Source organism: Triturus cristatus, chromosome 6 (assembly GCF_964204655.1).
Source record: "Triturus cristatus chromosome 6, aTriCri1.1, whole genome shotgun sequence".
In the NCBI taxonomy this organism is placed as follows: Eukaryota; Metazoa; Chordata; class Amphibia; order Caudata; family Salamandridae; genus Triturus; species Triturus cristatus.
Genome location: NC_140589.1, coordinates 1,207,213,182 through 1,207,285,270, shown reverse-complemented (window position 1 = coordinate 1,207,285,270; position 72,089 = coordinate 1,207,213,182). Strand labels below are relative to the sequence as shown.

Below are 72,089 nucleotides of genomic sequence, written 5' to 3'. Positions count from 1 at the left end.
GGAGGGACCACTTCACGGTCTCCTAGCGAGACCAGGGACATCTCTGCGGGACCCCACCCACCTTGGACATCCCTCTCCTCCCCCAAGGCTACACTAGTCACCTGCCGGGGTGGAGCACCAGTGGGTGCTGGTTTACCAAACAATGGACACTTTACATCAGAGGCAAAATGCCCCAAATTGTTACACCTGTAACATCTTATGGGCCCCTTCTGAACAGGAGGACCTGTCGGGGCCCCGGTTGGTTTCTGGGGTGGGGGAGGCTGAGAACCCTTCCCTTGGTTCCCTTGGGGACTATTTTGGGGCCCTTTTTGGAACTGCTTCTGTTTACCCCTGTCCCCCCCCACTCTTCTGCTGGGGACCCTGCCCACCTTTGGCGGAATCTCCCACGGTACCCTTGTGGATCCTGGTACTGACCCAGCGGTCCGCCTCCTCAGAAAGCTTCCTCGGGTTAGTCAGCCTACTATCTATCAGGTGCTGGCGTAGCTCAGGAAAACAATTACTGGACAAGTGCTCCCATGCCATTAAATCAAGAAGCCCTTGATAATCATTTACCTTACTACCCTTTACCCAACCATCCAGCGCTCTGCAAAAGAAAGTCACATACTCCACATACGTACTATTGGGAATCTTAGTGCAACCCCTGAACCTCTGTCTATATAACTCAGGGGTCAACCCATACCTAGCCATCAATGCTTCCTTCATATGGGCATAAGAATTATGAACATCAGCAGGTAAATCTAACAGTGTGTCCCGCCCTTCACTCAGGAACCGTCCCCACAACCCCGCTCCCCAATCTCTCTCAGGGACCCGGTGGGAAGACATGGCTACCTCGTAGGCTCTGAACCACTGCCCGATGTCGTTATTCTTGAAGAACTCCTTCACTACATCCTTGGGAATATAAACTCTTGGTTCCGCCGGTACTGGCGGTGTGCTGCCACCAGAGGGATTAAGCTCCAAACCTTTTGCTTTCAGCTCCAGCTCCCTCAGCTTCATGTCATGCTCTAATTGTAGTTTCTTTTCTTCCATGGCTAATCTTTGTTTTTCCATATCCATCTGCCCATGAAGTTTTGCCATCTCTACCTCGTGTGCCCGGGTTGCTGCCCTGTCTGCCAACTCTTCTGGCGACAGGCCTCTGCCAAACTCATGGACACTTTCTGGTGGAACCATTTCCACCTGATTCTCTGGTGCCTTTGACTCATACCAGGCCCTCAGCGCCTTCACGAGTTGGGCCTTGTTTTTTAATCCAGTTTGGGCAATCCTGAACTTGGAGCAAAAACCTTTCAATTCTTCATTGGTATGATTCTGAAGTGCGCCTTCTTCCCAATCTATGTCCTCAAATCCAGAGATTATAGAGGCTGCCCTTCCGGCGGGAAGTGAACCAGGCATGGCTTTAACAACGGAGATTCTTGGCAAAACAAAAACAATTGCTAGTCTTGTGGCTGTGTTACTGGTCTGCTCTCACTACGTGGTGATCAGTGATTCACTATACGCAAACCACAAATGCAAATCCGTAAAACCTCACCGCTGCCACCAATGTTAGAAATGAGGGGGCTCTGGTTGACGCAGGTGTGAACCCACAACAAGCAGGGACCCTTTACTTCTTGTTAGGGCGAAGGATGACTCCCCAGAATAACCCCTGCTCACCCTCTAGGTGCGTGGCGCGAGCAGTCTAGGCAAAGTCTCAGGCGTACACGGTTAAGCAAATGCAATTACACATACAGTAAACCCCTTGCATGCACCACAAACGGACACCAATCAGGTAGTATATAAAAATAAGCTTTTATGTAGATTCAGCAGATTCAAATACAAGGCCCAGTAACGATGAACTGATGGGGCCAGAATTCTTAGGAATACGGTAAAGTTCTCTTTGTTACGGAAAGTTCTGTAGGCGGGCACAAGGTAACTGTGGGCCTCAGCGTACTTCGTGCTGAGGCGGCGTCCGGGAAGCACGCGACAGATGACAGGGAAATCAGAACGTTGCGGACCCTGGATCCGATGCGAGCTCGCGGTCGAGTTCGTAAGTACAGTACCTTGTTTCTTGACGCGAAGGCGGGTGCGGGATTTCAGCGGCTCTTCGACAGAAGGGCGAGGCGGCGTCCGAGGCCCCCACACTTCACGATGGGTGTCTGATCTTCAGGCTCACGACAAGAGCGGGGTGTTGCAGGTGGCGGGTGAACAAAGCGGGGCAGCCGGGCACGCAGATTACGTCCGGGCCGTCCGAGGCTTGGAGATGCTCACAACGCCGATTCCGGCGGGAGGGTGAAGGTGCACAGCGAGCCTCCAGCGAGCGAGGTGACAGGGGCAGCCCAGCACAGCGTAGGGGGAGCGGCTCCGATCGAGCGAGGCTCTTCCCAAGGCGGGGGCGGCTAAGCAGTCCTGGTCACGGCTCAAGGAGGGACTGGGGCACGAGGGTCACAGCTCCGGCGAGGGAAAGGACACCACAGTCCAGCGGCAGGCGAGTGAAGATCAGGTAGAGCCCAATGGTCCTGGGGCTCAGTTCAGGGGGCAAGCTCAGTTCCAAGCCCTTGGAGATCGTTTTGGAAAAGCACAAGTCTTGAAAGTAAAAATAAAGCAAAGTCTTCAGCAACAGTTTCTCTTCTCCCCTTTGGCAGCAAGGTCACCACTGCAGGCCAATCCCCCAGGATAGGGACAGTCTTCCTCCTACAGCTTTCCCGGTGCCTCCTCCTCAGGCAGAGATTCTTCTTGGTCAAAAGCGGATCTAGTTTCTTAGGAGCTGGGCTCCTATATTTATACGGCAAATCTTTTGTTCTCCCAGGCCAGGGGGGCCCTCGCCTAGTCCAGTCCGGTTTCTGAGCACTTTGTTTACGCGATGCAGGCTTCTTCTTTCAGAGTGCAGGGCAGAGCCATCCGACGCTCCACAGGGGGCGGAGCCGGCATTGAGGTAGCAGAGCACTGTCCTATTCACCACCAGGCTACCTAGCCCTGCCCATCTGGGTTCCCCCAGCCCTGTCACTCACACCAGCCAGACATCAGATACACATCACGCAGAGGCGGGCTGAAATGTTTAGGCAAGCAAAGGCCAGCTTTCTAAAAGCGGCATTTGCAAACCCGGAATATTAAAATAAACCTTGCGAAAAGATGTACCTTATTATTCCGAGTTCAGGCATACTAAACTCGATCTTCTACCATGTTCCCTGGGTCGGTTAGGATCATAGGGTGTAACAATCCAAACCGCCCATACTGGCCTATGAGAACAGGGTAGCCTTACAGTAGTGAACAACAAAATGGCGGTCATTCACTACCAGGACATGCCACGCATCCAGGCTTGTCCTACCTTGTGCTTGCAACGCACCCTGCCCGTGGGCCTACCAGAGGGGTGACTAACATGAAGTTAAGGGAAGGTTTTAGGGACCGGCAAGTGTGGGCACTTGCCAGTCAGCATGTCAGTACCAGACTGCACGCAGGTTCTGCGATGGCAGACCTTAGACATATTTTACCGGCCGCTTCTGTGGGTGGCACAACCCGTGCTGCAAACCCACCAGCGGTGTTTGCCTTTACATGCCCTGGCGCTCCTGGCGCACTTTACTGGGGTCTGATAGTAAATCAAACAATCCAATCATGGAATCCAACCAACATATATAATTTACAAGGGAGCACTCGCACCGCGACACTGGTTGGCAGTGGCACAGCGCGCTGAGCGGCCAACACCATAAAAACACATGAGGCACAGCGACAAAAAGAGGAAGGGAGACTCACGCCAAGGTGCCAGGTCTAACACATGGCAGCACTGGTATATCTGGTAGAAACTTAATAGAGCCCTGGCATCACAAACTGGATGTTGCAGCCACAGACACAAGTCTGGCCTCCTACTGCTGACCGAAACTCCGGCAGGGGAGGCCTGGACAATAGGTTTCCTGTTACAGGGAGGTGTAACCACCTCCCAGACAGGCTTATGTATATTGGGGCTGGGTGGGAGCACTCTCTGAGTACTTTGAAGTCCTGCACTGGTGGCACATTTGATGTCCCTTTGCATAGTCCAGCTCAAATCGGTTCAGGGGCTTCCAGCCCCTGCTCTGGCGCAAAACTGGACAAAGGAAATGGGTGTAGCCACCCCACTTTCTAAACCCACCCATAGGTGGGTCCCCGGAGCTAGTCCAACCCCTTCCTTAGGTATAAGTAAGGAACCTCTGTAACCGGAACTTTAGATATCCCTGGACAAAACTCTGAAGCTGAATCCTGGAACTTCGACACTCTGCTAAAGACCAGAGGACTGAAGAAATCTCCCTTGGGGTCAAGGAGTGACTCCCCTGCTTGGCAGGCACCAACAAAGCAATTTGCCAGTCTGCATTTCCGAAGCTCCCGCCAGACCCCAAAGTATTTGCAGCCCAGGAAGAGGATTTCCAGACATCTCACAGGCCGACCCGAGCCCCCAGCAAAGCTGAGGCCTGCAGCCCTCATATGTAGCGTGGAACTGGAACCCCTGGTCACCGTGCACTTTTGCACGTGCATTGACTTCTCGACATCTCCTAAAATTGTGCTTGGGCTGACTTGTAGCCCCTACCTCGAGCACTGAATCCACCAAAGATTTTTGGCCTGGTCACTCCGAGTGACCCGTGGGCCACCATTTTGTGTTTTGTCTTGGGGTCCCTTTGCGATCCCTGGTCCGTTGACTGGTGGGTCCCTGAGGGGGTAACTTTGAATTTCCTTGGGTTTCTCTGGTTGCTCCAGAGGTGCCCCAACTCCCTACCAAGTGGTGAGTCCCTCAGACCTTGCTGGTCTGCACCGAAGCATCTTTCTTGTTTCTGCGTGGGTTGCTGTTGCCAAGGGTTGTTGTGTCCAATCCGGGCACCGATACTGCAGCACTCGACATCCTTTGTGGGACAGCTCGAATCCAGCTCCTGGTTGTCCTTGACACCTCCTGGTCCTCGTGGCTGAAGAGTCAAGCTTCACCTCTTTCACCTGAAATCACCCGACATTGGTGGGCATCTGCTTATCGCCTTCCTGGTCACTGGCTAGTGACCCAGACTCTGTCTCCTCTGCTTTCAGATTCTTCTCATCTTCGATCCAGGCTTGGATCTCTTCGGACACTTCGCATCTTCACGGCAGCAGCACTTCTTCGCCAGCTCCCATTGAAATCGACAACGCGACCCGACACCAAAAGACACCTATGCACCCGGCTTCCCTGGGTGAGGTAACACAAGTACTCCAGTGCTCCTGTGGGTGTTAGCCCTAGAACTTCCTAAGTCCAAAAGGGTTTCGTCCTGACTCAATTCTAAGTGTCCCTAATCTTTAAAATTCTAACCGCGACTTTCCCCATAGAAGCTAATGAGAGCTCGCGGCTGTGTTTACACACTGCACATGGCTCCCGTGGGTCCCCTGTGTCACTACCTTGGGTGGTTCCTTGGGGTCCCAACGATTCTACAGGCTCTAGGCCTTGTGTCTAGTTAAGTCGTGGTTCTTATACCACTATTTTAGTATATGGTTTGGCTCGCCCCTAGGGCCTGACGTGTATTTGTGCTATTTTACTGTGATTATTGAAGTGTAACTTATGTGTTTTGACCTCTAGTCCCATAAAGAGACTAGGAGGGTGTGTTTAGTAATAAATACAAATATTTTATATATATACCTGGTGTGGATCTCTTTCATTTAGGAACTCAAGAGATTATAGACTGGTAAAATAAGCAGCTTTACATTCCTTCAAGACTTAGCCTGAAGGCTTCTCTCCATAGCTACCACTAGGATAGCATTCAATAAAGGTTGTTTTTAACCTATAACCAATAAGGGGTTGTTTGGACTGGTACAGGGTGCCCACTATAACTAGTGGACAGCATATACCAGGACAACTTCTCACATGGATGTGCATAAATTGGCCCTTCATAATCTGCTGCAGCATATCTAGTGTTCATTCCGAAAGTGCTTGGGTATTTGTCATTCACTAAAGAGATTGTATTTTTGTACAACACTAATCCAGAAAAGTTGATATATAAAGAGGTGTCTGTGCTATTCACTATAGGACAACAAGCGGGATAATAACCACCCTCCCGGGTGACTGTCAGTTCTTTGTAATACCAACCCACCAGTGTGACATTCTGTTCGTCTATATACAAGTTGTCTCAATATGTGTTATTATCACAACCTGGATAACCATTCCCAGTGGTATTCTATAATATAAACAAGGTCGTGGATAACCAAAACCAAAGACTCCTCTTACTTCTATAAATTGCGGTGGATGAGTATATGTATAATTGACAAGTGGCAATGGATATGCAGTCCATAAACTCGTGACAGATTCAGGTGGGTAACAAGCTGTCCCTTCTCCAAAAAATCTCTAGCGTGTATCTAAAAATATATTGCTCAGGCCTTCCTTTTCTTTCTAATTGAGGAAATAACCTCAACCTTGGTACACAAAGGCATATCTTGATCATTCTCCAAAACTCTTGACACCCTGCATAATACCATTAACAGCAAAACCATAAGAACAACACATATTACTTTTTGTTTGTGAGTCCACACCATATTATGATGATCAACAAGAATCATTGGCTGCTCTTCCTCAGCAACTGGTTTACCAAAGGGATGCATAAACAATGATGGAAAAGGGGGCAAAAGGCAAAGAAAATATACAAGTTCACAGTGTCCGTCAGAGACTCACTCTTACAGGCTCCTATTGTTCATCAATATGTTGGCGCCCTTGAGCACCGGCGGTGGAGCTAGCTCTGTCCTAAGCTTGTATCCCACGTCGATCACAGTGGTATACCTTTAGGGTATACTTCAGTCTTCCCTATCTAATGTTCAAACTACCAAAATAAATCTAGCAGAAATCCTTCACTAATCTCAACTAATTCCGTTGGTACTATGACTTAGTACAACCTGTCTTGCGCAGTCCATCCCTAATCTCTTTTCTCCTGAGGCACAGTTTCCCTAACCTGAGAGCATAAATCATACCTGGTAGCCCCAGACACCGTGTGGTCAGTGAACAGAGGCTCCTGGATAGCTCGTATTTCTGGGAGAATAGCCTCGTTCAGCAGCTGCCCATTCCCTTTGTCCGTATGCGTCTACGTTAGCTGGGCATCACTGAATGGGACAAACCGGGGTACCTGCTCACACTCCGAATACCCAATTACATCCACTGGTCATAGGGTAGGGGTAAAGGAACCCTTCAACAGGGGGTCACATGGACCCAGTTCTTATGGCCAGCAACCTTCACAGCAGTTTGTGTCAGCAACAGGCCCTGTTCTGGGCCTTTCCAGCGCAGTTCCAAACTTTTCTTCCTCTGAAAATGGCGTACCAAGACGTAATCTCTGGGCTGGATATCATGGCCGGGTCCCTCTGGTATGGGAGGTAGGGACTACCTACGTGGATGCGTGACGCCCCAGAAAATTGCTGGGCGCCTGAACACGACTTCGTAGGGATACAATCATGTCCTAGAATGTGCTGTCGTTCTAGTTGACAAAAGAGCTAGTGGTAAAGAATCTGGCCATTGCAACCCTGTGGTTTCCTGTATCTTTACCAACTTCAGTTTGAGAGTACCATTGTACTTCTCAACCAAACCCGTTGAAACCGGTCCTAGGATGCTTGTTTCTGGTCCAGGGAGAAACTGGCTTGACAGTTCGGGCTGGACTGTTCCCATGAGGCACAGGGTCAAGACTGATTTGCATATGGCCAGGTCTAAACTGGTGTGGCATGGTGAGCAAAAGAATGATGGATTTAACCCAGATCTCTTGACTGGGGGTGAATGTTTTGGTTTGTTCTGCATTCCGTCCATCAATTGTGTGTCTTTTGTGGATGATTGGCAACATGACATTTTTGCTTCACATAGAGGCCCTCAAAAATCAATTGAACAACTTTCGCATTAAAATGACTTCCGTTGTCACTCCAGATAACTCGGGGTCAAGCCGAAACGAGGAAATAACTCCTTCAGGAGTACCTTTGCAGTCATAACGGCTGTATATCTGTAGTAGGGTAAGTCTCAACCTATTTACTAAATGCACATACAACCACCAAAACATATCTAAGGGACATATCAACAAGCCAGGCGATAAAATTATCGCCGCTTTAGCGGCAGAAAACTGCCGCTAAAATGGCGATAATGGGCTTGATAATATGCTCTATGGAATTCCAATTGAAACCCATGTTAAATGTGAAGGACGTCTAACATGGGCTTCAATTGGAATTGCATAGAGCATATTATCAAGCCCATTATCGCTGTTTTAGCAGCAGTTTTCTGCCGCTAAAGCGGCGATAATTTTATCGCTTGGCTTGATAATATGCCCCTAAGATTGTTGCATCTCTCTAATTCAATATTCCATCTAAAGGACATAAAAGGAAAAGTGGGTGGTATGAAATTACCAGGTGGTGTTGGGGTACCCTTCCCCGGATTATGCATCATGCAGACCATACAATATTTCATTAAATGCACAGCTGTCTTAGAGCTATTATCATTCTGCCATACAGGAGCTAACAGCTTACAAATGCCCTTTGCACTGATATGAGCTGGACCATGTGCCATAGTAACCACAGAAAGAGCATATGCATCTGTCAACAGCCATCTCTGTTTCCCTGATTTATCAATCCAACAACCTTCCTCATTCAACTGTGCTTTATTCTCCTGCCATTTCACTAATTCCTCCATCGTGACTTCACTTTGTATCTCCTTTACACTTTCAAGGGCATTCTCAAATATGAAAACTTCAGGAACCCACCTAGCTGGACCTGCTACAAACATTTGCTTCATCTTTGTGCGGGCCGTTTCCTTAGCTGTCTGATCTGCAAAAGCATTTCCCCTCCCTACGTCATCAGTAATCTTCCTGTGGCACTACATTTAATAATAGCCATTATTTTAGGGAGCGCTAATGCAGACAGGACTGTGAGTTCAGTATCAAGCACAAGTCCAGCCGATTATCTGATTGAAGTGGCCACAGACGCAACTGCTTTCAGACAACTCGGGAGGGCCCTTGCATCGGGATCAAGCACAGCAGAGAAATAAGCGCACTGCCGTTGCTTATCACCAAACAGTTGTGTTAGGACAGAAAGCACGCAGCCAGCCATCTCGTGAACATAGAGTAAAAATGGCTTGTCGTAGTTAGGAGTACCAAGCACCTGATCCGAACAAAGTGCAATTTTCAATTGCTCAAAAGACTGCTGACATTCGGACATCCAAGGCAAAGGCTCATGCACTGCTTTTGTTGCAAACAAACAAAGGTATGATTAATAACAAGTAATTAGGTATCCACTGCCGACAGTAGGAAATGATACCTATAAAAGCGCACACATATTCCTGAGTTTGTGGAATGGGCATTTTAACAATAGTACTAATACGCTCAGGTGTCAATCTCCTCCCCTCCTTTGACAGTAGGTGATCTCCTGTCGATAATACTGAAATTTAGAAAGGGAAACCTTATGTCCATGATGGACCAAATGCAAACAACAATTTGACCGTACTATCTTTGCAATCCTGTTCCGTATCAGAGGCAATAAGGAGGTCATTAACATACTGCACTAGTACATTACCTGGAGGAAGCGATAGTGAATCCAACTGACCTTTTAATGCTTGACTATAAATACTAGGACTCTCTGTATAGCCCTGAGGACCTCGACAGAATCTAAATCTCCTACCAGCTTGTGTGAACCCAAACAAATATCCACTGTCTGGAAGAATAGGAATACTAAAGAAAGCATGTTTCAAATAAATAACAGAAAAGAATTTAGCGGTAGAAGGAATCATCGTAAAAAGTGTAGTAATATTAGGAACCCCCGGGAACTATTTTATTAACCTCACGCAAGTCAATCACAAAACGATAAACTTTATCAGCATCCTCAGAGGAGCCTCAGGGTGCCCTATTAAGGATCAGAAGAATAGGACTATTACACACATTGCTAGACGTTTCCTCAACCACTCCCTTTTGTACCAAATCCTGAATAATCTGAAGAGGGGCACGTTCTCCTGCCTGCGGTATGTTATACTGAGGGATACGAGGTAAAACAACCTTCTCCTTAACTTGTATAGAAATTGGTGGTATATGCAACAGTCCTACATCCGTGTCACCTGTAGCCCATAGAGTGGGTGGGACGGCAGTAAATTCAGCTTGAAGAGGTGCATCCTGAGACAAAACTGTTTAGTACTCACAACCGGACCCATAGTGATATAAACACCTGCAGGAGAGCAATAGATAGTAGCATGCAACGTCTTCAGCAAATCCAAACCCATAAGATTCTCACCACAGTTCGATGTCAACAAAAACGGAGACTTCACAGTAAAAGGACCAACAGTCAATGCAAGGGGACATGAAATGGGGCTTACAACCGGTACACCTAAAAAACTACCAAAACATTATTGTAGTCACACAGGGCTGCCCCAGGGACCATATGTCGAGAAACAGTACTCTTTGTTGCACCTGTGTCCACCAAAAATTCCTTAATCAAGCCTTGCAAATCAGCTGTGACATAAGGACTAAGGGTGGGTGGAATTTGCGAAATTGACTTTCACAAATTATCGCGAAATTGCGCAAAGTCTCCGCAAGCATGCGAAACTTTCGCGAAGATGCGGAGATTGCTTTTCTCACCCGTTCGCGATGTGTTTTTGCATGCTCGCGGGGAAATATATCTCCAAATTGCCCATGCGGTCACTAATCGGCGTGGCCATCTTGCTCGTGATGCTTATATCCTGTCGCGGTATAGCGCGACTGGCTACCAACAATCCAACGTCTTGTGGCACGCGCGAACGGATAGGCAAACTCGTCGGCGAATGCAGGGACCCGGTAAGTCTCGACCGCGCGGTCGAGAATGCATTTCTAAAGCGCAAACAAGAAAAATACTTCCGTTTCGCGGCAGGTTGCGAAAGATTTTTAACATTTTCGCGCTCTCCGCGGAACGCGAAAATGTCAAAATATCGCAAATTCCGCGAGCAGAACAAAATTTACCGCCCAGGCCTAATAAGGACCACATTGATCGACAGGTATCTGAACTTGTCTCTCTCCCTGTCCCTGGCTGTCCCAGCTATAGGACATACCCGTCACCTCATCCATATCGTAATCATCATAATAATACTGACCATCACAAGGTCATCATAGTAATTATTATCAGAATGACCCTGTGAAACCGTAGAAATCTGAGCTCTCTGGCCCACGGCCTCTCCCACCCGAACCGCACTCTCCAAGAATGGCAACTTTCTGCAAAAGCACCGGGCACTGGCTACGCGAATTACCTTGTTCCTTACAATACGCACACTGATTTGGTCTTAAAGTTGTCGTTGAGGGCTGTCTGCTGGTACAACAAAGCTATCCAAGAGGATCACCTTGTCCCCTATTATTGCATCTAAACACTTGCTTCATCAACACCTTCGTCTTCAAATCCTCATGTTTCTTATCTGTTCTATCTTTTTCCTCCTGATATCGATGCTCATAATACTGGGCCATGTTCAAAATAACAGAGGGGGAATATGTGGACCAGGTACTCTCAGATGCCCGTAAACGAGTCGTAATTTCGGGAAGAAGATTAGAAACAAATCTATCAACAAGCAATCAGACTCCTCCCTCAATCATATCCTGCCTACTATAGTCCAAGAACGTATCTTCAAACCGAGTAAAGAAATCAAACACACTTTCATCCTTCTGTTGCCGACAAGCCATCAATTTGTCCCAACTTACCTTCTTGGATGGAATAAGGGAATGCATATATGTAATAATGCGGCCTGGTAAAGCAAGTATCTCAGCTCGGGGTTTATCACCTGGCTTCCTCTCCTGATCTCATCCCTTAATCATATCCCATGTACCATCCAATTCCGGAACAAGGAGACCAAAAAACATTTCAATATCATCAAGAGTCATTGCAGAGGCAGCCTCTGTCAATTCATTATAATAAGCTGTAGGATTCTTCCTAGGATCAGGCAAATGGGTCTTGAGGGCTAAAACCTCACTCCTTTTCACGGATTATAAACCTATTGTTCTTGGAAACGAGCAGCCACGGCCCGTCTAGTAACCGTCCCGTGCTGATCTGTCAACTCAGGTATTTCAGGGTGATATATAGGATGGGTCTCCCACATCGGAAACTGAATTACCTGAGTAGCGCTCCTCTCATGTAATCTATTCCTGTAAGTAATTAAAGTTGTGACATTCACAAATACCTGGCCTGGCTCCAAGTCAGCCACATATACACGATCTTTAATATCAAATAAAATTTGAGGCGCTTCTGTCCCAATGTGTTTCTGCCAAAGTCTAATCAACGTTGCTGTATAAAGGGTTCAAAATCTCGCATAACTTCCCAAACATCCTCCACACTATAAATCACATTACGAGCCCACCGTGCAGCCTGGTCAGCTATTACATGTTTCTCTTCATCCCCTACCCCCGACCGCACGAACAGGCCTATTCGCTCCTTACATTTTGTCCAATCTCTATCCTCAAATCCACAAACTGGCGTCTCGACATTCAAAGATATCAGAGGACGAAAAACCATGGAGGGAGAAATAACAGTAGTGTCAGGTAGAATCGTTGCTGGCGCTTGCACCGGAGGAGAAAGAGCAGAAGATACAGGAGTCGAAACAGTAGGTTCATTGAGAGTCGAAGTCGAAACAGTAGGTACACTGAGAGTCACAGTTGCCAAAGATGGCGAAGCCAAAAAAGGAGTAGGGGGTGCCATAGCCAAAACCGTTGAAACAACCTTCGTAGATACAGGAACAGTCGGAACAGGCAAAACAGTCTGCTGGGGCTGCAAGGGAATGACAGGATATATCCTCTGTGGGGCATAAGGAGGCAGAGGTCGCATATCAAACAACTCCGCTACAAAAGTATCATCTTCTTCTTTAGCTACATAAGACATATCTATATGCAATCGAAATCTCCTAACTTCACATTCAATTCCAGACTCTTGTTTTTCTCTATCTTATGCCACAGCTTTTTGCATTAATGTTTGCATTTTGCCATTCCGTGCATCTATTTCCATTTTCAACCATCTTTGTTTCGCTTCCTGCTGCCAGGTTCTGAGGGAATCAAACATAGACTGTCAACTTCTTTTCTTAAATAATTGTTCCTGTGAAAACCCAATTGTTTGCTCATCAAATTTGCCCGTCAGCGGCCACTGCAACCGTGAAGAACTAAAAGCAATAATCCTTTTTGATACAATCAAAAATGGCCTGAATAGGAATGAGGACTGGACTACCCTCTTATGAATTGACTAATACCATACTGCAACACCTTGGATTTTAATTGGTTGTTCTGGTTGATCTCTTGAGAAAATTCTTAACCTTGACTTGTACCTGTATATGCCACAAACTGTGACTTTCAACTGTATATACCACATTCGTCAGTACATGTTCAAATTTTACTTCCAATTGTGCAGGCCATTATCCCAAGCATGTTCTGTAAATAACTGTAATAAGTTAATGCGTAAATTACTCCTTTTTTGTCACACATTGACACTTACGCACGCCCTTGCATTGCACTTCACACTAACCGCACTTGGTTTTTCACTCACCCAAGATGGCCACCGCTGTTACACACAGCTATCACCCATCCATAGTCCTTCCTCCCTTTTGGCACCCCTCTGAGGTCCTTCAGTGGTTTCCCGCTCTATTTAAATGAGAGCACTAAGCACCAGCGCCCAGTGCCTGCCATTGAGCCGGTTACTACACAGCACATTGTTGCTGAGGACAGAGATCTCCATTGCTGTATCTCTCCACAGGTAAGACAACCCCTCACCCCGATGTAATTGACTGTTTTAAGGATTTTTCCTCACTTAGGCAGCCTTTGACTAAAACCTCCCCTTATTTTCAATTCCCTCAAGCTTGGACTGTAACATATCAGTATATTGAAGCAATACCTTGGCGCATTGAAATGTGGCCCATCTGCACCACAGTCTAACTACCCAACAGCCGATCCAGGCAAGGAGCAGCACGCTCAAGCACCCACTAAGTTTTATAGAAACCTTAACTGCAAGGTATGTGCCCTAGACTCATTTACATCCCAACCCCACATCGATTATGACACACCAAATCCAACCACAATGTAACCTTTTTCACAGCGACCAAACCAAAAGCAACAACGCTGTTCTTCATTGTCAGTTTCCACTCTGACCTGCCATATGTGATACCCCTATGTCCTCAATTGGGGTAAGCATACATGTTACACTTACTTTTCTCACTGAGTCACGCGCCATTCCGTAATGGTTAACACCCCCGGTTACGTGTTTCTCATAACTTCACGTCCTCCCAATACCGGTTCTTATTTTTTAATAAATACGACTGTCCCCCATGCCGCTCACAATCGGAATGCACATTCACACACCTTTAATAACTCACGTGGTTCTAGTTTTTAAACCATTTTTACGTAGAAACTAGGTAGCCCGCCGATGCCTTAAACTTCCAAACACCTCCAGTCATTCATCATTCCCCCATTGAATGTCACTTATTAAATCCTGCTTGCCATAGCACACTCACAAACAAATCGCCACTCACTTGACCGGAATAGGCCCGAGCACGATCGTTTTAACCACAACTCCATGTGCACAATTGATAACCTTGACCTTCTGACATGCTATAACTTTCGAGTAATCTTAATATGTTCTAAGTTTTCCCTTGTTCACACAAGCTATTTTCTTTGTTTTCTTTACTCTGACAGGCGTTAAAAACCAGGCAAATGTTATAAATTTAGTCCTGAAGATGATCCCGTTAATCAATGAGCTTGGGATCAAAACGTCGACTTTTAAAAAATAGTGCCACAAATATCCATTGTGCTTACTCGTTGTGGTCTCTATTTTGTCAAACTTGCTACAACTTCATTTATGCCTGCAAGTTGCAACGGCTCTCAGTCTTTGCCTGTAACTGTTGTTTGTCCTAAACTGTCTGCATTGTTATTCCTTTTTTCCCCCCGCACGTTCCCCATGCTGTAGGGTGCAGGATTGTGCCCCACGATAAATGTAGTGTTTTCATTATCCTTGACCATATCCTTTAGTATCTGAAAAATAAAAATCCCCTGTCCGGCTGGACATCGGATGTGTATAGTAACCCATTGTGGTCTATATTTAATTTTATGTAAAATTTAGTGTCTGCTCAGGACCATTGTTTTCTACATATATAATTGATACCCGTGGTCCTTAGCCATTTGTCGGGTTCCCTTGTTTGTATAAAATATATTATTTACTTAACATAACAGGGCCAAGACCATGCTTCACATACATATCAAAATTAGGGCTACCTTCAGAAGGCGCATGTTGAGCCTCTTCCAAACAAGCATCTGCAGAACAACAACGGCAACACAAATACAAAAGTTTACTAAGGCTTGGCATTTTAAGAAGAAAACAAGTATGTTATTTTTATTTAACAAAATAATTACAAATACTTTGACCAAAAACGGTCCTCAGACCGTACCAAACTCAAACCACAATGGTACCATATCCACAAAGAACCGAAGCAAACTCACCTGATATCAGTAGCACAAACTAACCAATTCTCCACTGCCGACTCTTAAAACCAAATGGATCCAAGGGTCTCACCGTTCAGGACTCCAGTCGGGATGACCACTGGGCGAGGCACCGTCCGGCGGGACAGAAAGGGCAGCTGTGAGTAACAGAAACTCTTCATGCAGGGATCCCTGAACCGTCATTCCAGCCCAGCGATGTCCTCGGCCTCCCCTGTCTGCATCCCTGTTCAGGTGCCAACTGAAGGAAGTTGCCCGATTAGGGTCACCCGGGTCACTAATGGCCACCTCTCAGCCTTCCATACCAAATGAGGAGTCGTTCAGACAGTAGAGAATACAAACCAATAATTGATAATTCATATACACTCAGAGCGGAGCCCAGTCTGCCCAGTCGTTAAGAGTGCTGCAGACGGACTGACATCGACAAGCTTAAAGATATATTATGTAAAATTCGCAACTGGTCTAAAACACATCCATAGTGGATGTTTCCAGGCAGGTGCAGCTAGGCAATGGAATACAAAGAACAAAACAGTCTCAGAGCTCATATGTTACACAAAGTTGAAAGTCCAAGGTTGTTCCAGTTGAGCCCGTCACCAGACAAGTGGGAGAGAGCATCTATCTAGCGAGAAAGGTATGCGCTAATAGGAACAGTGTACTCATTACAGGAACAGATCTTCATGGCAAAATTATACTCATACTGAAGCATTTCTCAGAATTAAACTAGATTGGTTTCGAACAGCCTAAAATGGCACCAGCAAAGAAAATGGCGCAGCGAATGGAAACTTACATAGAGCAGTACGTGAACACTTCTATTTTAACATCAGGTTCTGAATAGTGATCCGATGCACCTCACTAATTTGTTTCATTGAAATACCTAACTATGAGGTACATTTTCTCCAATGTGTTTGGATTTCTAAATAGTTACCTGATGGAAAATACCTTAGAACACACAATATCAAAGCTAGATTTTTAGTGCCTTTTGAATTCTCATATTGAATGATTGATCATATGCAATACTGATGCTTACCTTCAGAACTGGGAGTGAAACTGGGGTTCCATCACTGAGATGCCAGCAGCAGGATTCTTGAAGGGCTTCAGTGAACCCACTCATAAAACATCCAGGAAGAGCAATAGCCCTAGCTACAGATGAGGGAAGGGGCAGGTGGTGAAATGTGAACCAGATGGAATATGCAAGTCACTGGCTGACAAGAACTCCATTGATGAACTCTGCTACAATCCCATCTCTCACAGTATCTCCTTTTTTCCTTCCCACCACCCTATGGATGAGAGAGAACAGGACACATGGGGTTTACTGTATTTACAAAAAGCCTTCAAGTACAGCTAAATGGCAAAGAACATGTGCCCCCCTCGCGGACAATAGGGCCCGGACATGGCGCTTCCCTTGTCATACACTTCTCGATCCGGTCTTTAGTGACCAACTCCAAACTGCTACTACTGAATATTTTGATCTGAATACTGGGTCCGTTGCCACACAAGAGACACTATGGGAGGCCTTTAAGCTCTATATCCCATCTATAGGGGTGGTTATAGCAAAGCATAATGGTATTCTGTGTGATATTTGCTGCTCCCTTACATGACTGGAGGCTGCCTTGGAGCGCATGGATGAATCCACAGCGACGGGCCGAGATGATGACCAGCTCCGATTCCGCGCCGTGGCCATGGGTGAGTTCTGTGAACTTGCCGACCATGTGGTGCAGGTTTTTGGTAAATATGCCAGGGCTCGCTGCTTCAGCGATGGTGACCGCCCCAGCCGTACACTGGCTCAACTGCTCAACCCACAGCGGGGCTCTGATTATATACCGGACCTCCTCTTAGAGGATGGAATCCAGGCCTTTAATAATGGTCTAGTATTGGAGGCATTGCATTATTTTTGTGCCCAGCTTTACTCTCCCAGGGGCATGGGAGATGGTGACGCTCTGGCAAAATACCATGCGGAGGTGACCATGGTCTGGCTTCTGCTCCCCAGCAGCAGTTTCTGAGTGAACCCATTGCGGTAGATGAGATCTTTGCTGCGATAGATGCTATGTATGGGTCTTAGTCCCCCAGCTTCGATGGTCTTACGGGACAGTTTTATAACTTGTTCAAACAAGAGCTTGCTCCACACTTATTAGAAGTCTATGCCGAATCTCGAGTCCTGCCCCACTATCTCCACGATGTAATCATAGTTTTGCTATCGAAGTCCTGGAAGGATCCTCTGCACTGTCAGTCCTACAGGCCATTATCCTTAATAAATTTCGATAATAAGATCCTCCTACAGGAAATTATAATTTCCCCTCTCCAATCTGGTTTTGTCCCACGTTGCTCTATATCTATACATTTACATACACTGTTTTCTGTTATACACAGGATATCCCCGGAGGTGCTGGCTGCAGTGGCCTTGCTCGATTCTGAGAAGGCCTTCGACACCCTTGAGTGGCCTTTTCTATTTGCTACTTTGCGCAAGCTCGGACAACCTCTTGGATTCCCCTCCCTGATTAGACTGTTATACACTTAACCCGTGGCCCCCATCCGTGCCAATGGCTCCCTGACGGCCCCCCTCCCACGCGCCAGGGGTACCAGACAGATGTGTACTCTCTCCCTACTCCTGTTTATCATTGCCATGGACCCCCTGGTGCAACATTTACAGGAGAGGCATCTGTGGAGAGGGTTACAGTTTAACACTGGTCCATTATTGCTTTCACTTTATGCAGGCAACATATTGCTCTTCTTTAGATACACGTGGAGAATCTGTGCCATGTAGTCCGTGAGATCCAGAGGTTTGGCCAGTTTTCATGCCTCTTAATTAACTGAAGCAAATCTGAACTCCTTCCATTGAGGGATGCCACGCACTGGTTTCAATTTGACTTCCCTCTGCAGTGGTGCATGAACAGCATCAAATAACTCGTAATTCATATACACGGCAACCGGGGACAGGTCATCCGCCTAAATTATGGCCCTGCAATGAGTAAGCTGACCACGTCAATAGAGACCTGGATTAAGCTGTCATTGTCCCTGGCTGGGCTAGTGACCATCATCAAGATGAACGTGCTTCCCCGCTTTCTTCATTATTTTTTAACAGCCCCATCCCTCTCACCAAGCCTTTTTTGGTACACTCAGGAGTTTGTTGCTGCACCTGATTTGGGTGGGTTGTGATTGGGTGGAAGGCATTGGCCCTTCCATATAGGAGGGGCGGCTTTGGGGTGCCACATTTTCACTTACGTTATTTGATAGCCCAGTGTCATTACACGTTCCATTGGTATCATGCCAACGCCTGTGTGCCTTATATCCTTATTGTCCGCGATCTGGTGGAGGAAACACCTTTAAATGCCAACCTTCCTGTGGGGCAACCATTAGACCCCACGGACATACAGCCATTAGCCACAACTTGTTGGGCGTGGCACCAACTGATGCACCTTCTAGGGTGGGGGCGACCTTATTCCCCCTCTTTACCCTTTGCGTACAGCTGCTGGCTTCCCCCATTAATGAAGCTATAGTCAAGCGCAACCTCACCCGATATGCACTGTACACCACAGGGGACCTTTTGCTAGACAGAAATGCCATTACATGGGTATAGGACAATCAGTTTACTACACCCCTAGACCGGTTCACCTTACACTGCATCCAGAGCACCCTTTATGCCCAGGTGCCTACGTATTATATTGCTCTGGATGATTTTACTCCTCTCTCCTTTCTCATTGCCGATGAAAGCGGTGAGCATATGGTCTCTGGGATCTGTCATAAGTGTTTTGACCTGGTGCCTATTGCGGACGTTGGGTTGCATGGAGTGCAGATCTGCAACACCCGTTACCAGATGATGTTTGGTTTTACTGCTGCCACCAGACCAAACTGGTCTCCCCAAATCACAAACACAAACTGCTGGACTTTAAGTTTCTTTGGCATGCCTACATGGCTCCCAAACTCATGACCAGGGTGGACCCATCCTGCTCCCCCATATGTTCCAAATGCAGTGCTGATGAGGCTGACTTTTTTCACTTAGTGTGGGCATGCCCGCACATCCACAATCTCTAGCTTGATATTTTCGCACAACTTTCCCAGTAGCTGGAGATGGCGCTTGCGTTGCTGGGTTCTGTCCACAATATTCCCAACGAGTCCTGGCACTTTTCTGCATTGGTGCTGCTGCTGGTGAAGTGGGAGATTCCGCTGGGCTGGGGGTGGCAAACTGGCTCAGGAGCCTCACACTTTGTGACACGACGAGGGAGCTGTATGCATTGATGGAGCCCCCGCATCCCACCCACGGAACATTCGGCAACCTCTTCATACTTATCTGCAGCGTAAGAACACCCATTCTGAAGATTGACTTATCGGGTATGCGCCTACCTCTTGCCACACATCCTCATTGAGATTGGGAACTCTAGTTTAACTTCATGCTCCCTCTCTGTTACAGATTAATCAATCAATCAAACTTTATTCGATTAAAAGAATAATCATAAAAGCACATTTAAAAGAACACTTAGAAAGAAAAATAGATTATACAGTACAAGTACTTACATGAGGATAGTCTTTCTACAATTAAAAACAGTCTTTAAAAACAATGTAACGGATAAAGTCACAAGTTCTTCCCCCAGGGATTGCATAACTATAAAAGCTGGGCGACATTGTCTCAAACCAAGTGTTCTGAGAACCGGCAGTAACCACCGTTTCCTCTGGGCTGTATAAAATTTACAGTAAAATAAAACATGTATGGTGGATTGTGCTGGCAAATCGTCACATGGGCAATTAGGCAGCTGCCTAGTCCAATCATTAATTACTGGGAAGCTAAGTAACCTGTGGACGATGCCCATCCTAAATCGTGTTAGTAAAAATCTTTCAAAATCAGAGCTTACATAGGTTAAATACGACTGTATCTTAAAGGTAGTCAGAATATTTTGGTGGGCAGAAACGTACGTTTTTTTTTTATCTCTGTATTTAATCTGATGTTTTCAAGATATTGTAAGCAGCTGGGTTTAAAAACTTTCCTTTCTATTTTAGTTAGAGTGATGGGGTTATCAAAACTGTGGTGTCGGGCCTCAGGCCCACATGGTAACAATGACGGACAAAGACACCAGGAGTTATGGTATAGTAAACTGGCCACGAGCACGTGCACTCGGGCTCTTTTATTGACGGGGCCACGTCACTCGTGACGCCCGTGATTGATGGGTGTGGGGTGCAGTGTGTCCAGCCCTCAAGGGAGTGGCTGGAGGTGCAACTTCCTGCGGGACACTAGAACGTGTCTCGCAGGACACTACATTCCTCCCTAACTTTATTGAAGGACAAACAGAGTGTCAGTCCAACCTGTGGGGAAGAAAACAAACGGTTACCTAAGTACCACAGGGTCCATCAGTCTCTCGAGTCAGGTGGCGGGACGACATCAGACATGGGCTGGTGAACTTGGCTAGCGGCAGGACCTTCTTTAGCAGACACCCGTACTTTAACCTGAAGGGCTCAGGCCACGACTGCTGGCTTGGAGACGTCCGCTGCATACAGACAGTTCGCTGGCAAAGACATGTCTTGTATGGTTTCCCTTTTGCTGACGTCAGTGATGGTCTGTGGTGAGGTCTAACAGTTCTTTTAGTATGCTGCGTCGTGACCATGGATGGAGTCTCATGTGAGATTTCAAGTGGGTGTTGCTGGACCGACTGTCCCTGTTGAACTACTTGGCGGTGACCGGTATCATGTCAGTGGGGCAATGTCTCTCCTTGCTCTCCCGCCTGGGGAGGCCCGTCGTCGGGGTTGCTTCGGGACTGTAGGAAGGCTGCACTGGAGCCGCTGCTCGTGTGCCATCTGGTGGCAGCTGCAGGACCGCCGAGGAGCCGTTGCTTGGTCGCACGCACACCCCTCATGGGTGGATGATTGTTGGTCAAAACTTGCACTCTCTGCCGCTGTTCCGGTATAGGCCAGTTTCACAGGTGGTTTCTGGTTGCATTTAGTCGGCTTGTGTGGCAACGGTTTCGGACTCCAGTCCATCGGTACTCGGGAAGTGGCGTTTGACGCATGTGCTGATGGCTGGCGTGGTGATGGCTACCCGCCATGTGGTGAGTCGGAATGGCAGGTGGTGGTGGCTTGCTGAGAGAGTTCGGGTGTCTGAATGGACCTGGGCAGCCACGTGCATCCGCCTTGCTGATGTTGAGTGTCCGTGGTGGTTTAACACGTAGAGTGTGTTGATCCTCTCTTGCCTGGCTTGGGGCCACTGCCGACCCCATCTTGAGGCGGTGTGAGGACGGACACTCAGAGCTGATCTTCACCCGTGGCATCTGCGGACAGGAGCAGGGGTGCCACTTGACTTGGGCTGCTGACCCTTGGGGAGTGGCCGTTCACCTGGGGAAGCGTTGTGGAGAGACTCGGTTTGCGACTGCTGCGGCTTACATTCGGTTCTCCCGTGAGGCTGTGTCCAGGGACGTTGGTCCGCCTTGGTGGCTGTCGGATGTGTCAGGGTGAGCTCTTGGCTTGCTGTGAGTCTTCGGTCTTCTCCCTTTTCTGGTCTGTTCAGCCCACCTGTGTCTTCCGGTTTTCAGGGTGACAGGGCTGTCACTCTTCTTTCTTCGAGGGTGTTGCGCTTGGACCTCGAGGCGGAGCCGGCTACTGCCTTCGCTTCGGCGCGCTCCTTGCTTGTTGGTCGGCGTGACGTCCAGTCATGTGTCGCTGGCGTTGGAGCGTCTGTTGCTGTGGTGGCCTGTCACGTGGTGTGTGCGACTCCTCTCTTGCCCGTCGTGGGTCACCGCCGACTCCATCTTGAGGCTGTGTTGAGGAGGACACTGTGTCGCGGACACTGTGACGCTTTCAGGCCGCTGCGGGTGTGACTCCTCTCTTGCCTGTTGTGGGTCACCGCCGACTCCATCTTGAGGCTATGTTGAGGAGGACACTGTGTCGCGGACACTGTCGCTTTCGGGCCGCTGCGGGAGCGACTCCTCTCTTGCCTGTCGTGGGTCACCGCCGACTCCATCTTGAGGCTGTGTTGAGGAGGACACTGTGTCGCGAACACTGTGTCGCTTTCTGGCCGCTGTGGGTGCGACTCCTCTCTTGCCTGTTGTGGGTCACCGCCGACTCCATCTTGAGGCTGTGTTGAGGAGGACCCTGTGTTGCTTTTGGCCCTCTGCAGGGCTTCGCTGGTGCAGTGGGGACATGGTCGCTCTCTGTGCTGCGCTCAGCTGTGTTTCGTTGCGGAGATGCTTCTATCTCCCGGGCGCCTGCCCGTGTTGTCGGATTCACTGGTGTGGTCTTCTGCGCGCTCCGGACCACGTGCGCTCTGTCTTCGTCTTGGGCGTTCCCTTCTGGCACTGGTGTGCCTGTGGTGTGGTTGGCGGTAGTGCCTGTTGGCCAGAAGAGGCGGGTGATGCGACCTCTTCTCTGGTGGTGGCGTTGGGCAGCCACTGGTGGTGCGTGCTCTGCACCAGTCTTTCTTGTGCTGTTGCTGGAGGTAGCTTCCCTTGAGACGTCGCTGTTTATGGCTGGCCTTCTACTTGTGACGATGGGGCTTGTGTTGCAGCCCCCTTGGTGTCGGTGCTTGAGCTTGGTCGGTGTTGCTAGGGCTGGGGAGTTGTCAGGCTTTTCTGGGAGCGCTTAGTGCTATGCAAGTCTTTTCTGGCTGTGGCTTTTTGCCTTTTGGCTTTGCGGCTTGGAGCTTGACTGGTTGAGATTCCATTACTCTGGCTGGAATTCTAGGTGCTAGGCAGCCTGGGGTTCTTTCTGTGAGGACCATCTAGGTGCTAGGCAGCCTGGGGTTCTTTCTGTGGGGACCATCAGTCTCTCCCCTTTCCTTACAGTAGGGCCGTTCCAACAGGGGCATTGCAGCCTGTGCTTTCTTTTGTCCAGTGCAGCTGAGGTTCTCATGCTGTGTGAGCTTTTCCTTGGGGCTGACGTCTGAACTGCAGTTTTCTTTACCCCTTGTGCTTCTCTTGCCTGAATGATGCTTTACAAGATGGGGTGGCGCTGTAGTCACCGTGCTACACTTGTCAGGACAGCTCTCCTGAGGTTGTTGGCTTTCGCATTGGAAAGAAATGCCCTTTCTCCCAGGCGCGATAACTAGAGATGGCCACTAGGTGGCAGGGCAGCATTTCAGGTTACAGGCCTCGGCAGTCTTTCCAGAAACTGCGGGCCTCTGCTGATTGATATGCCGGTGCTGGGCTGTGTGATTCAGTGGCGCGGAGCTCCGACCCCGTGAGTAGGTGGTGCCGCAGCTACAATTGTTTCTCTGGGGCCCCGGGAGTCCAGGCAGGCACGGTGCAGGGACAGTGCTGATGATGAAGACCGAGGGACACCCTACGCCAGTGAGGTAGGATGGCTCCTGTTGTGTCCATCTCTGTGCCTGGGCTGTGGTGTGTTGAGCGGCTCTTCCTTAAAACTGTGTAAACTCCGGAGTTGGTCCGTGCAGGCTATAACTCAGATTGCGGCGAAGCTCCCAGACTGCACGGTGGCAATACCGCTATTTGGGATCGGCAGTCTTTTAGAACCTGCAAGCGGAGCAGTGGTTGAAGATGCAGGTACTGGGCCACTCGCTGAGTTCTTTACAGGTGCTGGACGTCTTCTGCCTTGGGGGCCTGCTCCTTTCCGCCGCACCTCGTTGTTCGTTCGAGGCCAGGGGGGGGACAGGGCCACTGGCTTTCTCGCGCGGTGGAGACCTCCTGAGTCTATCATGACGGTAAGCTCTACCGGGCATAGTAGGAGCCTGACTTGGTTGGGTGCAGTCTTTGTCACCTCTTGCTTCCGGGACAGTGCTGCCTCCTTTCCGTTGCCGCAGAGAGGACGCCAGTTGGGTCGTGCTGGGAGGCTGTGGGGGCGCGCACAACAGGTGCCGCCAGTACTTTCCTGCATGCGTGTGCACAGGGGTACCGACCAGCAGCGCAGAGTTTGTCGTGCCAGTGCGGGCTTCATTGCCGCTGGGGCAGGCGCAGTCTTGGCTTGCGGGGGGCAGTGCCGGCAGGGACTGTGGCCGGTTAGTGATAATGGTAGGAGTCCCCTCACCCGCGAAGGTATCTCAGGAGCGCGTCTAGGGGTGTAATTGGGAGACTACGGCAGGGCGGCTCATCTCCCCTGAAGTTCTCCTCGCCGGGGCTGCCACTTCCCATGCAAGCCACGGGAGCCTTCGTGGCTCTGTTGGCGCTGTGGACACGGCCGGTTCTCCTAGGGCTTGCAGCCGTACTGGTCTATGCTCCGCTCACCTCACCTGCAGGCACTGCGACCGTTGAACGGTTGGTGTAGGCTCTGCGCTCACGTAGGCACCAGAGGAGCTCCGGGAGTAGGATCCTTGTCCTTTACAGCAGGGTCAGCGGCAGGGGCTCATCACACGCTGTGTACTGCGACACTCTTCTTCCTTTGCCCTGTATTCAGGAAACGTCCCGCTGGCAGCAGGGGTGTCCTAGACAGGGGCTAGACTATCCCTCTTGCAGGCGAGTGAAAGGGCTGCCAGCGCACGCACGGGTGTCGACCCGCTCGTCGCCAATGTGGTGTCGGGCCTCAGGCCCACATGGTAACAATGACGGACAAAGACACCAGGAGTTATGGTATAGTAAACTGGCCACGAGCACGTGCACTCGGGCTCTTTTATTGACGGGGCCACGTCACTCGTGACGCCCGTGATTGATGGGTGTGGGGTGCAGTGTGTCCAGCACTCAAGGGAGTGGCTGGAGGTGCAACTTCCTGCGGGACACTAGAACGTGTCTCGCAGGACACTACAAAAACATTTGCACAGAAATTCCTTGACGTACTTAAGCCATCAATATGTGTGAAACCCCATCTAGCCCACAACAGTTGCTAATCATTTGTCGATTTAAGATAGTCTGCTCTGTAGGCCAAATGTGATGCCAAACAAGGATTGGTTGAATGGCAATGACATCCTCTACGTACGATAAGCCCAGTTCTGAATGACAATTAAAAGTGGGGACGCTGGCCGGGACAGCAAGCAGGTGTCTAAGAAATCTGTTTTCAGCCCTCTGCAAAGATGTCACGTCTGCATATCCAGAAATTCCCGCCCCATAAATCGCAATTTAAACGCATTTAGCTTTGTAGATGTGAAGTAGTTCTGAGGCGGGGCGTCTGCCCAGTTTTTTATCAAAGTTAGTCAAGGCTGCCAGTGCCTTAGAAAGTAGCAGTCTCCTTTGATTAACAGCCTGTTTCCATGATCCAGTACGGTCAAATAAGACCCCCAAATATGAGAAAGTATTGGCGCATGTTAGACGATTCTTCTCTAAAAAGAACGAGCGGCACTTGTTGTTCACGAGCCACATTTTAAAATAAATGTTTTAGATGCATTAACAGAGAGACCCAAGTTGGACATAAAATTTGCAAATGTATATATAACCTTCTGGAGACTATTTGGGGTGCAGGCCATGAGCACCGCGTTGTCAGCATTCATGAGCACAGGGAGTGGACGCTTCCCTACCCCCGGGAGGTCCTGACACTCCTCTCTCAACACCAGATCCAAGTTGTCAATATACAACGTAAATAGAAAGGGTGTCAGGACACAACCGTGCCCTACCCCTCTTCCAACAGCAAAAGAATTGGTGCACTCGCCCCCTATGCCAAATCGCACCCTGACCCCATTATAAAATTCTTTCATTAAGGAGATTAAAGGTAATTCCATTCCCATCTTCTCCAAAATCAGCCAGAGTTTATTGTGGATAATGCAATCAAAGGCCACGGATAAATCCACAAAGGCCAGGTAGAGAGGGCCCCTTTTGGCCTTAGTAGATTTGGCAATAGTTAATTCTAAATTCAGGCACTGGTCTATCGTACCCAGGCCCTTGCGGAACCCATATTGGATGTTGCTAATGATAGAGTGATCATCTGCCCAGTCCTGCAGTCTGGAAAGGAGTACTCTACTGATTATCTTGATCGTGGAATCTAGAAGCGAGATAGGCCGATAACAAGCTGGATTGTGCCTGTCCCCCTTTTTCAAAATCGGGACCAAGATCGATTCGCTCCAGGTAGGAATAAGGCTGGTCGAAATGCATGCATTCATGACTTGAGCTAAAATTGGTCCCCAGAAAGCTATATTATGTTTAAAGAGGTCCACGGGGATACAATGTGGCCCTGGGCCTTACCACTCTTACTCTGTGAGATTGCCTGCTCAATTTCATTAAGATCTAATTGGAGATGCGAATGATGATTTGCAGTCTGGAATTCTGCCCTGGCCCCCGCCAAGTCACTATTACTTAGTTCAGGGCCAGGGATAGAATATAATTGGGAGAAATGATCAACCCATTCCTCCCTAGTTACCGCAATTTCTATACTTGCCTTCCCTGCATCAATTAGAAAAGGGGCATTAACCGCTTTCCAGAACGCTGAAGAGTCTTTTGTTTCAGATGCCGCTCGGAGAGCATTTCATGCCTCCTCTTTTAAACATTTTTTCCTTGCTTTTAAAGCGTATCTATATGCTCTTCTTGCTTCTTTTATTTCTTCAGTGTCTTTGACCTTTCTATGTAGTGCGAGATTAAGTTTAGAATGGGCTTTAGTGCAACTGGAATCGAACCATCCTTTCTTTTGAGGGATTTTCCCACTAGAATTTACATGCAAAATATTACCAATACATTTTGATAAAACAGAAAAGCCCTCCACTATGTCCAACGCGGAGTGGCCATCTCCTAGGCATATTTCGATAGCTTCACTGCAATTAGTTATCACCTTACTCGAGTCTGGGTCTATTTTTTTCCAGCTCAGCGCATAGCCATTTTGTCTAGCCAATATAACATCCTTAACACCATAAATTGACAGAACATTCTCATTAACTAATCTACAATCAACCTTAACACCAATACTCTGCGGGAAATGATCGCTGAGAGAGATGTCATGAGTTTGAAAACTTGTGACTCTGGAAGCATGTCTGGACGAGATTAAAATAAAATCAATGGTTGAAAAAATGTCCCCGTCCATTAGATGTTGGATTGAATGGGACTGATAAACTGCGTAGGTTATTTGTAAAGCCCATATCGCCTGTAATCATTATATCATTTAAGATCTCACCAGAGTCATGATGATTAAAATGAGGTAAACTGGTCTTATTGTTATATCCGAGGCCACAGACCCTAGTGTCCCAATGCTGACATAAATTGATGTTAAAGTCTCCGCCCCAAATTATGAGGAGATTTTTGCAGGAGGCTGCCTGGGACTTGATAATATGGAGAGATATGGCCCCCAGGACTCCTGCCTGGTCTTTAAGCGGCACATTATTATAAAAGTTTGCTAAGAAAATACCAATTGTTTTATCCAGATCAGCCCCTATAATTTGGTAGGAACAATCAGCAGCCAGTATTACAATATTCGTCAGATTTGAGAGGTATGCTACATAGGTGCACAGCCTCCCCATTGCTCTCCCATGCATTTATACCACTGCAGGCAAGTGAAAGGTCTTAAAACCAATAATATGGATCGCGTCTTCCACCCATGATTCCTGTAAACGTAGAACCTCAAACCCAAGTGCAAACGCTGTCCACTGTGGATTCGCAATCTTTGACTTTAGGCCTGCAATATTCCAAAATAAAAGATTACAAATGTGGTCTTTAAGGTTTTCCTTTACGACCCTCGTGCATGTTCCAGAAACAGTGGCAGTGTCAACTTCAGGGGAAGCCCGTGAGCTATTAACTAAGCTATGGGCAAAAGGAATAACTGGGAAGGGAGTATTACCTATAGTCTCATCAGCTGCGCTCATTTGGGGAGAATGGCTGTAGTTCTTAAGGTCATTGGATAAGGCGCTCTCTCAAACTATTGATGCGCTTGCCATAGTTTTTAGATATCCCAGCTCAGTTATTCCCTGGGCCAATGATCTTGTGTTTGTGATAGCAACCCTGCTCAGAGGGTTCGATCCCTGAGTAGCCATGGGGAGTCAATCCACCTGCTCCAGGTGCGATAGGAGGTCATAGCGATTTTGAACTGGGACATTATATGGTGAAAGCCGATTCATTAAATGTTCTTTACCATATGGGTACAAGCGAATATAATGAGATGGTTGATAAAAGAAACCCAGAGGAACCACATTAATGTCATGCAAGGATATAGAGAACGTTCCATCCCTTGAAAGAATATGCTGTACCAACTCTATTGACTTAAAAGTCAAGATCACACAGTCCCCTTGCAAATACTTCCATCCCTTCCCTAACCAACTGGCTCTTCTGGCCATTTTAAAATGAGTAAAAAGACTATCTGTGAGGCCAATTTTATATCCTAGCCAGGATAATGATTTATTTCTTAATGTATCCCAGTATTCTATAGCCCCCACAGGTAGTCTCGGCACATGGGCCAAGATAACTGTGTAAGGAGTCACAGCTGGAGGAAGGTCCAGAACAGCCATAAAAGGATCAGAAACTTGGTTAAGGTTAGGGACTGGGGCATTAGATGCAGGGCAATTAGAGGAACTTGGGTAAATTATCTGCTGGTGGCTTAACTTGGGGCCGACATCAGGGCGATAGGAAAAAATCTGATTAGAAAAGGTTTGAGAGGGCCTAGGAACTCCCAGTCGAGAATCTACGGAGGGGCGCGTAGTATTAGTACCTTAATTTAGATTACTGGATGGCTGATTATGACTTGTTAAGGACACACAATTACTGGAAATAGTGGTGCCCTTTACGGGCGGGTTATTAGCGACAGATCAACCAGACTGCCAAGAGGGAACGCTTGCAGGTTATCCTGCTCTGGACTCAGAGGGCCATAGTACACTTCATGGCCAAAGTAAAATCAGGCTCACCGGAAGACCCCTGCCCATTACAGGTGTTTAAAAGGGCCCTCCCTATGATAGAACTAGAGACACTCTCCCTATTAAACCTCTCTCTGACCTCTGGGGAGGTTCGTCTCAAATTCAAGGAAGCTATTGTGACCCTGCCGTTGAAGAAGGCGGGGGCGGACGCTAACAACCCAAATTTTTTTTGACCTATATCTAGGCTTCCATTCCTGGCCAAAATACTTGAGCAACATGTGCTCAGAGTACTGTCCTCCTTATTGGAGACACTTCAGCTGTTACATGTCCGCCAAGCAGGCTTTAGGGCCCATAACAGCACAGAATTGGTAATGCTTTCAGTACTGGACGAACTGAGGATTGCGGCAGATAAGAAGGAATCATCAGCTTTGATCCTTCTGGATCTCTGCCGTGTTCAACACGGTGAACCACACCCAGCTCTTGGCCCATGTTCGGCAGTTGGGAATCACTGGCAGATTACTCCAATGGATTGCCTCTTTCTTGAAGGATCGGTCTCAAAGAGTACAACTGGTGGAAGGCCTATCTAGGAAGGGCGCCCTGCTTTGTGGGGTTCCGCAGGGCTCTGCGCTATCCCCTCTGCTCTTCAACATTTATCTCCAGCCACTGGTGGAAGCTTTGGCAAAACTGGACTGTCAGGTGTTTAATTACACCAATGACACTCAGTTTTTTGTGAGGATTGACAGCTCTTCACGTACACAGACTAACGTGCAAAATATTCTCAGGTTAACCACAAATTGGATGACTAACAATTCACTGAAAGTGAACCCCGATAAGACGGAGGTACTCATCATCACGACAGGGGCTTATCCCTGGTCTGATGCCTTCTGGCACAACTCCAACACCAATGCCAGTCGTAAAGAGCCTGGGCATCAGGTTAGACTCTAAGCTAACATTGAATATATCAGGTGACCTCCGTAGTGGGAAGCTGCGTGAGTCTTATGAGGCAGCTTCGGAGACTGGTACACCTGCTGTCTTTCACCACCTTGCGTACTGTGGTGTCGGCCTTAATTGTGTCACCCCTGGACTACGGTAACGCAGTATATTTAGGACTACCTGACCAGCTTCTGGGAAGACTTCAGGTGGTAATGAATGACACTGCACAACGGATTTTGAAACTCCAGAGAAGAGCACATGTGACACCCTTGTTACAACAACTGCACTGGCTCCCAATAAGGCAGAGCGTCAAGATATGCATTGCACATAAGGCCCTCCATGGAGCAGCACCTGGTTACATCAAAGAACGTTTGAAGAAATATGTGCCAGTACGATGTCTCCTATCGGCTGAGGCAAGCCTGCTGGCATGCCCATGCTTTGATAAAAATACTCTGGGGGGGGCGTGCCTTTTCAGTTGTGATCCCTCAGCTTTGGAATAAGCTCCCGGATAATCTTCGTAAGGAAACTTCCTTACTTCCATTTAGGAAGGGTCTTAAGACCTTCCTGTTTACTCAGGCATTCAGATAGGCTCATCCGGGGAGGTGACGTTTTGGGAAGCATGATAAGTTCCAGGTTTAGGGTCTGTTGTGCGCCTAGAGACCTGTGGTGATTTGGCGCTATACAAATATAAATTAACAATAACAATAACACATGTCCGCCCTCACAATTGCAAGCCGCCCCTTTGCTTGCAGCGCACCTTTGTGTTCTTTCCGGCATCATTGGAACAATGCAAGCACAGTGTTTCCCTGTACACTGATATATGCCTGGGCTGTTCAATGTCTTCTGTTCATTGTCATTAAAATACTTTCATGGCTGGCATTCCAATTCTCACTGTACATAGCAGAATGCTTGTATGCTTCACTATTTCCTATGACAATGCAAGCATATGCTGTACTAAATGTGTTGTTCTGTTTGTATTTGAAAATGATAATGATAAATAAAAAGGGATAAAAATAAGTGATGTTATATGTGAGGTCAAAAGCAGTGCATTCCGCGGGCGTAAGTTATAGTTAGCTCAGGTAACTACAACTGCTGAATTTCTATTGTTTTGTGCGTGTGTAATCTGAACCTAACTATAACAACTATAACATCCCATCACAAAAATGTAGCAATAGCATTGCTCACATTTGTTTAAATCACCTCTCAATTTTAGATAAAGGCCACGCCTGATGACATCAGTGAGCACGGGGAGCATGATGTGCTCTGTGACGGAAATATGGAAACATCTACCTTGCCTAGTTCCTCCTCTTACTGAAAATTACAATGTAACTTCCCTCATGCTTGCCTTCAGTAAAATCGTAGAAATTACAGCTCAATCTGTAAATATAGCCACTGATAGGTTTTGTTTTTCATCCACTTCAAGGGTTATCGTCTCCCTTTCAAGTGAGGAACTTCGATTTTCGATCACGATCGAATGGACCCGCCACTTTGTGACCCGCTGCCATTTTGTGTTGCCATCACTCAGGCAGCACGGCGAACAAAGTCTATTCTGCTTTTTCTGTAGCCCGGTGTCAAAATACGTCCTCAACCTTTATTTGCGAAGCTGGTGTTAGAACTAGCCGAGTACACTAATCCCTGTCTGGCTTTCCTAATCCCTGTTTCAACTATCTGTTGGCTCACACTATTCTTTCCTGATCATATCTTATCGACTGGCCTTCACTGTCTCCTGCTAGCATTCTCTTGTGTCACGACTGTCCTCCAATACACACAAACGTATCTCACCACCTGCAAGTTAGTTATAATCTGTTAATGAATTAGTTCGGGGGTGAGGTGACAAACACAGTTGGAGGAGAGGTCTCTTCGAGTCATCTGATATTTCTGTTTTCGAACCTTTCTTATTGGTTCTGCTTTGTTTTTCAACTTTCCCTATTGGCTCTTTTCTTATATGCTTTGGGAGTGTATCTCGTTAATAATTATGTATTGTATAGTATTTAATCTGATGCGCCACAGAGTGAAGTGGCAGTCTCCTGAGAACCTACTTTGTGTACTTCTAGGATAACTGTACTAGCTGCAGCTAAATAAATCCAATCTTCTAACACCGACAGAGTGTCCCGTGTCTCTGTGTAGCGAAGCAGGTGAACTCCGGAGACAGAGGGCGTACCCTGCGCCGCCAGGTCCAAAAGGTTCTGGTTCTTCAATTGGCGCCCACGTGGGGCTTCAGTGGTACCGGTTCTGCTCGAAGGTCGTGAGGAACCCCGCAAGAAAATTCCCGAGGGTTCGCGAGCCACACTAAGCGACCCCTGTATGTCGAAAGTGGTCCGAAGGTCTTTTGCAGCGTGGTTACTCCTTCCTGACGGCTACTGATGACCGCTGCCCTGACTGCCGCCCTGCTTTGGCCCATTTCTTTGATGATGTATGGTAAGGCGAGACGATAGACGGGCCTCTGTTGGTGGAAGAAGACGTCCTTAGTTAAGTATTTTCGCGGGTCGCGCCCACAATTTGGTTCTTTGTTTGATGTCCTTAGGTTTCTTAGATTTAGCGTTTGCAGAGGCTAAAACTGAGGGTAAGTGCATTTGTGCTGCGTAAACTGAGTTTTACTCCCTTGAAGTTTGTGAACAGTCCGGAGACATCTCGAGATGCCTGGTCTAACTAAGTTTGGAAGAATTTGTTGTCTTGGTTGTAATAGGGATTCCCGACTTGAGGACTCTTGTCCAATTCTTTCGGTTGGAACTCCCACATATTAGCTCTATTCGAAACATGGTATCGGTCCCATTGCCTTTAACGAGACATGGACTCGATACACGAAGAAAGATGGTGTTCTTAAATGGCCAGAAAACGGTAGTTTTGACTCTGATGTGTTAGACAATTTGGAAGCAGTTTTGTTCAAAAGAAAAGCCCGCCCGGCAATGTTTGACTCTTTCCGCCTTTGGCGTAAGGAAGCCAAACAGAAAGAAATTAACCCCTTCGCTGCTAGGCCTTTTCCCCTCCTGTGCTAAGCCTTTTTTGGGCTGTTTGGGGTAGTGTGTGCTTAGGCCCCTGTAACTTTTTGACCACATTAGGTATCCACGCCAAATTTGTGTCCTTTTCTTCCAACATCATGGGGATTCTAAAGGTACCCAGGGTTTGTGGATTCTCCTAGAGGGTTCCCAGAAATTAGTCAAAATACAGCAAACTTTTGTTTTTTTTGTGAAAAATGGGGAAAAGTGGCTGCAAATGAAAGCGTCTGGGTTTTTCTCTGCAAATGATATCAAAAAAGGGTTTGTGGGGCTGAAATCACAATTTCTCCAGCTTTTAGGGAATGACAGATTTTTGTCAGAAATCCAACATTTTTTACACAGTGTTGACATTTTTCTGGGACATACCCTATTTTTGCTATTTTTTGTGCTTTCAACCTCCTTCCAGATAATGGTAGAAATGGGTAGAAAAGCAATAATGGATCCTGGAAAGCTATTCAGTTTTGAAAAGTAGACAAAATTCTGAATTCAGCAAGGGGTCATTTGTGTAGATCCATTAAGGTTTATTTATAGAAACTAACAGTTAAATATAGGAAAAATTAAAAATTTGTTGAAAAAAAGCAGCCTTTTGAGTCAACGTTTTCACCTGTAACTTCTTCTAATTATGACATCTCTTTAAAAGCAATGTACCGTTACATCCGATGGACCTTCCTGGTTGTGGGGATATATAGGACTTGTAGGTTCACCAAGAGCCCAACGAACCCAGAGTAAAAAACTGAGCAGCATTTTGTAATATTTTTTTTTTTTGTTCCGGGTATATAGCAATTATTGTGGGGAAAATGTATACATGGAAAAATCGGTATGAAAGACACCTATGCATTTCTGAAATGGGAACAAATTACAGAGTTTAGAAACAGTGCATATTTGCACATTTTCGAAATTGGGAATACTCATACTTGCATGAAAATTATTGGTCATTTTTCAAAATGACTTTTTTTTTACACAATGTCTTTCATTTGGAAAGGAGAAATCCATCAAAAATCAATAGGTAATAACAGTTGCTTTACAAACCTGAACTACCCTAAGTCTCCCGATAAAAATGGTACCTCACTTGTGTGGGTAGGCATAGTGCCCACGACAGGAAGTGGCTCAAAACCTAAGGTGAACACACCACATTTTCACACTGAAAATTTACACTTTTTTTGCGAAGAGTCTAGCTGTAGTTTTTGAACCCTAGCCCTGCCGGCACCTATGGAAACCTAGCAAACCTATACATTTTTTAAAACTAGACACCCAGGGGAATCCAGGATGGGGTGACTTGACTGCCTCCCACCATGGTCTGTTACCCAGAATCCCTTGCAAACGTAAAACATTTACAAAAAAACACATTTTCCCCACATTTCTGTGATGGAAAATTCTGGAATCTGCGTGGATCCACACATTTCCACCCACCCCACGTTCCCCAAAGTCCTACGAGAAAAATAGTACCTCACTTGTGCGGGTCGGCATAGTGCCCGCGACAGGAAACGGCGCAAAACGCAAAGTGGTCACACCTCAATTTTGCAGTGAAAAATGACCCCTTTTTGGCAAAGTGACTAGCTGTAGTTTTTGAACCCTAGCCCTGCCGGCACCTAGGGAAACCTAGCAAACCTATACATTTTTGAAAACTAGACACCCAGGGGAATCCAGGATGGGGTGACTTGACTACCTCCCACCATGGTCTGTTACCCAGAATCCCTTGCAAACGTAAAAAATTGACAAAAAAACCACATTTTCCCCATATTTCTGTGATGGAAGTTCTGGAATCTGCGTGGATCCTCAAATTTCCACCCACCCCGCGTTCCCCAAAGTCCTACGAGAAAAATGGTACCTCACTTGTGCGGGTCGGCATAGTGCCCGCGACAGGAAATGGCGCAAAACGCAACGTGGTCACACCTCAATTTTGCAGTGAAAAATGACCCTTTTTTGGCAAAGTGACTAGCTGTAGTTTTTTAACCCTAGCCCTGCCGGCACCTAGGGAAACCTAGCAAACCTATACATTTTTGAAAACTAGACACCCAGGGGAATCCAGGATGGGGTGACTTGACTGCCTCCCACCATGGTCTGTTACCCAGAATCCCTTGCAAACGTAAAACATTTACTAAAAAACACATTTTCCCCACATTTCTGTGTTGGAAAGTTCTGGAATCTGCGTGGATCCACAAATTTCCACCCACCCCACGTCCCCAAAAGTCCTACGAGAAAAATGGTACCTCACTTGTGCGGGTCGGCCTAGTGCCCGCGACAGGAAACGGCGCAAAACGCAACGTGGTCACACCTCAATTTTGAAGTGAAAAATGACCCTTTTTTGGCAAAGTGACTAGCTGTAGTTTTTGAACCCTAGCCCTGCCGGCACCTAGGGAAACCTGGCAAACCTATACATTTTTGAAAACTAAACACCCAGGGGAATCCAGGATGGGGTGACTTGACTGCGTCCCACCATGGTCTGTTACCCAGAATCTCTTGCAAACATAAAAAATTGACAAAAAAACCACATTTTCCCTACATTTCTGTGAAGGAAAGTTCTGGAATCTGCGTGGATCCACAAATTTCCACCCACCCCGCGTTACCCAAAGTCCTACGAGAAAAATGATACCTCACTTGTGCGGGTCGGCATAGTGCCCGCGACAGGAAACGGCGCAAAACGTAACGTGGTCACACCTCAATTTTGCAGTGAAAAATTACCCTTTTTTGGCAAAGCGACTAGCTGTAGTTTTTTAACCCTAGCCCTGCCGGCACCTAGGGAAACCTAGCAAACCTATACATTTTTAAAAACTAGACACCCAGGGGAATCCAGGATGGGGTGACTTGACTGCCTCCCACCATGGTCCGTTACCCAGAATCCCTTGCAAACGTACAACAAATTTACAAAAAAAACAAATTTTCCCCACTTTTCTGTGATGGAAAGTTCTGGAATCTGCGTGGATCCACAAATTTCCACCCACCCCGCGTTCCCCAAAGTCCTACGAGAAAAATTGTACCTCACTTGTGCGGGTCGGCATAGTGCCCGCGACAGGAAACGGCGCAAAACGCAACGTGGTCACACCTCAATTTTGCAGTGAAAAATGACCCTTTTTTGGCAAAGTGACTAGCTGTAGTTTTTGAACCCTAGCCCTGCTGGCACCTAGGGAAACCTAGCAAACCTATACGTTTTTGAGAACTAGACACCCAGGGGAATCCAGGATGGCGTGACTTGACTGCCTGCCACCATGGTCTGTTACCCAGAATCCCTTGCAAACGTAAAAAATTGACAAAAAAAACACATTTTCCCCACATTTCTGTGTTGGAAAGTTATGGAATCTGCGTGGTTCCACAAATTTCCACCCACCCCGCGTTCCCCAAAGTCCTACGAGAAAAATGGTACCTCACTTGTGTGGGTCGGCCTAGTGCCCGCGACAGGAAACGGCGCAAAACGCAACGTGGTCACACCTCAATTTTGCAGTGAAAAATGACCCCTTTTTGGCAAAGTGACTAGCTGTAGTTTTTGAACCCTAGCCCTGCCGGCACCTAGGGAAACCTAGCAAACCTATACATTTTTGAAAACTAGACACCCAGGGGAATCCAGGATGGGGTGACTTGACTGCCTCCCACCATGGTCTGTTACCCAGAATCCCTTGCAAACGTAAACAATTTACAAAAAAAACACATTTTTCCTACATTTCTGTGAAGGAAAGTTCTGGAATCTGCGTGGATCCACAAACTTCCACCCACCCCACGTTACCCAAAGTCCTACAAGAAAAATGGTACCTCACTTGTGCGAGTCGGCATAGTGTCCACGACAGGAAACGGCGCAAAACGTAACGTGGTCACACCTCAATTTTGCAGTGAAAAATTACCCTTTTTTGGCAAAGTGACTAGCTGTAGTTTTTTAACCCTAGCCCTGCCGGCACCTAGGGAAACCTAGCAAACCTATACATTTTTAAAAACTAGACACCCAGGGGAATCCAGGATGGGGTGACTTGACTGCCTCCCACCATGGTCTGTTACCCAGAATCCCTTGCAAACGTAAAAAAAAATTTACAAAAAAAACACATTTTCCCCACATTTCTGTGATGGAAAGTTCTGGAATCTGCGTGGATCCACAAATTTCCACCCACCCCGCGTTCCCCAAAGTCCTACGAGAAAAATGGTACCTCACTTGTGCGGGTCGGCATAGTGCCCGCGACAGGAAACGGCGCAAAACGCAACGTGGTCACACCTCAATTTTGCAGTGTAAAATGACCCCTTTTTGGCAAAGTGACTAGCTGTAGTTTTTGAACCCTAGCCCTGCCGGCACCTAGGGAAACCTGGCAAACCTATACATTTTTGAAAACTAGACACCCAGGGGAATCCAGGATGGGGTGACTTGACTGCGTCCCACCATGGTCTGTTACCCAGAATCTCTTGCAAACATAAAAAATTGACAAAAAAACACATTTTCCCTACATTTCTGTGAAGGAAAGTTCTGGAATCTGCGTGGATCCACAAATTTCCACCCACCCCGCGTTACCCAAAGTCCTACGAGAAAAATGGTACTTCACTTGTGCGGGTCGGCATAGTGCCCGCGACAGGAAATGGCGCAAAACATAACGTGGTCACACCTCAATTTTGCAGTGGAAAATTACCCTTTTTTGGCAAAGTGACTAGCTGTAGTTTTTTAACCCTAGCCCTGCCGGCACCTAGGGAAACCTAGCAAACCTATACATTTTTGAAAACTAGACACCCAGGGGAATCCAGGATGGGGTGACTTGACTGCCTCCCACCATGGTCCGTTACCCAGAATCCCTTGCAAACGTAAAAAAAATTTACAAAAAAACCACATTTTCCCCACATTTCTGTAATGGAAAGTTCTGGAATCTGCGTGGATCCACAAATTTCCACCCACCCCGCGTTCCCCAAAGTCCTACGAGAAAAATGGTACCTCACTTGTGTGGGTCGGCCTAGTGCCCGCAACAGGAAATGGCGCAAAACACCAACGTGGTCACACCTCAATTTTGCGGTAAAAAATGACCCCTTTTTGGCAAAGTGACTAGCTGTAGTTTTTGAACCCTAGCCCTGCCGGCACCTAGGGAAACCTAGCAAACCTATACATTTTTAAAAACTAGACACCCAGGGGAATCCAGGATGGGGTGACTTGACTGCCTCCCACCATGGTCTGTTACCCAGAATCCCTTGCAAACTTAAAAAAAATTTACAAAAAAAACACATTTTCCCCACATTTCTGTGATGGAAAGTTCTGGAATCTGCGTGGATCCACAAATTTCCACCCACCCCGCGTTCCCCAAAGTCCTACGAGAAAAATGGTACCTCACTTGTGCGGGTCGGCATAGTGCCCGCGACAGGAAACGGCGCAAAACGCAACGTGGTCACACCTCAATTTTGCAGTGAAAAATGACCCTTTTTTGGCAAAGTGACTAGCTGTAGTTTTTGAACCCTAGCCCTGCCGGCACCTAGGGAAACCTAGCAAACCTATACGTTTTTGAAAACTAGGCACCCAGGGGAATCCAGGATGGGGTGACTTGACTGCCTCCCACCATGGTCTGTTACCCAGAATCCCTTGCAAACGTAAAATATTGACAAAAAAAACACATTTTCGACACATTTCTGTGTTGGAAAGTTATGGAATCTGCGTGGATACACAAATTTCCACCCACCCCGCGGTCCCCAAAGTCCTACGAGAAAAATGGTACCTCACTTGTGTGGGTCGGCCTAGTGCCCGCGACAGGAAACGGTGCAAAACGCAACGTGGTCACACCTCAATTTTGCAGTGAAAAATGACCCCTTTTTGGCAAAGTGACTAGCTGTACTTTTTGAACCCTAGCCCTGCCGGCACCTAGGGAAACCTAGCAAACCTATACATTTTTGAAAACTAGACACCCAGGGGAATCCAGGATGGGGTGACTTGACTGCCTCCCACCATGGTCTGTTACCCAGAATCCCTTGCAAACGTCAAAAATTGACAAAAAAAACACATTTTCCCCACATTTCTGTTATGAAAATTTCTGAAATCTGCGTGGATCCACAAATTTCCACCCACCCGGCATTCCCCAAAGTCCTACGAGAAAAATGGTACCTCACTTGTGCGGGTCGGCATAGTGCCCGCGACAGGAAACGGCGTAAAACGCAACGTGGTCACATCTCAATTTTGCAGTGAAAAATGACCCTTTTTTGGCAAAGTGACTAGCTGTAGTTTTTGAACCCTAGCCCTGCCGGCACCTAGGGAAACCTAGCAAACCTATACATTTTTGAAAACTAGACACCCAGGGGAATCCAGGATGGGGTGACGTCACTGCCTCCCACCATGGTCTGTTACCCAGAATCCCTTGCAAACGTAAAAAATTGACAAAAAACACATTTTCCCCACATTTCTGTGATGGAAAGTTCTGGAATCTGCGTGGATCCACAAATTTCCACCCACCCCGCGTTCCCCAAAGTCCTACGAGAAAAATGGTACCTCACTTGTGCGGGTCGGCATAGTGCCCGCGACAGGAAACGGCGCAAAACGCAACGTGGTCACACCTCAATTTTGCAGTCAAAAATGACCCTTTTTTGGCAAAGTGACTAGCTGTAGTTTTTGAACCCTAGCCCTGCCGGCACCTAGGGAAACCTAGCAAACCTATACATTTTTGAAAACTAGACACCCAGGGGAATCCAGGATGGCATGACTTGACTGCCTCCCACCATGGTCTGTTACCCAGAATCCCTTGCAAACGTAAAAAATTGACAAAAAAAACACATTTTCCCCACATTTCTGTGTTGGAAAGTTATGGAATCTGCGTGGTTCCACAAATTTCCACCCACCCCGCGTTCCCCAAAGTCCTACGAGAAAAATGGTACCTCACTTGTGTGGGTCGGCCTAGTGCCCGCGACAGGAAACGGCGCAAAACGCAACGTGGTCACACCTCAATTTTGCAGTGAAAAATGACCCCTTTTTGGCAAAGTGACTAGCTGTAGTTTTTGAACCCTAGCCCTGCCGGCACCTAGGGAAACCTAGCAAACCTATACATTTTTGAAAACTAGACACCCAGGGGAATCCAGGATGGGGTGACTTGACTGCCTCCCACCATGGTCTGTTACCCAGAATCCCTTGCAAACGTAAAAAATTTACAAAAAAACACACATTTTTCCTACATTTCTGTGAAGGAAAGTTCTGGAATCTGCGTGGATCCACAAACTTCCACCCACCCCACGTTACCCAAAGTCCTACAAGAAAAATGGTACCTCACTTGTGCGAGTCGGCATAGTGTCCACGACAGGAAACGGCGCAAAACGTAATGTGGTCACACCTCAATTTTGCAGTGAAAAATTACCCTTTTTTGGCAAAGTGACTAGCTGTAGTTTTTGAACCCTAGCCCTGCCGGCACCTAGGGAAACCTAGCAAACCTATACATTTTTAAAAACTAGACACCCAGGGGAATCCAGGATGGGGTGACTTGACTGCCTCCCACCATGGTCTGTTACCCAGAATCCCTTGCAAACGTAAAAAAAAATTTACAAAAAAAACACATTTTCCCCACATTTCTGTGATGGAAAGTTCTGGAATCTGCGTGGATCCACAAATTTCCACCCACCCCGCGTTCCCCAAAGTCCTACGAGAAAAATGGTACCTCACTTGTGCGGGTCGGCATAGTGCCCGCGACAGGAAACGGCGCAAAACGCAACGTGGTCACACCTCAATTTTGCAGTGTAAAATGACCCCTTTTTGGCAAAGTGACTAGCTGTAGTTTTTGAACCCTAGCCCTGCCGGCACCTAGGGAAACCTGGCAAACCTATACATTTTTGAAAACTAGACACCCAGGGGAATCCAGGATGGGGTGACTTGACTGCGTCCCACCATGGTCTGTTACCCAGAATCTCTTGCAAACATAAAAAATTGACAAAAAAACACATTTTCCCTACATTTCTGTGAAGGAAAGTTCTGGAATCTGCGTGGATCCACAAATTTCCACCCACCCCGCGTTACCCAAAGTCCTACGAGAAAAATGGTACCTCACTTGTGCGGGTCGGCATAGTGCCCGCGACAGGAAATGGCGCAAAACATAACGTGGTCACACCTCAATTTTGCAGTGGAAAATTACCCTTTTTTGGCAAAGTGACTAGCTGTAGTTTTTTAACCCTAGCCCTGCCGGCACCTAGGGAAACCTAGCAAACCTATACATTTTTAAAAACTAGACACCCAGGGGAATCCAGGATGGGGTGACTTGACTGCCTCCCACCATGGTCCGTTACCCAGAATCCCTTGCAAACGTAAAAAAAATTTACAAAAAAACCACATTTTCCCAACATTTCTGTAATGGAAAGTTCTGGAATCTGCGTGGATCCACAAATTTCCACCCACCCCGCGTTCCCCAAAGTCCTACGAGAAAAATGGTACCTCACTTGTGTGGGTCGGCCTAGTGCCCGCAACAGGAAACGGCGCAAAACGCAACGTGGTCACACCTCAATTTTGCGGTAAAAAATGACCCCTTTTTGGCAAAGTGACTAGCTGTAGTTTTTGAACCCTAGCCCTGCCGGCACCTAGGGAAACCTAGCAAACCTATACATTTTTAAAAACTAGACACCCTGGGGAATCCAGGATGGGGTGACTTGACTGCCTCCCACCATGGTCTGTTACCCAGAATCCCTTGCAAACGTAAAAAAAATTTACAAAAAAAACACATTTTCCCCACATTTCTGTGATGGAAAGTTCTGGAATCTGCGTGGATCCACAAATTTCCACCCACCCCGCGTTCCCCAAAGTCCTACGAGAAAAATGGTACCTCACTTGTGCGGGTCGGCATAGTGCCCGCGACAGGAAACGGCGCAAAACGCAACGTGGTCACACCTCAATTTTGCAGTGAAAAATGACCCTTTTTTGGCAAAGTGACTAGCTGTAGTTTTTGAACCCTAGCCCTGCCGGCACCTAGGGAAACCTAGCAAACCTATACGTTTTTGAAAACTAGGCACCCAGGGGAATCCAGGATGGGGTGACTTGACTGCCTCCCACCATGGTCTGTTACCCAGAATCCCTTGCAAACGTAAAATATTGACAAAAAAAACACATTTTCGACACATTTCTGTGTTGGAAAGTTATGGAATCTGCGTGGATACACAAATTTCCACCCACCCCGCGTTCCCCAAAGTCCTACGAGAAAAATGGTACCTCACTTGTGTGGGTCGGCCTAGTGCCCGCGACAGGAAACGGCGCAAAACGCAACGTGGTCACACCTCAATTTTGCAGTGAAAAATGACCCCTTTTTGGCAAAGTGACTAGCTGTACTTTTTGAACCCTAGCCCTGCCGGCACCTAGGGAAACCTAGCAAACCTATACATTTTTTAAAACTAGACACCCAGGGGAATACAGGATGGGGTGACTTGACTGCCTCCCACCATGGTCTGTTACCCAGAATCCCTTGCAAACATCAAAAATTGACAAAAAAAACACATTTTCCCCACATTTCTGTTATGAAAATTTCTGAAATCTGCGTGGATCCACAAATTTCCACCCACCCGGCATTCCCCAAAGTCCTACGAGAAAAATGGTACCTCACTTGTGCGGGTCGGCATAGTGCCCGCGACAGGAAACGGCGTAAAACGCAACGTGGTCACATCTCAATTTTGCAGTGAAAAATGACCCTTTTTTGGCAAAGTGACTAGCTGTAGTTTTTGAACCCTAGCCCTGCCGGCACCTAGGGAAACCTAGCAAACCTATACATTTTTGAAAACTAGACACCCAGGGGAATCCAGGATGGGGTGACGTCACTGCCTCCCACCATGGTCTGTTACCCAGAATCCCTTGCAAACGTAAACAATTGACAAAAAACACATTTTCCCCACATTTCTGTGATGGAAAGTTCTGGAATCTGCGTGGATCCACAAATTTCCACCCACCCCGCGTTCCCCAAAGTCCTACGAGAAAAATGGTACCTCACTTGTGCGGGTCGGCATAGTGCCCGCGACAGGAAACGGCGCAAAACGCAACGTGGTCACACCTCAATTTTGCAGTGAAAAATGACCCCTTTTTGGCAAAGTGACTAGCTGTAGTTTTTGAACCCTAGCCCTGCCGGCACCTAGGGAAACCTAGCAAACCTATACATTTTTGAAAACTAGACACCCAGGGAAATCCAGGATGGGGTGACTTGACTGCCTCCCACCATGGTCTGTTACCCAGAATCCCTTGCAAACGTAAAAAATTGAAAAAAAAACACATTTTCCCCACATTTCTGTGTTGGAAAGTTCTGGAATCTGCGTGGATCCACAAATTTCCACCCACCCCGCGTTCCCCAAAGTCCTACGAGAAAAATGGTACCTCACTTGTGCGGGTCGGCATAGTGCCCGCGACAGGAAACGGCGCAAAACGCAACGTGGTCACACCTCAATTTTGCAGTCAAAAATGACCCTTTTTTGGCAAAGTGACTAGCTGTAGTTTTTGAACCCTAGCCCTGCCGGCACCTAGGGAAACCTAGCAAACCTATACATTTTTGAAAACTAGACACCCAGGGAAATCCAGGATGGGGTGACTTGACTGCCTCCCACCATGGTCTGTTACCCAGAATCCCTTGCAAACGTAAAAAATTGAAAAAAAAACACATTTTCCCCACATTTCTGTGTTGGAAAGTTCTGGAATCTGCGTGGATCCACAAATTTCCACCCACCCCACGTTCTCCAAAGTCCTACGAGAAAAATGGTACCTCACTTGTGTGGGTCGGCCAAGTGCCCGCGACAGGAAACGGCGCAAAACGCAACGTGGTCACACCTCAATTTTGCAGTGAAAAATGACCCTTTTTTGGCAAAGTGACTAGCTGTAGTTTTTGAACCCTAGCCCTGCCGGCACCTAGGGAAACCTAGCAAACCTATACATTTTTGAAAACTAGACACCCAGGGGAATCCAGGATGGGGTGACTTGACTGCCTCCCACCATGGTCTGTTACCCAGAATCCCTTGCAAACGTAAACAATTGACAAAAAACACATTTTCCCCACATTTCTGTGATGGAAAGTTCTGGAATCTGCGTGGATCCACAAATTTCCACCCACCCCGCGTTCCCCAAAGACCTACGACAAAAATGGTACCTCACTTGTGCGGGTTAGCCTAGTGCCCGCGACAGGAAACGGCGCAAAACGCAACGTGGTCACACCTCAATTTTGCAGTGAAGAATGAACCTTTTTTGGCAAAGTGACGAGCTGTAGTTTTTTAACCCTAGCCCTTCCGGCACCTAGGGAAACCTAGCAAACCTATACATTTTTGAAAACTAGACACCCAGGGGAATCCAGGATGGGGTAACTTGACTGCCTCCCACCATGGTCTGTTACCCAGAATCCCTTGCAAACGTAAAAAATTGACAAACAAAAAAACACATTTCCCCCACATTTCTGTGATGGAAAGTTCTGGAATCTGCGTGGATCCACAAATGTCCACCCACCCCGTGTTCCCCAAAGTCCTACGAGAAAAATTGTACCTCACTTGTGTGGGTCGGCCTAGTGCCCGCGACAGGAAACGGCGCAAAACGCAACGTGGTCACACCTCAATTTTGCAGTGAAAAATGACCCTTTTTTGGCAAAGTGACGAGCTGTAGTTTTTGAACCCTAGTTCTGCCGGCACCTATGGAAACCTAACAAACCCACGCATTTCTGAAAACTAGACACCCGGTGACTTCCAGGGAGGTATGTCTTGCATGGATCCCCCAACGTTTCCTTACCCAGAATCCCCTGCAAACCTCAAGTTTTTGCTGAAAAAATCACTTTTTTCACACATTTTGGGGTGGGAAAGTTGTGGTATCACCAGGCTCACACAAATTCTGGGTAAGGAAACGTTGGGGGATCCTCGCAAGCCATACCTCCCTGGAAGCCGCCGGGTGTCTAGTTTTCAGAAATGCGTGGGTTTGGTAGGTTTCCCTAGATGGCTGCCGAGCACCGGGCCAAAAACCCAAGTGACCCCCCTTGCAAAACCAGGTGGTTTTGCGATAGGCCATTTTGATGTCGCCTCACTACGTTTTAGGCCCTTGCCTGCCGCGGGTACTTGGGCCTCCCACACAAGTGAGGCACCATTTTTACCGGGAGACCTGGGGGAACGCTGAGTGGTGGTAAATTTGTGTGAGCCCAGTGATGCCACAACTTTCCCACCCCAAAATGTGTGAAAAAAGTGATTTTTTCAGCTAAAATTGAGGTTTGCAGGGGATTCTGGGTAAGGAAACGTTGGGGGACCCAAGCAAGCCATACCTCCCTGGAAGCCGCCGGGTGTCTAGTTTTCAGAAATGTGTGGGTTTGGTAGGTTTCCCTAGATGGCCGCCGAGCACCGGATCAAAAACCAAAGTGACCCCCCTTGCAAAACCAGGTGGTTTTGCGATAGGCCATTTTGATGTCGCCTCACTACGTTTTGGGCCCTTGCCTGCCGCGGGTACTTGGGCCTCCCACACAAGTGAGGCACCATTTTTACTGGAAGACCTGGGGGAACGCTGGGTGGTGGTAAATTTGTGTGAGCCCGGTGATGCCACAACTTTCCCACCCCAAAATGTGTGAAAAAAGTGATTTTTTCAGCTAAGATTGAGGTTTGCAGGGGATTCTAGGTAAGGAAACGTTGGGGGATCCACGCAAGCCATACCTCCCTGGAAGCCGCCGGGTGTCTAGTTTTCAGAAATGCATGGGTTTGATAGGTTTCCCTAGATGGCCGCCGAGCACCGGGCCAAAAACCAAAGTGACCCCCCTTGCAAAACCAGGGGGTTTTGCGATAGGCCATTTTGATGTCGCCTCACTACGTTTTGGGACCTTGCCTGCCACGGGTACTTGGGCCTCCCACACAAGTGAGGCACCATTTTTACCGGGAGACCTGGGGGAACGCTGGGTGGTGGTAAATTTGTGTGAGCCCGGTGATGCCACAACTTTCCCACCCCAAAATGTGTGAAAAAAGTGATTTTTTCAGCTAAAATTGAGGTTTGCAGGGGATTCTGGGTAAGGAAACGTTGGGGGATCCACACAAGCCATACCTGCCTGGTAGCCGCCGGGTGTCTAGTTTTCAGAAATGTGTGGGTTTGGTAGGTTTCCTTAGATGGCCGCCGAGCACGGGGTCAAAAACCAAAGTGACCCCCCTTGCAAAACCAGGTGGTTTTGCAATAGGCCATTTTGATGTCGCCTCACTACGTTCGTTTTGGACCCTTGCCTGCCGTGGGTACTTGGGCCTCCCACACAAGTGAGGCACCATTTTTACTGGAAGACCTGGGGGAACGCTGGGTGGTGGTAAATTTGTGTGAGCCCGGTGATGCCACAACTTTCCCACCCCAAAATGTGTGAAAAAAGTGATTTTTTCAGCTAAGATTGAGGTTTGCAGGGGATTCTGGGTAAGGAAACATTGGGGGATCCACGCAAGCCATACCTCCCTGGAAGCCGCCAGGTGTCTAGTTTTCAGAAATGCATGGGTTTGGTAGGTTTCCCTAGATGGCCGCCGAGCACCGGGTCAAAAACCAAAGTGACCCCCCTTGCAAAACCAGGTGGTTTTGCGATAGGCCATTTTGATGTCGCCTCACTACGTTTTGGGCCCTTGCCTGCCGCGGGTACTTGGGCCTCCCACACAAGTGAGGCACCATTTTTACTGGGAGACCTGGGGGAATGCTGGGTGGTGGTAAATTTGTGTGAGCCCGGTGATGCCACAACTTTCCCACCCCAAAATGTGTGAAAAAGTGATTTTTTCAGCTAAAATTGAGGTTTGCAGGGGATTCTGGGTAAGGAAACGTTGGGGGATCCACGCAAGCCATACCTCCCTGGAAGCCGCCGGGTGTCTAGTTTTCAGAAATGTGTGGGTTTGGTAGGTTTCCCTAGATGGCCCCCGAGCACCGGGTCAAAAACCAAAGTGACCCCCCTTGCAAAACCAGGTGGTTTTGCGATAGGCCATTTTGATGTCGCCTCACTATGTTTTGGGCCCTTGCCTGCCGCGGGTACTTGGGCCTCCCACACAAGTGAGGCACCATTTTTACCGGGAGACCTGGGGGAACGCTGGGTGGTGGTAAATTTGTGTGAGCCCGGTGATGCCACAACTTTCCCACCCCAAAATGTGTGAAAAAAGTGTTTTTTTCAGCTAAAATTGAGGTTTGCAGGGGATTCTGGGTAAGGAAACGTTGGGGTATCCACGCAAGCCATACCTCCCTGGAAGCCGCCGGGTGTCTAGTTTTCAGAAATGCATGGGTTTGGTAGGTTTCCCTAGATGGCCGCTGAGCACCGGGCCAAAAACCAAAGTGACCCCACTTGCAAAACCAGATTAACTATTGTTCCTACAGCGTGAGAATTTTGGAATAAAAATGCAAAGAAAATGTGGCAGACATTTTGAGGTTTGCAGGACATTGGGGATAAAAAAAACTTTTTGAAATCACAAGAGAGACATCACCATGAACTCCCATGGGTTTTCGACAATATCTACAGTTGGTGGGTTATTCTTACATGGAAAGTGTACCTTGGCAGAGAAACTAAAGACAAAGATTCCTGCACAACCATCTATTCCTCAAACACACACACATACTGGTTGGATTTGGCACGAGGGCGAGTCATGGTTCAGTGTATTAAGTATTATTAACTAGAGATTTCACAAAAATGAAATGCACTGTCAATAATTAAATTCACAAAAAACCAAACCAATGACTCGCAGCTCGTGAGCTGTAAAGCCACGTCAAGGCACCAACCACTTTACAGGCCATTCACACACCTTTCATACGTGATACAAACAAGACCATTCGCACCACCAGGTACAAAAGCAACACATTACAAAATTCACCAAAAAGGGACAAGGTACACCCTGCTTCAGAAAGACAAATATTACTGCACAGCCATCTAATCCGCAAGCACACACACATACTGGTTGGATTTGGCACGAGGGTTAGTGATGGTTCAGTAGATACAATTGTATTAGCAAGTGATTTTACAAAACATGAAATGCACTGGTAATAATTGAAAGGGCGAGAAACTGAACCATTGACTCACAGCTCGTGAGCTGTAAAGCCACGACAAGGCACCAACCTCTTTACAGGCCATTCATACACCTTTCATACGTGTGAGACATACAAAACCATTCACACCGCCAGCCGCGGGCCCATCACATAACAAAACTCACACCAGCACACAGCGCTATTCAAGGGCCCATCACTTTCACACGCCCACAATCCAGACACAGCAACTACACAGGCTGATGGATTGCGTGGAGTGGCACTCAGCTAGCAGTGTGTGTAGTGACCAGCAGAAAGTCACTACTCACACACAGCCAGCCGAGCACCAGTCCACACACACCGCTAGCAGAGCGCCAGTCCACACACACCGCTAGCAGAGCGCCAGTCCACGCACACCGCTAGCCAAGCGCCAGTCCAGGCACACCGCCAGCCAATCGCCAGTCCAGGCACACCGGCAGCCAATCGCCAATCCACGCACACCGCCAGCCAAGCTCCAGTCCACGGACACCACCAGCCAAGCACCAGTCCGCACACACCACCAGTCCATGCACACCGCCAGCCAAGTACCAGTCCACGCACACCGCCAGCCAAGCACCATTCCACGCACACCACCTGCCAAGCTCCAGTCCACGCACACCACCAGCCAAGCTCCAGTCCACGGACACCACCAGCCAAGCACCAGTCCGCACACACCACCAGTCCACGCACACCGCCAGCCAAGCACCATTCCACGCACACCGCCAGCCAAGCTCCAGTCCACGCACACCACCAGCCACGTACCAGTCCACGCACACCGCCAGTCCATGCACACCACCAGTCCACGCACACCGCCAGCCAAGCACCATTCCACGCACACCACCAACCAAGTGCCAGTCCACACACACCAACAGCCAAGCGCAAGCCTACACACACCGCCATCACATTTAGGATTTTTTTTGAAAAAAATAAGAACACAAACAAATCGCACATAGATACAAATCTTCTAACAGAAAATCAGCAACTAAATACATTGCACTAACACCAACCTTGAAACAGAATCAAATTCTCCAAAGAATACAGACCAGGCAGTTCACTTTACCACTCATGAATGCTCCCAAAAATTCTTTTGCGTGTGGTACGCTCTAAAACAAGCAGGGACACACAGTGCAGGATGAGAAGGACAGTCGGGGCAGTACATACGACTCTCCTTCCGCGTACCTCTTCATCAACAGACTCTACATCTCCTACTGGGAAAATCTTTTGAGGGTGTGGGAGGAATGTGATCTGGAAAGTGGCGATCTTTCAATCTAGCAACATCCTCCACCACTCAAACTCTAGGAACACTTGCCTGTTCCACTACAACAAGGCTGCCTATTACAGACTCCTGAAACGTAGCAAAAGTCATCTTTGACTCAGGGCAAGAATCCTGGAACACAACAAAAGCATTAAACATTGCCAAGTGGAAAAGATGGATAGCCAACTTCTTGTACCAATGTAAGCCTTACGAAGAGCAGTGTAAGGTTCCAACCTCTGATCTACTCTGTCAACACCACCCATGTGCCTATTACAGTCTAAAATGCACACAGGTTTGCGCGCTTCAGCGACCTGACCCCAAACAGTCACAGGTGCAGTGCTTTCATCATAGATGGTAGTCAGCATGTAGACATCTCTCCTGTCTGAAAACTTCACAGCAAGAAGCTCCTGGCAACGCAACGCACTGCACTGTCCCCGCACAAGCTTTTGACAAACAAGTTCTTTCGGGAAACCTTTACGGTTAGAGCGGATTGTGCCACAAGCAACAGTGTCCACTTTGGCCAATTCCCTGAACAACCGCACACCAGTGTAGAAGTTATCTACATATAAATGGTGGCCTTTGTTAAAAAATCCTCCACCAAGTTCCCAAACAATTTTCTCAGTCACTCCAAAAGTGGACGGACAACCAGGGAGGTTAATCCTAGATTCCTTACCGGTGTGCACCCTGAAATTAGAGACCTATCCAGTCCTACTATCACACAGCATATACAGCTTTATACCATAGCGTGCCCTTTTACTAGGAATGTATTGCCTAAAAACCAAGGGGCCCTTGAACAACACCAAAGACTAATCCACTGCAATTTCTTAAATCTCAGAAAATCAATCAACAAAGTGATCAAGGACAGGCCTAATCTTAAAAAGACGGTCACACTCAGGGTGATCTCGTGGCAACTGTAAACCATTATCAACAAAATGCATCATCCGAAGCAGAAGCAAATACCTGTCACGACTCATGACTGCCGGAAAAATAGACGTTGCCATCAAGGGACTGCTAGACCAATATGAAGACATTGATGGCTTCCTTAGCAAGCCCATCAAAAAAGTTAAACCCAAGAACTTCTTCATCTCTTCAACATTTGTGGGAGTCCACCGGATAGCTCTAGAGTATGGCTTAAGACTGGCACTGTTGTCCCTCAAAAACTGTTCGGCATACAAATTAGTCTGCTCAACAATTTACCGGCAAAAAGTTTTCAGTATTCACTCTAGACCCTGGAACACCAGTAAACTCTGGCAATGCCAGCTGCACCATGCCAGGGGCAACCCAGAGGTCATCACTTTCAAAGGGAAGGCTTGCAGCCCCAGCCTGCAGCCCAGATGCCTCTTGCAGCACTACACCAACGGGAAGCCTTGCAGCCCCAGGCTGCAGCCCAGATGCCTCTTGCCGCACTATCGGCACATCAGTCTCCTCCTCTAACACAGGCACTTCATCCGCACTAAGAGTATCTTCATCATCCGATGACTCCATACGGAGAGAAAACTCACTGCCAGAATCGTCCCCTGCCTCCTCTCCCTCAGATGCAGAGTCAGTCTCTGAACCATGGTCAGAGGAAGACTCAAACAGCAAACCAACAACCTGCTGAGCAGTAATCCTGCGGCTAGCCATTATACTTACTGAGATAGAAGACTGCACAAACAAGTCAACAACAACCAACAATGTGCAAACCAAGTAAGTAAAGAAATGTGTACCTTTATCACAAAGATCAATGTACTCAAAAACTATACAATTCAATTACAAGAGACAGCTGCACTCACCAGAAACCAACTCTGCAGTGACACAGCAAAAACCAACGATATCCAACTAGAAAGAAGAAAAAAAAAAAATTACTCACAAGACAACAAAATACACCTCGAGCACCAATGCAAAAAGTTTTTGACACTCAAAAAACAAATATACTGCTATTATTACAGCATTTGCAAAAAAATTCATGCAAAGAAATCAAACACATTTACATTGTACAAAAAAAAGTCTCTTACCAAACTACACAAACAGCAGAACCACCAGTAACAACACGGCAAACTGAAAAGAGCAAAAGCCTTCACCTAGAACAAAAAAGTTAAAAAAAAAACATTACTATTGCAATTCACAAAAAATATAACAATAAACATTATAACATGCTATGTTACTACCCAAATGGTCAATCGGGTTGTGTGCCAGGTGGGGCAGAAAACAGCAGGAAAAAAAAAGGCTACTCTGTCCCGGGGCGGGTGGGCCAAATACATATTATAAAAATTGCACCCTGGAAGCGACACTTGCCAAAGGGGTCACTTCCATTTTTATTTACACTAATTCCCTGGTGTCTAGTGGGCTTTTCTGCCCCCCCCCCCCTGGGGCCAGAAACGGACCGAAAGTCGACCGATCTGCCCCCAGGGGGGGCAGAAAAGTCTTCCAGAAAATTATGCCCCCAAGGAAGCGACCCTTGCCCAAGGGGTCGCTCCCTAAATGAAGAACAAGACATCCCTGGTGTCTAGTGGGCTTTTCTGCCCCCCCTGGGGGCAGAAACGGACCGAAAGTCGACCGATCTGCCCCCAGGGGGGCAGAAAAGTCTTCCACTAAATTATGCCCCCAAGGAAGCGACCCTTGCCCAAGAGGTCGCTCCCTAAATGAATAACAAGACATCCCTGGTGTCTAGTGGGCTTTTCTGCCCCCCCCCTGGTGGCAGAAACGGACCAAAGGTCCACCGATCTGCCCCCAGGTGGGCAGAAAAGTCTTACCATAAATTATGCCCCCTAGGAAGCGACCCTTGCCCAAGGGGTCGCTTCTGAACTGATTAACAAGACATCCCTGGTGTCTAGTGGGCTTTTCTACCCCCCCTGGGGGCAGAAACGGACCAAAAGTCGACCGATCTGCCCCCAGGGGGGGCAGAAAAGTCTTAGCATAAATTATGCCCCCTAGGAAGCGACCCTTGCCCAAGGGGTCACTTCCCAACTGAATAAAAAGACATCCCTGGTGTCTAGTGGGCTTTTCTGCCCCCCCTGGGGGCAGAAACGGACCGAAAGTTGACCGATCTGCCCCGGGGGGGCAGAAAAGTCTTAGCATAAATTATGCCCCCTAGGAAGCGACCCTTGCCCAAGGGGTCACTTCCCAACTGAATAAAAAGACATCCCTGGTGTCTAGTGGGCGTTTCTGCCCCCCCCTGGGGGCAGAAACGGACCGAAAGTCGACCGATCTGCCCCCAGGGGGGGCAGAAAAGTCTAAGCATAAATTATTCCCCCTAGGAAGCGACCCTTGCCCAAGGGGTCACTTCCCAACTGAATAAATAGACATCCCTGGTATCTAGTGGGGCATCCGGATGTATGTCGTTACAATGCACACTTTTACAACGCATGCACTTACAACGCATTTTTTACAACGCAAAATCCATTACAACGCACTACACTTACAGCGCATGACACTACAACGCATTTTTAAAAACTACCTTTACAACGCATACCATTACAACGCATAATATTAAATTGCATTTAAGGTAAGTATTAGATAGTATAGGGGTAAAAATTACTATCCTAACTCCAGGGGGTGCAACAGTAGGGTAAGTCTTGGATAGTATAGGGGTAAAAATTACTATTCTAACTCCAGGGGGTGCAACAGTAGGGTAAGTGTTGGATAGTATAGGGGTAAAAATTGCTATTCTAACTCCAGGGGGTGCAACAGTAGGGTAAGTGTTGGATAGTATAGGGGTAAAAATTGCTATTCTAACTCCAGGGGGTGCAACAGTAGGGTAAGTGTTGGATAGTATAGGGGTAAAAATTAGTATTCTAACTCCAGGGGGTGCAACAGTAGGGTAAGTGTTGGATAGTATAGGGGTAAAAATTACTATTCTAACTCCAGGGGGTGCAACAGTAGGGTAAGTGTTGGATAGTATAGGGGTAAAAATTACTATTCTAACTCCAGGGGGTGCAACAGTAGGGTAAGTGTTGGATAGTATAGGGGTAAAAATTACTATTCTAACTCCAGGGGGTGCAACAGTAGGGTAAGTGTTGGATAGTATATGGGTAAAAAGTTACTATTCTAACTCCAGGGGGTGCAACAGTAGGGTAAGTGTTGGATAGTATAGGGGTAAAAATTACTATTCTAACTCCAGGGGGTGCAACAGTAGGGTAAGTGTTGGATAGTATAAGGGTAAAAATTACTATTCTAACTCCAGGGGGTGCAACAGTAGGGTAAGTGTTGGATAGTATAGGGGTAAAAATTACTATTCTAACTCCAGGGGGTGCAACAGTAGGGTAAGTGTTGGATAGTATAGGGGTAAAAATTACTATTCTAACTCCAGGGGGTGCAACAGTAGGGTAAGTGTTGGAGGGGTGCAACAGTAGGGTAAGTGTTGGATAGTATAGGGGTAAAAATTACTATTCTAACTCCAGGGGGTGCAACAGTAGGGTAAGTGTTGGATAGTATAGGGGTAAAAATTACTATTCTAACTCCAGGGGGTGCAACAGTAGGGTAAGTGTTGGATAGTGTAGTGTAATATTATGCGTTGTAATGGTAGGCGTTGTAATGGAATGCGTTGTAAAGGTTGTTTTTAAAAATGCGTTGTAGTGTCATGCGTTGTAAGTGTAGTGCGTTGTAATGGATTTTGCGTTGTAAAAAATGCATTGTAAGTGTAGTGCGTTGTAAAAGTTGCGTTGTAAAGGTTGTTCCCCGGGGCATCCCTGCTCCACGATCGCGACGCTGTACGCGATCGTGGGACAGGAATACCCAGCATTGAGACATCAGGGGAGAGGAAATACTCTGAATTCCGCCCCCCCGCCACACCAGAGCCAAACACTTACCCTCTCCGTTGGACGTGCTGGAAGAAATGAATTCCAGCGCGTCCAACGCTTCCTGATGACGTTGGCGCGCGCTGTGCTCGCTGACGTCATCAGGAAGCGTGGGGGGGCTCGGGGTGGCAGCGGAAACTCTTCCGCTGCCATCCCCCTCTATGGGGGCACGATCGATGCCCCAGGGGGGGAGCGCCAGCGCTTCCCCCAGGGGCTGTGCTCATGACGGAGCGGTTCCGTCATGAGCACAGCCCAACCGATGCTCATGACGGAACCGCTCCGTCATGAGCATCGAAGGGGTTAAACTAGCAAAACGAGATAGGAAAGCACAGGGTATGACAATTATACAGGCTGCCCAACAGTTCAAAAATTATGAAATTGATAATGCGGCTGAAATTTCAGAAAGACAACATCGTGTGGCGATAGATAAATGCTATCCGGTGTTGCCTGTTTCTCCTTCTGATAATAAGAAAGATATAGAAGAGGATCCCCTAATGTCTCATTTATTAAGGTTGCCTCCACCCTATGCGCAAAATGCCAATGTACCTCAGCCGTTACAGCCTGCTCAGCTGCTAGTGGTACCTCCGCCGGTTCCGGCTCTTCAGCATTTGCCTCCACAAGTATTACCGCCCTTGCCGGTTTTACCATTAGTCTCAACTTCTTTGCCTTCATCTCCTGATCTTAGCTCTCCTTTGCCTTCTGCTCCTCCCGCAATTTCCAGTTCTTCTCCTATCAGTTCTCCTAATACTCTGTCTCCAGTTCTAATGTCTAATTCACCGTCTGTGCGTAAGCGTCTCACAGATTCTGTCACTAGTATTCTATCTCCTTTCTTTGGAGCTTTTAATGTGTCTCCGGCTTTTGCTCGAAGACAATCTCGTAGTCAGTTCCCAGATTTTGAGGAACGAGAGAAGCTAGACTCTCTTGCACGAAGATGGATCAAGAAGGGTCCACAATATAGTGTGCTTGATATTATGCCTACCTTTTTGCAATGGAATGCGCCTACACAGAGGTATGTTTTTAATGTAATGTGCGACATTCTCATTAAAGAATGGGAAGATGTGAGTTCGAGTCCGATCTCACAAGATCTGTTAGATGTTCAAGTTGATTTTGAAAAAGGACTTATTGTAGGTTCCAAAGTTGAGGAAGCTGTAAGGACACTTATCTCTTATAGATCCTTATTGTTTTCTCAGATTTTTCTTGATTCCGATCCGTCGGTTAAACTGACGTCGAAAAATTACTCTATGAGAGAGGTTCCTCCAGTTTGGAAGGAGGCAGTTGCGGCTGTAGGCGCTAATGCAGCTATTCCTGCTCATTTTCAACGTATATGGGTACATGTCCCTTGGAAGAGATCTGAAGTTTTGGCTCTTAAACAGACTCTACGAGATCCTCGTAAGAACCCTGCAGGTTATTACAAAAAATTATCACAGACAATCGATGCTTGCATTATGAATTTAGCAGATATTGATATGCTGATGGGTAATGTAGTCCCACAGACAATATGGGCTAAGATTCGTAGAGAGGATCACGCACAGGAACTGGGTGCTACTTGGAATGTTATAGCTAATAAAGATAGAGACCAAGTGAGTGGTGCAAAGCCTGACGCTTTGATCTCAGAACTTCCTGGTAGAATCATCACGTTAATGAAAGCTATGATGCCTGCACTGAGAGTTAATTGGGATAAGTTAGCAGCATGCAAACAAAAGAAAGATGAAAGTGTCTCTGACTTCTTTACTCGTTTTGAGGAGACATTTATCGACCACAGTGGTCAGGACATGGCTACCGAGGGTGGACAGCGATTATTCACACAAATTAAAAGATTCAGAAAGTTCTTGGGCTGTTTCTTCTTCTGCTCAGATATTGGCTACTGCACAATATTATGAGAATAGGGATAAAGAAGAAAAAGAAAAGCAAGAGAAAAAGACGAAAGATTTAAAAACGAAGGTTCTCTTGCAGCCACGTTATGTTTAGCCTCAGACTCAGCAGCCACCACAGTTTCAGAGGTTGTATCAAAAACCTGAGCCATACATTCCGCGACCTTTGTTAGGTCCTAATCAATGTGCCTATTGTAGAGAGGAAGGTCATTTTAAGAGCAGTTGTCCGGTTTTATAGCAGCGCAATGGAGCGTTATCTGCTCCACGAGGTCGTGCTGGCCTCCAGTCAGCAAACAGAGGTAGAGGTCGAGGTGTGTTAACTCAAGAACAACGTGCCCTTCCTTCTCCCAATTCCATGAACTACTTTGATCAGCAGAATGTGAGATCTACACAGTATTACAATGAAGACCATTATGTTGAAGGCGAGAATGAAAGTCTTCATGCCAACTAGGACAGCCATGGACAAAGAAGGGGAGTTGTGCCAATCCCAGTAGATCAAAATGGTCCTTATGTTAACGTCACTACAATGGGTGTATCAGAGCCATTTCTTCTAGATACTGGAGCAATGAGAAGTTCTATCATTCATTCTAAACTCCCTGGGGCACCTTTGTCTGGCTTAACGAATGTTTCTGTAGGATTTTCTGGCGCCCCTGTTCGCAATCCGGTTTCTTGCCCTTTGCCTATTTCAGTTGGTCCTTATGATTTGGAAGCTCCACTTCTGTTGACGAATGGTTGCGGTGAGAATCTGTTGGTTCTAGACCTATTGAAAAGAATGCATGCTACAATATATTGTTCTCCTTCTGGTGTACATCTCACTCTAGGTCAGAAGTTGATCTCCCCAATGTATTTTTCCAAAGATCAGTTTCCTCCTGAGTTGCTTTCTCTTCCAACAGCACTTTGGGCCACAGGTCCGAACAATGTGGGTTGTCTTGAGATTCCGCCTTATGTTGTCACTCTCAAGCCCAATGTTGAATTACCACGTATCCCACAATATAGAATTTCTGCTGAAGGTGAAAAAGCACTTTTGGAAATCATTCATGACTTAATTCGGAAGGATGTGGTTGAAGAAACAAGAGGTAACACATGCAATAGTCCTATTCTTCCTGTTCTTAAACGTACTGATCCTTCTCAGCCTCCTGTGTACCGGTTTGTAATTGATCTGCGAGAAGTAAACAAAATTGTGATTCCACAATTCCCTGTTGTTCCAGATATCACTGCTTTGTTGACAATGATACCTTCCACAGCGACTCGGTTTTCTGTTATCGATCTAAAGAATGCCTTCTTCAGTATTCCCATTGCAGAAGAGAGTAGGGACATTTTTGGTTTCTCTCTTGGAGGCCGAAGCTTCCGATTTAAGCGCGCACCCCAAGGCTATTGTGAAAGTCCCTCCATTTATAGCCAAGCTTTAAAATGTCATCTTGATACTTTTTACTTGCCGATTGGTACTGCTCTTATTCAATACATGGACGACTTGTTAGTCGCCGCCGATACAAAAGATATCTGCAAAGATGTCACTGTTGCACTGTTACGCCACTTGTTTAAACTGAATCACTAGGTTTCACCTTCCAAACTGCAATATGTTTGTCAAGAGGTTACCTACTTGGGTCATCTCCTATCAAAGGAGGGACGACGGTTGACACCAGAATGAATTCAGGCGATTGCACGAATGTCTGTACCATCCACACAAAGGGAAGTACGTGCCTTTCTGGGTATTACTTCTTATTGTAGACAGTGGATCCCTAACTTCTCTTTGATCGCCAAACCTATGTTGGCACTCACTTTTAAAGATACGCCTCAGCCCCTTCCTTGGACTGATGAGTGTCAAAAGAGTTTCACTGATTTACGCACTGCTCTCTGTTCTGCTCCTGTACTAGGTACCCCAGATTACACTAAGCCTTTTACGCTGTATGTTCACGAGAGAGAAGGTTGTGCATTGTCAGTCTTGACACAGCAATTTGGAGACAGACAGCGGCCATGTGCCTATTTTTCAGCTACATTAGATCCCGTAGCTAAAGCATTGCCCAGTTGTCTTAAAGCAACAGCAGCAGCAGCAATTTCTATCCGACAGTCTGCTGGAATGGTATTGGATAACACTCTCATTGTCATGGTGCCACATGCAGTGGATACTTTGCTAAACAGAACAAAAACACAACATCTTACGAGTGCACGTTTAACTGGTTACGAGCTGACGCTTTTGGCTAGTCACGTACACATCAAACGATGTAATACCCTGAATCCAGCTACTTTGTTGCCCCTTCCAAATGAGGAGATTGTTGAGGATAAGCATGATTGTTTCTTCCGTACTGAGGAAGAGACAAAAGGAAGAATTGACCTGAGAGACACACCACTAGAGAATCCGGATGGGTCTCTATGGGTAGATGGTTCTTGCTTTAAAATGCCTAATGGAAATACGGTTTCAGCCTATGCTGTAACTACCTTACATAGGATTGTGGAAACTGCACGCATTAGACACAATTCAGCGCAAGCAGCAGAGTTGATAGCACTGACGAGAGCTTGTGTATTATCGAAAGGGAAAAGAGTGAAAGTGTACACTGACAGCCAATATGCTTTTGGTGTAGCGTTCAGTTTTGGGCGTCTCTGGAAGGAAAGGGGATTCCTAACTTCACATTGCACCAAAATACAGCATGGTCAGTTAGTGACTAATCTCCTTGAGTCACTTGCTTTACCCATCCAAATAGCGATAGTAAAGTGTAGTGCACACAAGAAGATTACGGATGATGTTGGACGAGGAAATGCATTTGCTGATGAAATAGCAAAGAAAACAGCGAGAGATTTAACGAGTCGAATGTATGTGGCAGGTCCTGCGAATTGGGTCAGAGAGAGAGGAATGTGTGAGAATACAGTGGAAAGCGTGAAAGCGATTCAGAAAGAGGCTTCAGAAAGAGAGTTGAGCAAGTGGAGAGAAAGTACGGGAATGTTAGATGAGATGGGTTGTTGGGTAGAATTATCCGAACATCAACGTTGGTTGTTACCAGATGCTTATGTACTCCCAGTGGTTACTATGGCTCATGGTCCAGCTCACCTAAGCGCAAAAGGCATTTGTAAACTTTTGGCTCCAGTGTGGCAAAACGAAAATATCCCAAAATGTGCAGACAATGTAGTAAAGCATAGTATTGTTTGTCTGATGTACAATCCAGGAAAGGGAACCCCAATTCCAGCAGGTCACTTTGCTCCTCCGACATACCCATTTGAAGTGTTGCAAATTGATTACATTCATATGGATCGATGCAACAACCTCAAATATGTTCTGGTGGTAGTATATGCATTTTCGAGGTGGATAGAAGCATACCCTTTGAAAGATAATACAGCTTTATCTACAGCTAAGATCCTACTAAAAGAGTTCTTCCCCAGGTTTGGTTTGCCGCGCATTGTCTGGAGTGACAATGGGAGCGAATTTGTTGGCCAAGTCATGCAGAAAGTTTGTGCAGGTCTTGGAATCAAGCAAAAGTTCCACGCGGCAAATCATCCACAATCAGCGGGTTTAGTAGAATGTTACAATGGAACTTTGAAATTGAAATTAGCAAAGGTTCAAGCAAGTACGGGACTCAATTGGCCTGATGCTTTGCCGTTAGCTCTGCTATCCACCAGAACTGCAGTACACTCTCGTTTGGGACTTAGCCCTTACGAAGTGGTATTTGGCCGGCCGGCCAACGTATGGGGAATACCTCGCCCTAAGAAATTCTCAGACTTACCCTATCCAATGTTGATTGACTATCTGCATGACCTTACAACTAAATTGCGTGTTCTTCATCAACAGGTTCAGAGTGCTCTGCCGGAGGCCTCCACAGACCCAGGTCATTCCATCCGACCAGGTGACTGGGTCTGTGTGAAGAATTTTCAAAAGTCTAATAATCTGCAGCCCAGGTGGCGGGAGCCTCGAGTGGTGTTACTGACCACAAGAACAGCCGTCAAAGTTGAAGGAAAGAAAAATTGGATTCACGGTGTGCATTGCAAGAAAGTGCCTTTGCCTTTGCCTTTTGATCAGTGGGTTCGTAGAGGGGTTGGTGACTGTGAAGGCGAAACAGTTCCACGATTTGTACCCTTTTGCGATGCACACCTGAATGGGACACTGTCTGAGAAAGAGGACGACGACATTTTACAAGAAGCAATTCCATCGCATCGTCGCTTGAATACGACTGAACCAAGAACATTGTTTTAAAATCAGAGTGTTCCGGGGAAGGAACACTATAATCTCAGGCCCAGACAAAAGAACATTTGAGACTTTCTTCTCCCTTGTGTAGTGTTCTGTTTCGGTTGCAGGGTCACGGTAGGAGTCTAGGTCACGACCTGAGTAGTGACAATAGGTCTGCAGGATTTTCAGTGTCATAGGACGGTAGAGCATCGTGACTTCAGTGATTGAGGAAGATTGCCGTGAGCATCCACTAGTAAAGATGGAAACTACACTAAATAATAAAGAAAGAAAAGATGGAGTGAAGAAAGCACCCTGTACAATAATGTACAGTCGTTTTAGTATAACTTTATGTGTTTTTATATCATTATGTATTGCTTTGGCGATTGTTGGTTGGATAATTTATGTTTTGCAGCCAAGGAATACCTCCCCTTCTTCCTCTTTGCCTTCTTCTACTATTTCTCCACACCTCTTTCATACTCTTCCTTCACATGAACTTGTCAGAAGAACCGAGTATTACAACAATTCCTTTATCCAACTATTACACCAGCATCACTTAGTGGTTAACTCAACTGATTGTTGGGTATGTGGTCTTATGCCACATACCACAGAGAAAGGAATGCCATATCTAGTTCTTCCTTTTTCTTATGAGGGTTCTGCTTGGGCATTCTTCGTCATTTTCTCCAATGCTTATCAAAGCAAATTCAGACGGTCTGTTACTTCACAAATTAATTATCCGGATTTTAGTCATAGTTCCTTGATTAAGGGTATGGTAGTTATGGCTAAAATCATGGAGAACTGCTAAATTTCCATCGACGAAAGGAAAGCATACACCAATTGGAACGTCACCCAATATATGTCGAGTCTTAATAGTAAAGTGGGAAAGGAAAAGTCCTCGCCAATCTGGACTATACCGCATCAAGGTAACTTTTGTTTAAAAATAAACGATCGCTCTGCTGACACTGCACAAAAGAGTAACTGCTCCTACACGTACATTTATTCCTCTCAAAACTCGCCTCCTCTAGTGCCGTCTCAAGGCACCTATTTCATTTACTATGATAGAGCTTATACTTGGTTACCAACGGGTTTCTCTGGTACTTGCTATATAGCCTTTCTCCTTCCTCCTACTTACACTGCTTCTGCCAATTATCACCGAACCCGTTTCGGCAGAGGAATTATTGATTCAAAGGACACAGCGGGACAAGAAGGGGGAGATTTCCTTAAAGGTTTTCTTCCCTTCTGGGGTCCAATGGCTAACAGCAGAAATATAAGGCAACTGGTCTGTGTCGTAGAGACTACAATAGACATCACTGTAGGAGCCTTAAGCAATATCACGGCAGAACTACAGGCGGATCGTCTTATGACCTTGCAAAATCGAGTTGCCTTAGACTTTATTCTTGCCGATCGTGGTGGAGTGTGTAAATTGATCGGGTCAAGCTGCTGTATTTTCATTCCTAATGACGCTCCGACCGTATACCAAGCTATCTCCAAGTTGCACATAATCTCCGAGTCTATTCATCAGGACGAAGGAGATTGGTCTTTAACGGAATGGTTTTGGGGACTACTGTCCAAATGGGGTTGGAAAGCATTGACATTCCTTGGAATAATCTTGACCATTGTATTTTCTTGCTGCCTTTGTATACACTGTGGTCCCGCTATATGTGATCTTTGTGCTACTATGTGCATCCCAAAACCCAAGCCACAAGTAACGGAAAACATAAGAATGATGTTACAGCAACAGCTCGATGACCTCATGGCTATTGACGTGGACTCAGATTAACGTGAAGAAGCGATGGAGGGTAGTGCCTTCTTAATTGATCCACGTCAGTGGATAATCGGCATCAACGACACTGCTCGAATGGAAATCATTAGTGTTGTTTTTATTTGTATTTTTATCAAGGAAAAACAAAAGCCGACACGTGTTTCGCCCTAGTGTCCCATTGGCCGTGGGCTTTTTCAAGGCTAAAGTGGTATGAATACAAACAATGGAATGGAATGAGTTGAGTGTAAAGGTTGCAGAGTTACCAGGTTAGTGAGTTAAGGGAAAGGGGAGAGCAAAATATTAGCCAAACAGAAAGAAACAGATGGTGATAAGGGAAGAGCAGACCAAAGAGAGGATAGAGAGAGGGAGAGGAAGAGAGGGAAAGTGCAAAAGAGAAAAGAGAAGGCGGTAGGGAAGAGACAACGATCCAAGATGAAGGGGAAAAAAATATATAAAACATAAAGGCTTATTTCTTTCTTTAATCTTTATTTCGACTACAATGAGTCATAAAAGAAGACACAAATAACATGAGGTTACAATTAATACAATCAAAAGAAATATATCCATCATACACTTTATAGCCGGAAGATGAATACTAGTCAAGTTAGCAGACACGGTGGATAACACTAGAGCCAGTGACCCAGCATAACAGAAAGCTATGAAACTAGATGATCTCATAATTACAAAAACTTCCTTCTAGTTTTCCACATTGCGTCTAAAAATTTGCTAACAGCAAAAACGGTTAGTGGTGATAAATCCGTTTTAAGTATTCGAAAAGGCTTATTAGCAACGGCATTCAAATGTTACATACAACAGTGCATAAACGGCGAATAGACAAGGTATACCTAGTGGTTAAAAGTCATACATGAAAACAATGTGTAGATAGACAACAGTTACAAGTATAAAAGTCATGCTAAATGCAATTGTGACATAGGTGATATAGTGATCACATAGGATTATCAAAGCACATATTATGTGCCGGATTACCAAAGCCCAAAATAGGCGCACCATCATATACAGGACAGAACCACAGTAAGCATGAGGTTATGTAGCAGGTGTAGTTACACTTTTAAACAAGGGCTAATGATGTCTTCAAAGGAAAAATGGATTGGTGCATCATTATTATAAAGGCCAGAAGTAAAATAATTGTGAGGTAGGTAAAGTCAGTGGATATGTTAACATAGTTTGCCAATACAAAATACAAGTTCTAATTAAAACACCAGGAAAGAGTCAAAGGGGAAGGAAAGAAAAGAGAAAGAAAACAACAGTGAGGCAAACGAAGTTGGCATGTAACATTAAGGCCTCATGTGAAATGAGCGTAGCAAGAAAGCTGCTTACCGGTGTAAATTACTCATCAAAGTCTTCCTATAAGGGAAAACACAGGATTTACAATAAATCATTGTTGGTTCTGTGGTAAAAAAGAGAGGTGGCAAAACGGGCATAATTGGTAGCTTAGTATGAAAGAAAGAAAACGCTGAATTGCCGGTTTAAAATAAGGAAACTGGCGCGCTTTGCAACAATTGGGAGCTTTTGAATAAATGTGGGTTGCCAGTGAAATAATCTGGGGAATAGAAAAATGTTCGCCTGATTGGGGCTGCGTGAAACGGGTAAGTTGGATTTGTATTATTAATATGTAGACGCATAGTTGAAGGCTGCGCGAAGCAATCGTGAGTCTATCTTGCCTGAGTTCTGGCAAAAGGAGGGTCTGAGGAACTTCGATTTTCGATCACGATCGAATCGACCCGCCATTTTGTGACCCGCCGCCATTTTGTGTTGCCATCACTCAGGCAGCACGGCGAACAAAGTCTATTCTGCTTTTTCTGTAGCCCGGTGTCAAAATACGTCCTCGGCCTTTATTTGCGAAGCTGGTGTTAGAACTAGCCGAGTACACTAATCCCTGTCTGGCTTTCCTAATCCCTGTTTCAACTATCTGTTGGCTCACACTATTCTTTCCTGATCATATTTTATCGACTGGCCTTCACTGTCTCCTGCTAGCATTCTCTTGTGTCACGACTGTCCTCCAATGCACACAAACGTATCTCACCACCTGCAAGTTAGTTATAATCTGTTAATGAATTAGTTCGGGGGTGGGGTGACAAACACAGTTGGAGGAGAGGTCTCTTCGAGTCATCTGATATTTCTGTTTTCGAACCTTTCTTATTGGTTCCGCTTTGTTTTTCAACTTTCCCTATTGGCTCTTTTCTTATATGCTTTGGGAGTGTATCTCGTTAATAATTATGTATTGTATAGTATTTAATCTGATGCGCCACAGAGTGAAGTGGCAGTCTCCTGAGAACCTACTTTGTGTACTTCTAGGATAACTGTACTAGCTGCAGCTAAATAAATCCAATCTTCTAACGCCGTCAGAGTGTCCCGTGTCTCTGTGTAGCGAAGCAGGTGAACTCCGGAAACAGAGGGCGTACCCTGCGCCGCCAGGTCCAAAAGGTTCTGGTTCTTCACAAGACCCAAGAAATTAATTAAACGTCACTCCGGTGGATAGGGTGACTTATGTTTTGTTGGAGTTAATTTCACCAGGGTTAGGGGACAGACAATCTCATCCTGCACAGATATGCTGGGATACAATGATACTGAATATGTCAAATGTTCGAGATGTCCTTTATTGCATAGTGTTTGTCTATATTATATGTACTGTGGTACTGTCTTGCATGCAATGCATTATGGGTAGGGTGGATTTACCATAGCTTCAAAGTTTATGATGCTCACTAGGGACATCTAGGCGCAGCTTGTGGTACTGCACCTTCACATCTCACATTTGTATTAGACCTTCTATAAAATTCCCTTCATTAGCTCCACATAGAGTACAACTTAATCAGAATTAATATAATAATTGTTTTGTCACAATTCAAAGCTTTTAATTGCGTATATGGACATAGCTATTTGAAAGTACTTGTGGTACTGTCTTGCATACAATGCATTATGGGAGTACCATATGTGACCAAACTTTTGATGCCCACTAGGCACCTCTAGGCGCAGCTTGCGGTACTGCACCTACACATTTATATTGGACCTGCTATAAATTTCCCTTCCTCAGTTCCACATAAAGTACAACCTAATCCGGAATTAATATAATAATTATTTTGTCACATTTCAAAGCTACTAATTGTAAATATTTAATGTACTGTGGTATTGTCTTGCATGCAATGCATTATGAGTAGGGATGATTTTTTGTTGTTGTTAATTTTTTCCCCATTTCTGGTTCAGATACATCACTCATCCATCACCTTGCACAACACCCTATTTATTTGTTAGTCGTTAGCAACAAGTGCACAAGCTATCCCATTGACCTTTTACCTGTGAAGGGAAAAGTCACTTTAGTCAAATAGTAGATAACTACATTTACTCCACCTGTCTTCCTCCGTCTTCTCCTCTCCCCTGTCGCCAACCGGTTCCTGGGTTAAAGAAAAAAGGACAAAAACATGTTAGTGGCCCCTCCAGGGTCCACCCCCCCGTGGGTAGGGTGGATTTACCATATCTTCAAAGTTTAAGATGCTCACTAGGGACATCTAGGCGCAACTTGCGGTACTGCAGCTTCACATCTCACATTTATATTAGACCTTCTATAAATTGCTCTTCATCAGCTCCAAATGGAGTACAACTTAATCAGAATTAATATGATAATTGTTTTGTCACATTTCAAAGCTATTAATTGTATTTAAAGACATTGCTATTTGAATGTACTCGTGGTACTGTCTTGCATGCAATGCATTATGGAAGGTTTTTTTTTCTTCTCTTGTCAGGGCGTCGTTTCTGGTTCAGATACATCAATCGTCATTTCCACAACACCCTATTTATTCGTCAGTCGTTGGTAACAAACTTGACAACAAGTGCGCAAGCTATCCCAATGACCTTTTACCTGTGAATGGAAAAGGTCATGTTAGTCAAATACATACAGTAAATAACTATATTTACTCCACCTGTCTTCATCCGCCTTCTCCTCTCCTCTGTCGCCAACTGGTTCCTGGGTTAAAGGAAAATGGGCAAAAACAGGTTAGTGGCCCCCCCAGGATTTCCCCTTGTGCTAGGGTGCCAGGGGACCCCTTTGGGTCCTCAGTTGTTGTCGTTGTCATCCTCTGATCCGTCCAGTGCAGCGTAGTCACCCAGGAGGCTGTGGATCATCTTACGGCACACCAGGGTTGATGTCTCCTTCCCTACTACCAGGCGTTTTTTGGAAAACAGAAGAACATCTTTAATACAGCATAAGGAGCCTCCAGCAGCCCTGGAGGTCACCTAGTGCATGTGTCCCTGGGAACAAACTATACATCACAGAGTCCGCGGTGATGCATAAAGTAGAAATCCAGGCCATAAGCTCTGTGCCTAGGGCCTTCAGCAGGTCCTGTGCGTACCTGCAATCCCAGAAGAGATGGCATGTCGTCTCGTCCACGGTGCACCCTCTCGGGCAGGACCTGTATCGGTTGAGTCCTCTTGCATGCATGAAGGCTCTCACGAGAAGTCCTCCTTGGATGGCCATCCAGGCAATGTCTTTGTGCTGGTTCGTCAGTGGCTTGGACATCACACATTTATTTTAAACCTATTATATGTGTGGTTACACCCTAGGATTCAATTACAACCTCAAGGCACTATTTTCTTAAAGGCCTTCAGACAGGACTCTCACTTAGTCCTAGACAAGGTTGGCAGTGGTTATTTTACTCGCTAGCACATCTCACATTTATATTAGACCTTCTATAAATTTCCCTTCGTCAGCTCCATATAGAGTACAACCTAAGCTGAAATTAATGTAATAATTCCTTTGTCACATTTCAAAGCTACTAATTGTATATATTGACTGTACTGTTGTACTGTTGTACTGTCTTGCATGCAGGGTAGGGGGGATTTACCATACCTTCAAGTTTCACTAGGGACATCTTGGCGCAGCTTGCAGTACTGCACCTACACATCTCACATTTATATTAGACCTTCTATAAATTTCCCTTCATCAGCTCCACATAGAGTACAATCTAATCGGAATTAATATAATAATTGTTTTGTCACATTTCAAAGCTATTAATTGTATATATGGACATAGCTATTTGAATGTACTCCTGGTACTGTCTATTATGCAATGCATTATGGGCAGGGTGGATTTACCATATCTTCAAAGATAATGATGCTCACTAGGGACCTCTAGGAGCAGGTTGTGGTGCTGCACCTAGAGAAGCAGTACTGGTGCCTTGTTCACTAGGGACCTCTTGGAAAAGCTTGCGGTACTGCACCTAGACATGCAGTGCTGGTGCCTTGCTCACTAGGGAGCTCTAGGAGCAGCTTGCAGTACTGCACTGAGACATACAATGCTGGTTCCTGGCTCACTATGCAAGGATTTGCAATGCACTAGGTCTCGCATTACTGAAAGTATGAGCTATTGGCGTTGCGTTATTATTTGAAACGCCAATACCTCAAACTCTCAGCAATGCGAGACCTATTGCATTGCAAATACTTCTTTTTTGTAGCTGCTGCATCAGTTCTATTCTTTCAGTGGCGGTTTATCAAGTAAGTAACAGCGCATCATTTTAAAGCTGGTCATTCTCTGTGTACACAGTCAGTCATTTGGTGTTGATATGTGGGGCTCTAGTTCCTTTAATGTGTCAATTTATAGACAGGAAGATTGAAGACCCTGGTGTTTTTTTTGCTACCCACATTTCTGTAAAAGTTTCCTTTCCAGTAGACACAGCACACATTCTGTTGGTGATATTATAAGTTTATTGCAATGAAGCTCGAATCTTACAGGGTTCTTAGTTAGAAAACATGCCCCAAAGTGGCACAACGCAGCTTTTAAGAGCACGCACAGGCCAGAGAGCTCCTGCCGTGACGTGCGTGTACCGTGAGGTGAAATGGAGGCCCCTGTCTGTCCACTCCACCTTCTGAGGGAGCTCTCACTCCTGCTTCAAGGTTCCATGTGCATCTGCTTCCTTTCAGAGGTTAAAAAGCAGTGAGTGGTCATTCATCAGGGAGGAGCTTGAGATCTGTCTGGTATGAAGTCTATGCATAATAGCTCTATGTCACCTGGACAGCACTTTTCCATTCCTGGACTTTGCATTTGCATATCATTGCATTCTGGGAGTTGCAGTACTGATTCATTGTAATCGTGCCATTTGGGCAACATACCTGATAATAATGATATGTTAAAGGTAAGTGGTGCCCTGGTGACATAGATCCACCTGGTCACCCTATGTATAACACTTTCAGCCAGTCCTGGCTGTTAAGCAGCTCTGCTTGCTTTCTGGGAATTGCAGGTCCCTTGCATTAATGGGTGAAGTGATGCTGCGAGTCCAGTTGTGCTAAGGAATGCTGGGTAAAAATCCAGGGTCGGAGGAAGGTATCTTCCATGGCATAGTGCCATGTGAGATTTATGCAGGCGTGCCCCTGACGTCATTTCCATGCAACATTACCTCCATGCTCCCATCCTCATTCAAATGGGAAGAGCAGACTGTTTCCCTTGGAGAGCAACAAAAACAGGGCCCGGGACCATCACAATTTGAAGTCTGGAGTGAATGTGTGACCTTGTGGAGAAGTGTTTGTCCGCCGCCCCAGGCCACATGTTGACGGAGCAACCTTTAGCATTTGAAATCCGCTGCTCCCCTCCACAGGTTAACAGTAGAAGAACGGGTGAACTGCAAACGTCAGCCACTCTGTCAGGATATGAACTGACCTGGCACATGGAAGGTTAACCCATGTCCTGTGTTCATTACACTGAAATCAAAGCACGCAGAAAACATAGTTGTGTTAAACTCTCAGGCTGACATCAGACGGGGTGAACCCAGTGCTTTAAATGGGAATAAAATAGTGCAGGTACTCATTTAAATGTGGTGAGTGGGCGGGGCTGGGGGCGGGGCTAAAGGCAAGACATGGGAAGCTTACTGACTTATATACTGGTTGCAGCACATATCAAAAACACGAGAAATGTGTTTCTATAAACAAAACAGGTGAATTCGTTATACAAAACGAAAGTTAAACACAGTGATATTTTAACATTTCCTTGTGTAGTAATATTTTCTCCTTTTTCTCTCACACAAAAACACACACACACACAAGCAGGCAAACAGACAAACATAGGCAGGCTCTCAAACAAAAGAATCAGGTGGTATTAAAGCCCCTTTATAACCCTCTTACCCCCCATGGATTTCCTCATTGTGCTGTCACTGGGCTGCCTCGATTCCTTACACAGCATGACGGCGAACACCCGGATTTCATGCAAATGAGCCCACGCTGAGTAGTTCAGCAGGGGCTCAGCTCAGGGCTATTATACAAGTGCATTGGCTGCCAAAGAGAAAGGCAACCACCACTAGAGGCCAATGCGCCTACCCTTCATGAGTACTGGTACTGTCCACGGCAGTAGAGAAGTGCCGGTACTCAGTACCTGTGAGTACCGGCCCATTTAAAGCACTGGGTGAACCAATGGCAAGAACATGTTCTAACGTACAGTGCTGCGGGGTTGGGTCCAGCACTTCTGTTTATCACTAACACGTAATCACTTTGAATTGTAACAGGAATGCGGGTGATCACATCATCATGTGACAGTGTCAGCTGAGAGGCCAGAGGCACACCACGAAACCTGTTAATACTGGCAGACAGACAAATGGCGGTGCCAGGTTGGTCCCCCTGTAGAGAACATCAGAGACGGTGGGGAGGAGCTGAAGAAACACAGACAGCAGAACTTTAAGAGATGGGCAAGAAATAGCTGGAGAAGGGGAGAGGTGGTACAAGCACACCAGTAAGAATAGCAGCGGCGAGGGGAGGAAAAACACAGAAGGGTGTGAGGAGAAGCACACTGCTGTAAGAGAGCAACATGGAAGGGAGAGGGAGAGATGAACACGAGGGAGACAGCTTGAAAATACATGCACTCTCATGGAGTGCTTAACACAAAAGAAACAAGCACTGGAAATGCAATAGGTCTCGCATTTGTTTGAGTTAGAGCTATTGGAATTGTAAATGACAATTACTTTTACCAATGTCATATGTATGTGGTGTGTAGTGGAATTATGTGGGTTGGATTGGATTAGTTAGTTAGCTAGTTGTGTAACTGTGTGGTGTGGATTTGTGCAGTGGAATGATGTGGCATGGTGTGCTGTGGAATTATGTGGAGCGGGATTGTGTGTTATGAAGTGTAATTATGTGGAATGGTATTTTGTGTTGTGGAGTGGTTTGTAGTGGGGCTTAATTATGTGGTGTGCTGGTAAATGTTGTGACATGATGTGGAATTGTGTGGTGTGGATTGGATGTATGCGGCGTGTTGTGTAATTGTGTTGAGTTGTTTTTATGAGGTTTGGTGTTAAATTATGTGGTGTGGATAGGAGATGTGTGAAATTGGATTGTGTGGCATGGAACTGTGTGGCTAGATTTGCCTTTTTTGGTGATGACAAAGATCAAATATGTAAGAGCTAAGCTCCAGATCAGTGTACTTGGGTGTTTCAAAAGAAAGAAAGAGAGTTAGAGCTATTGGCATTGTGAATGTATATATTCCTTACTTATTTGCTATGGAGTGGAGTAGATGTATGTGGTGTGTAGTGAAATTGTGTGGCTTGGATTGGAATTGTTAGTTGAGACATTGTGTGGTGTGGAATTGTGTGACTTGGATTGGAATTGTTAGTTGAGACATTTTGTGGTGTGGAATTGTGTGGTGTGGAGTGGATTTGTGTAGTGGTATTATGTGGCAAGTTGTTCAGTGGACAGAAGTTCACAGCGCATGCCAGTGGCGAGTGTTTAATTGACTAATCTAGGGAGCATTAGACAGGTCAGTGTGCTAATCAGTGAATAAAGGTGCGTTTCAGATAGCAGTGTCAATGAGAAGTGAAGCTTGTGCATGCATTTATACAGCAGCCGCAATTGGAATCTGTGACAGCTCAACTTCGGCTAACCGAGGTCCACATTTTGGACTACATTTATATTCATTATGTCACAACAAACACGCACGTATTCTACATAACAATGAGTGCAATATCGAAAAGATTGAGTACCTGCTGCATTTTCACCTTGTATATGGAAAAAAGTACCTTTAGTCGTGGGCACATTTTTTTCAATTTTATGTCGCCCTTATTTTGATGTTCATTGTATGGTGTTGGGTACCTATGCAGTGTTTCACCTCAACTAGGCTGAGTATGAAGACTCACAAACCAATTCACCCATTCACAGATTTGACCCGGTGGTGCACTCAGCTTTTCATCCTCCTACAGTCCATAGAACGAGTGCCGGTAGGTAACACTTATAAATATAAAAATGCACGATGATGCTGAAAGTAGAAATGGGCTTTACAAAATGCACGATAATTCAGAATTTGATACATCATGCCTTATCATCTGTAGCTTCTGTGTATTAATTGGTGTTTTTTTCGCGTGTTAACCATCTAATTTGTGTTTCCCCCTTACACTTTAAAAATGAGAGCGTATATCCTGTGGGAAGAAAAACAAGCATTTGCAATGCAATAGGTCTCGCATTTACTCGAGTTTGAGCTATTGGCATTGTAAATTACAATGCCTTTTATTTAAGTTTTAAAAACCAAAACATAAATAAAAGGCATTGTCATTTACAATGCCAATAGCTCAAACTTGTGTAAATGCGAGACCTATTGCATTGCAAATGCTTGTTTCATTGATATTACCACAAACATGGTCTGCAGCAAACGCATACAGCCTCCCATACATTGCTCAACCATTATACAGCGTGGCTTTACCACTTCAAAACGGCCTGAGTTCCAAATGTGCCACTTTTTAGCCATCTGATTTCCAAAAGGGGACAAGAGGGTGAATTTCAATTGGGTTGTTGTGGCCCATGGGCAACTTCCATCATGTTTAAAACAACAAGCACCGTCGGACTCTAATCCAGTCTTCACTCTCAGCGGGAGGACAGGAAGCACTGGCAAACGCAAACACGTGCACGCACACGCACGCACTCACCAGTACACAGATTTGATTTAGTGATAGTCGAATCGACAAAGTAAAGGTTCCAAGGGTGCAGATTGCGTAGAGACATAAACACATTGGGGCATATTTAAAAGCCTCTTGCGCCACTTTTGCGTCACTTTTAACATGGGAAAAGTGACTCAAAAGTGACGCAAGGCGCTTGTAAATATGCCCCATTTTCTTTACAGCCTCCCCAGTCCAAAGTCCTCTGAATGTAGTTTTCATAAAGACTTTGAAGTTTGCAGCGCGCTACACATATCTCTGACTTGCAACTGTTTTAAAGTATTAGTATGTTTCCAAAATAGGCACTCCGATGCGTATTGGCCAGCCCCCTTGATACTCTGACACTGCATGCTAGCTCCCACTCTCCGGGGAGGGGTCGGGGTACAAGCTACGCTCATCCCGAACTGCCTCCTCTCTGCACAACTAAAGGAATCTGGGTGCAGATTTACAAGCCCCTTGCGTCACTTTTGCACCGTCGTTGCGTCACTTTTGTGACGCAGCAGCAGCGTAACAGTTGCGGCCCATTTACAACATGATGCATC

General features: G+C 46.4%; 1 long non-coding RNA gene across 1 annotated transcript; it reads left to right on the top strand.

Moving 5' to 3' along the window:
* The first annotated feature begins 23,491 nt into the window (after positions 1 to 23,491).
* On the top strand, positions 23,492 to 63,994 carry LOC146821172 (uncharacterized). The gene is made up of 2 exons (XR_014962671.1): positions 23,492 to 23,640; positions 59,500 to 63,994. It is a non-coding gene; the product is annotated as an uncharacterized LOC146821172 (long non-coding RNA).
* Positions 63,995 to 72,089: the final 8,095 nt, after the last annotated feature.